This window comes from Mauremys reevesii, linkage group 2 (assembly GCF_016161935.1).
Source record: "Mauremys reevesii isolate NIE-2019 linkage group 2, ASM1616193v1, whole genome shotgun sequence".
Classification (NCBI taxonomy): Eukaryota; Metazoa; Chordata; order Testudines; family Geoemydidae; genus Mauremys; species Mauremys reevesii.
The window spans coordinates 151,184,127-151,256,215 of record NC_052624.1 but is presented as its reverse complement, the minus strand read 5'-3'; the positions used below and the strand labels follow the sequence as shown (position 1 = coordinate 151,256,215).

At 42.8% G+C, this 72,089-nt stretch overlaps 1 long non-coding RNA gene across 1 annotated transcript; it reads right to left on the bottom strand.

Annotated features, from left to right (window-relative positions):
• Positions 1-23,377: 23,377 nt before the first annotated feature.
• LOC120396390 lies at positions 23,378-44,098 on the bottom strand. Its single transcript, XR_005593093.1, has 3 exons — positions 43,919-44,098; positions 25,091-25,224; positions 23,378-23,502 (listed from the first exon to the last, which is right to left on the bottom strand). It is a non-coding gene; the product is annotated as an uncharacterized LOC120396390 (long non-coding RNA).
• Positions 44,099-72,089: the final 27,991 nt, after the last annotated feature.

The following is a 72,089-nucleotide window of genomic DNA, read 5'->3' as shown; positions in this document are numbered from 1 at the left end:
GTGGCCCCAGTCACAGACCAGGAACCCTGTTATGCTAGCTGCTGTACAAATACAGAACAAAAAGACAATCCCTGCCTCAAAGTTCTGACAAACTAAATGTAAGACAGGCATCAACTGATGGGTACTGACAGACCGATGGGAGGAGTACAAGACAAGCCCTAAAATGAGTGATCCGTGTGGTTTGGTAAGCTGGGTGGTAGCAAACAACCTGTATTTTAATACATCCATACATCTAGAAGAAAAGCATGTAAAATGTAGCATACTTATCAGATGGGAGAGTTCATTGACTGAAAGAGACTTGGGGTGGATAGTCAGCTGAACTTGAGTTGCCAATGTGATTCTGCGGCCAAAAGCGACTGAGGATGCACAAACAAGAGAATCTCAAGAAGAGTAAGGAAGTGATATTAATCTTTTGTATGTGGCACTGGTGCGACCGACTGCGACTGGAATACTGTATCCAGTCCTGGTGCCTACAATTCAAGAAGGATGTTGACAAATTGGACAAGGCTCAGAGAAGAGCCACAAGAATGATTAAAGGATTAGAAAACATACCTTAGAGTGATTAAGCTCCTTGAGTCTATCTATTTAGCTTAACAAAGAAAGGATACAGAGTGATTTGATTACAGTTTATTAGTATCTACACGGGGAACAAATATTTGATAACAGAGGGATCTTACAATCTACCAAAGATATAACAAGATTCAATGGCTAGAAGTTGAATCTAGAGAAACTGAGATTGGAAATAAGGCATACATTTTAACAACAAAGGTAGTTTACCCTTGAAACAATGTACCAAGGGTTGTGGTGGTTTCTCCATTATTAGCAATTTTAAAATCAAGTTTTGATGTTTATTTCTAAAGTATACACTCCAGTTCAAACAGGAATTGTTTTGGGGAAGTCCTGTGGCCTGTGTTATACAGGAGGTCAAACTAGATGAGCATAATGGTCACTCCTGAACTTGGAATCTATGAATGGCAAAATAAAATATTTGCAAGTTCAGAGGATGGGTAAAGGCATTCTAGAAATGGCTAGAAAAAGAGACGGTCAAAAGTGGTTCAAATTAATTCAGCTGCCTCCAAACATGAGGTCCAAGTAGCCATTATCCAATGGGTAACATTTAACTTTTGTAAGGCGATCATTTATTAAGGCTTAAGTTTATCATTAAAGTATACAAATGCCAGCTTCACAAATGGACTGGTGGTCACTGTGTTGTAAACCTCTGCTGAAATATTGTAGTCTTCCAGCAATCATAATAAATGTAGAGTAGTGTTTAACGCATTCCCCCTTGATACAGCATAATTCTAGCCTGTGGCTTGACCTCCTCGCTGGTGCCATGGGAAAAGGCCGCGAGCACCATTTTCAGTGACATAAATAAATCAATCTTAGCATGCAGAGAAGCTGGGAGTAACAGAGCAGAAATTAAAAAGAAAAAAAAAACTTCTTATCTGATAAATATCCACATTTGCCATCAGAAAGGGCAAACACAATGCTGAGCTGTCAGTCTGCACGGCTAATTAGAGTGGAACACAGGAACTGCCAGAGTGGATCAGAATTGGTGTAGTAATTCTATCTCTGACAGAGAGGCAACTACCAACTGTACCAGAGGAAGGTACAACAATCCCACAATAGGCAGTAACCTGCCCCCAGGGAATGTACTTCCTAAACCTCAGTAGCTAGATGCTGGCCTGTGCCTTGAAGCAGGGCATTCTTTTAGATTGGGTGCCCAATTCTTTTCTCAGTTGCACCTGTTTTACAGCGGTGTAATCCCATGGCCTTTAATCACATGACTTTGGGTTTAACATGATGGAAAACTGAGACCAGGAAAGCAAAATATAGTCCCTGCCTTGGTCTGAATGTTGTTGCTGCTTCACTAGGCTATGGATGGTGATCCAGGAACATTGAGACAGCTCTTCAGAAGAGCTGAGCACCTATAGCTCCAATGAAGCCAGCAGCGGTATAACTGTGTATGATATTATATAGGATGGTCCAAAAAAACAACAACATATAGAAAGGTGATCAGCTCCTATACCTTTGTATTGGACTGTCCACCTATGTGGTAATGATAGTGTCTATATCATTACTGAATTGTTTACTAATGATTTACCAGCAGCAAGGGATTAACACAATAATGGCAGCAGCCCCTAAAATCTGGCACTACTGGTGGTAACAGTGCTGCCCCTTAGCATCTGGTGGTTTGTGGTGGCAGAACTCCCCACGGAGATTATGGCTGCATGACACTATTGCAGCCCAATTGGCCACAGTCAAAGGGATTTTTAAGCTTAGTCCTTGGAACTAGAAGCTCTAATTCCCCGCCAAGTAGTAAGTCTTTTCGGCACTGTTCTAGAGTCAGAATGAGCAGTCTGTAGAGCATGACACTTTTATGAATACAAGACCAATAGGTTTGTTTTAAACTAAGGAAGATCCCAATCCTGCACCACTTAAATCAATGGAGATTTTGTTACTGATGTCATTTCATTGGAAGCAGGATCACACATTACAAGACTTGATCCTAGGAAGTGCCGAGTCCCAAAATTCCTTCTACTGCAGGGGTTCTCAAACTGGGGGTCATGACCCCCCAGGGGTCACAAGGTTATTACATGGGGGGTCGCAAGCGGTCAGCCTCCACCCCAAACCCTGCATTGCCTCCAGCATTTATAATAGTGTTAAATACAAAAAAGTGTTTTTCATTTATAAGGGGGGGTCACACTCAGAGGTTTGCTGTGTGAAAGCGATCACCAGTACAAAAGTTTGAGAAACACTGTGGAAATGGAGGGTTAACACCTGGAAGGGTGAAACCCTAAAGTTCCGATCCAACAAGCACTTAAGTACATGCACAGTCCCATTGGCTTCGGTAATTAGAGTTCATAATTATTATTACTGTGTTATTTGTATCACTAAGACACCTCAGAGTCCCTGTTATGGACCATGACCCCATTATGCTAGGTGTTGTACAAACACACACCAAAAGGACAATACTTGCCATAAAGAGCTTACAATCTAATGCTTTAATATTTTGCTGGGTTGGATCAGAAATGACTAGACCTAGTGGGTTTAATTTCCCTCTCACCAGTGCAACCTTGTTGTTTTCACTGGAGTTACTCCACAGGTATCAGGCCTGACATATCTGAGGATCACCTGCTTTGATGGTACTTCTCTCACACCCACATTTTCACCATCACTTCTAGCAACTGACTCATGTTTCTCCATTTGTTATCCATTTGTAACAAACACAGAGTGATAACATTATAGACAGATAGATTAGGGAGACCAGATGTCCCGCTTTTTGGGTCTTTTTCTTATTTAGGCTCCTATTGCCCCCCCACCCTGTCCCTATTTTTCACATTTGCTGTCTGGTCACCCTAAGACAGATAGTCTTGCTCCTGCAATGCGATCTGTGTGGGGTTACAGGTCTATTAACTGCAGGGTGGGTATCCAAACCTCTGCCTGTTGCAGAGATTGCTGTTTTATTAAAATATGATTAAACATATAAAAATACAAAATGCTATTGTTGAGTCCTCCCTCCCCTTAATACTTCCCTAGGGAAATGTTTGCTAAGCGAGAGACGTGCTAAACAGCAATGTGCATGATTTACTGCCTGGAAAATAGTCCCAGGAAATCAACAGAGTAGGATGCAATCTGAGCATGCACACACACAATGTTATTGATTCAATTTTTCAAGGGTGCTTTGAAAATAATCTGGCCTACAGGCATCCCCAGAAGCCTCAACTGCTAGCCTATTCCACTCTCACCACCTATAATGTTAGTTTTCAGCTGTCTCTCACTGGATACTTCTGTGTGGATTCTCTCAGACAAGCAGCAGACCCAGGCAGCTTTTACCTATTGCTGGCTGGATGGAAGAGAGAAATTCTCCAGCTCTTATAAGTACATTTTACCTGTTCAATTGCTTTGTTTGTGCCTAATATTTGCAACCCCGAGTAGGGCTTGTCAAGGTGTCACCCCCACTCTGGACTTTAGGGTACAGATGTGGGGACCTGCCTGAGATAACCCCTAAGTTTATTTACCAGCTTAGATCTAGTAGCTACCACCACCAAATAGTTTAAACAAACATTTATGGGAGAGTCATTTAGAAACTCTGTCTTCCCCCCAAATATTTTCCCAGTCTTTATTCCCCTTTTTCTGGCAGGATTGAGACTTATTCACCTTCCACCAAATCCTGGTGAGCCCAGATCCAAAAACCCCTTGGATCTTAAAACAAGGAAAAAATCAGTGAGGTTCTTAAAAGACTTTTAATTAAAGAAAAAGGGGGAAAGGAATGCCTCCGAGATTAGCATGCAAGCTACTCTCACAGACAACAGATTCAAAACACAGAGGATGTCCCTCTGGGTAGAATCTTAGTTACACAAAAGAAACCCAATTTGATTTTCCCTCTTATGCAAAACGAAGCCACAAAAGAAAATAAACATAATCTAATACATTCCTTTTCTAAACACTTACTACTTTTAAAAATGTTAGATGGCTGACTCCTGGATCCTTCACTCCGGCACAAACTTTTCTGAACAGACAAAGACTGATTTCCCTCCTCCCTCTTTGAAAACATCTTGTCCCCACATTGGTTCCTCTGGTCAGGTGTCAGCTAGGCTATGTGAACTTCTTAACCCTTTACAGGTAAAAGAGGAATTAACCCTGGACTGTCTGTTTATGACTGGCTGAATGAATAACTGATTTTTTTTATTTTTTAGTTTGGACACCGAACCCAAGCCCTCCCCTCCAAAAAATGCTGGAGACTGTGAAAAAAATAAACAAAACACTTTGCTCAACTGAAAACAATTCCCCCACCACATTTTTTTATTTATTTTAATTTTTCGGTGACTTTCCCCTTATTTTTAATTGTTTTAAACACATCTAGCTACATTTTGAAATGAAAAGCCAGAACATTTCATGTGAAAAAATGTCAGAATGAACCATTTCATAGGTTTTTTTTCCCATTTGGACAGAACTACTAGCTGAATTCAACCTGAATTCTCAAATAATTTTGTTTGCTCCCAAACAGCATTCTGCAAATTTACCAGTCAACTGAAATATTTTGCACAGCTCTTGTGCTGAGCACCCTGAATTCCCATTGAATTCACTGGCACACAAAGGGATTCAGGAAGTCAATACAATTTTCTCTTCCTTTCTACCCCCAATTCCCACCCCATTCTGGGCAGCCAGGCTTTGAATTGAATGGCTCACAGGGGAAAGAACTATCCAGACTTAGAGATGGTCATGCCAAGTGCTTGAGGCACATACACAATGCAGTGTGGTAGAGGCTTATCTTGCTACTGCCCATGCTATGCTTGTTTTTAATGGAAAAACAAAGAGCTTTGGTCTCTAGGACAGTCAATCCAGCCTCTTTCACAAGCAAATAACAACATTCGAAAAATTAAAATGTCAAAAAAATGCTACAGAGCAAAATGTGCCATTCAGTTGTCTAAGGCCACCACAGTAGGAGCCAAAGATTCCCCATACACAGCAGACAGATGTGCATTTCAGCACATGGCAGATTGCATGTTTTCAAGCTGTTAGTTTTCATCTGATTTAATATTCAAATTCTTTGGCACATACCAGTAGCTGAAAGCTAAGGCCTTCCAGAAACTCAACTCTTAAATTCTTCATATAATAGCTTGTGTGCAACAAAACAGAAAAGCTTAGGGGTGATACATATTTATCATTAGCGGTGCCATTTGGTAATCTCTCTCTTCACATTTAAAGCCTCAGGAGCAATCGGAAAACAGATCTAAATCTAAAGTTATTCAGGGATGTATTTTCCTACCAAGTAATTAACTCATGATTTTTCTTTCCCTCTGTTGAAATGCAGAACAATGCCACTGCAAATGAGCCAGCTTTAAAAAATCCAAATAGTACCCATACATCAGGGTTTGCAACAAGTCATTTTGTCATCAGTTACTGATGTCATGTGGTGCAATGCATGTTGCTGAAGTATTTAACACAGAGAAGTTAATGGTGCTGCTGTGTTTGTGCCATTCCCATTCTGGTTACTGTATTCGCTAAAATTCAAAGTGAAAATAAGTTATACATTGTGGTGAATATCAGCGTTTTGTGTTTTATTATTGACTTCAACCGGAGAAGAATTAGCTAAACATCAAGCACGCTGACAATCCTTGTATGTAGGGTGACCAGATGTCCTGATTTTATGGGGCCAGTCCAGATATTTGGGACTTTTTCTTATAAGGCACCTATTACCCCCCCAACCCTCTGATTTGTCACACCTGCTATCTGATCACCTTACTTATATGGCCCCCAATACCTCTGTAGCTGACAGTCACACAATTATTAAGCTTTCACTTCTGAAAGCCCCACCCTCTGTATATAGAAAAATCTATTTAATAGGCCACCCGTACAGGGAAACCCTTTGACTGAAACGACTGTTCCAAAGTATTCAGCAGTGGGCTGATGGTCTTCCAAGTATTTGCTTGAATTCACGAACAATCCAGGGCTTTCCTGGTCAGACAAGCATAGTGGTACTTGGACCTTTCTGAGTTAGCAGCCAATGAAAAAAAACATATCACCATAAAGATCAATTAGATGAATTCAAAGAGATTTGGACCCCTATTCTAGATACATTTGATAAAAAACATTGAGATTGCATAAAGAATGCAAGGCCTCCATTCCACCTAACCCCTCCCTCTCTGCTCTTCTCCTTCCCTCCTCTTCCTATTCATTTACATCTTCTATTTTATTACTGTAACCCCCACCTTACGTGTGTCACGGCAAAGTAGTATTGCAAGCTTTGACCACTCAGAAAACGACATCATTCCATTGAAGTAGGAAGCATGCTGTATTCAGGAACATATACAAGCTTTTTACCTTTTACGTTTACCTTTTTGTAATTTCCATTGACTTTTTTTCATGAAAGTCAATAAAATTAATCAAGGAAAGAAAAAGAAAAACAAAGAAAAGAAAAGCACTACACTTTGGGGCTTGCCGTAACAAGTTGGCAGTTTCTAAGGGCATGTCTACATGGTGCTTTACTCCGCACTAGTGTGCTGCTCACTAATTGGCCTGTGTCGATCCCACTGGAGCCTACTAACAGTTCCCTAGTGCATATAATCTAGTACTGTTTGAAATGGGACTACACTAAGGTGCACTTAGAATGACCAGATAGCAAGTCTGAAAAATCAGGATGGGGTGAGGGGGAGGAGGGGAATGATAATATGTGCCTATAAAAAAAAAATCCCCCAAAATCAGGACCGTCCCTATAAAATCAGGACATCTGGTCATCCTGCGTGGACTAGGGACCCTTTAATGCATGCCAACAGGGTTCATACGGGCCAGTTAGAGATCTGCTAGTGGCCCGTATGAGAGATCTGCTAGTGTGAACTAAAATGTATGTCGCTCTGGTGCAGACAGGCCCTAAGCCTGCATAGCAATATAGGGTTCTTCTGCTGAGCCTCTCTAAACTCAGGTGCTGGAATCCCACATGACAATGCAGGCTAATTATTGCTAAGCTACAGATGTAGGCACATCTTGCTAATTCCAACTTGGATAGAAGAGGGATTGGATCCTGTTTCTTAGATACAGAAGGTACTAGGGTCTGAGACAGCTAGGTCTACAGGGAAAATCTTAAGAACAGCTGATTTTGGGGGAGGAAAGCTTAAGCTGAGATTTATATTTGTTATGTAAGATAAGAATAAAGCCAAGAAGGAGGTACTTTGAACTTCATACTGTGTCTATATTATGTTCAGAGTAAGTACTTGCCCAAACTCATCTAAAGCCTTAAATCAAGCCTGAGGAGGTTAGAATCCAAAGGACATTCAGAACTTAGCCATATTCTATGTTAATGTTAGTTGAAATTTACTCTCAGCATATTTGATGGTGTAATTTTTATTCAGGGTGACATTTTCCATTGCACTTTAGTAAATAGCTGAGTTTAGAATACAGCTATCTCACGCAATTGCAACTTCTCCCCACACTGTCATTTCCAGGAAAAACTCCTCCAACATCTATCATGTGGTCCTTCGTGTTAGCAACTTGAATGAATAAAGCTCCCAAACTTCCTTTCAACTACAGGCAAAGTGATTTGAAAATTATCACTCTGATCATGCAAAGTCGCTTCTGATTCTCAATGTGCTGTCAAGATTTTAAAGCTGGCAATGTAAGAAAGGCCATTCACATGGGAGAGGAGAGCTTACACCATGGAGAGGATTCTCATGCCAGCAAGATGAAGAGAAAGTCAGAAATTCTCTCTGTTGCTTCTCCATGCTGTGAAAAAGCGCCTTTGATTGATTACAAAAGGTGCCCTCAAAATACTGCATCTTGGGTAGGATGGAAAGGGAAGGATTTAAAGGGACAGGGCCCTTTCGGCTTCAACCTTAAAGTTAAAGTTTTGTAACAATGAAGGTTTTCTCCAAAACCCGCTGGAAGTAATAGACTCTGACTTAATTTTCTGAATATGACTGCCTAGTGGTTGGTGCCTAAATCCCCATCAGCCACTATACAGAGTGTTGGTAAAGGGATTTTTGGGGCCCAATTAGGCACAAGATGTTAAAACCCCTTTTCACTGTTACAACATTAAACAAGGGTTTTCTTAACATCTTATTCTATGTTAGGCCTGAGACACAACAGGGGTCCATGGAGCTTGGTTTTCAAAGGAGCCAAACACCTGCAGCTCTCTTTGAAGCCTGTGCCTGGGATGGGTTTAGGTGCTCTGTTTTAGGCACTCAGGTTTGGAAATCAGAGAATCCTGCACCAGCCAGGCCCTACAGTGGGAATGCATGAGGGAGTCATTGACAGAGCTCTTCAGGGGAGCCTCCACCCTATCACATTCCATGCAGTGGATCTCTGCATTGGCCCCGCATCATCTCGGGAGCAGGGTGGCTATGAAAGTGGATTAAGTAACATTCCATGGTCATTTGACCCTGGGATGTGCAGAGGCTGCAGTGCAGACACTATTCCTGCCCTGCACATTGGCATCCAGGCAGGGGGTGATTTAGCCTGTAATATACAGGTTTTGATTCGGGGCTCATTACTGTACTATCCGAGCATCTTAGATGCAGAAGAAACTAGAGAGTCAGAGACAGAGAGGTCCCGTAGAGACAACCTTAATGGACAGATTTCACCTCTCCAGCCTTCATGCACTTCACCCGCACTGAATCCCCATTGCTCAGAAATACCGACGGAGGAGATCTGAAAAGAGATTGAGAGTCAGGGAGATGGAGAGCTGCATCCAAAGGCAGGAGCTGCAGAGAAGGTTCTTAGCCCGACATGAAGAGGACAAGAGAAGAGGGTTTTGCCTAGTACTGTCAGGGCACTATCTTAACATAGAGCAGAGACTTTAAAACAGAATCCATTTGTTCCCTGCCCATGCATGGTCAGCCACCATTTTGAGAGGGGGAGGAGGGTGAAGATTTTAGGGGCCCTGGAGAAAGTAAAGAAAAAAATAGCATCAATTAATAAGGCCAGAAAGTTACACCTACCAGAATCCCCATCCCCTTCCTCGGTGGTTCTCTTTTTCTATGTTCAGCTGGCTCTCACAACGGTCCTGTTTCTCTGTTACTGCATCCCCCTCTTCCATAAACTCCTCTCCTTGGTATGCAGTTGTGGGGCCCACTCTGGACATCACAGGGTGTCCATTTTTGCTGGGATCCCCACTCAATATGGCATTGAGCTCCATTTAACAGCAGCAGCTCCTGAGTGTGTGGGACAAAACCAGAGTTTTTGTTGCCCTTCTTTGTCCTTTGGTAAGATTGTCACAACTCCTTTACCTGTGCCCGGCATTGGTACTTGTCCCTGTCATACCTCACTTTCTGCACCTCGTTTTCAACATTTGTGTGAACATCTTTATTCCTGCAGGGATTCCACAGCTAGGCCTGCACTGCCCTTTTCCCCACAGGCCTAGAAAATCCAGCACTTCTTTCCTGGACCAGGCATTAGCACACGATTAAGCTGGAGTTTTACCTGGAGTCATACCTGTGTGCTCACAAAGATGCACTAGAAGGAAAAGAGGCATTTCCAAAACATACTGGGGATTTATGGGGATATACTGTCACTATGACCCCGCAGGCAGCAGAGTTCAAAAATTTGTCTAGAGCAGTCATTGCTGTGGGGACTGCTCTTGCTAGAGGGCTGCTTGCAGAAGTACAGGTATATCACTGTCCACAAAGGCATCGTGCCAGTAGCAACAGAGGGCTTGCATCGCTCAGGGAATTGTTTTAACTTCACCATCAAAAGTGCAGGGTTCCTGTGTGGTCGGCAGGACTCAGAACTGAACGTGGCTGGCAGAAGGCAAGCTTTGCCAGTAAATCTTGGCAGCATGGACCAGGCCTAACTGATGCATCCAAGGTCACAGAGGAAGACCGTGGCAAAAATAGGGACTTAACCCCAGTTCTCTTGAGTCCCCGACTAGCACCCTAACCACTGGACCATCTTCCTCTGCTAATACAAAACAAGCTAGGCTGTGGGTGGCTTTAGAAATATAGTCACGGCTCTATTGGTCTGGGGCGGCGAGGGGAGAGAGGAGTTTCGTTCATCAGCCAGATCTGACTTTGAATATTTTAATCTGACGCTCGGCAGAGCTTCCCTGATGGCTTTATAAAGTGCAAAGACAACAGCTGCTGTATCGCGCTCTCCATGGCGTACTATGACTGAAAACTTTCTCCCTGACAGCGAGCAGCAGCAGCAGCATTATATTACTGTGTGCAGCCAACATCACAGATATAAAGAATCTTTGGAACCCTATTACAGATAAATAAATTGGCTTTGACATTCCCTGTTCCTTTTATATTTCAAAAGACAAGCTGCATGTTGGGGAGCATTATGAATTTTCCCAGAGATGCTCAAGCCAATTTAATAAGAATAATCTGTTTATTATAATAAATATAGTCCCATCCCATCAATTCTAGAGTAGTTGCGAGGCATGCTTGCTCCCATGGGTACTATAAGTGCTGAGCTGCGGTGCCTGCTTATACACCCGCTTGTTGACTAATAAATTATGTATCATATCTCAGTGAGAAACCGGGTTCCCAGAGGAGTCTTGGGAGATAAAATATAGGAAAAGAGTTCATGTTTTAAATGCATGAAACAAAATGTTACAGAACGAGACCATGATAAACTGGAACAAGGGGTAGAGAGAACTGTGTTCGTAACAAAAGGGCCAAAGAAAGATTTTGGTACCTCCAGTCCCATGGGTTGTAGTCTTTTGAACACCTAGAAGTTCAGGGGTGAAATCTTGGCCCCACCTGGAATCCATGGCAAAACTCCCATAGACTTCAGATATTTCAGTCAGGCTAGAAATGAGGTCCAGTTCTTAAGCTTGGATGTGGATCCAACTTCCCCAGTGTCTGGGGTTGTTCTGGATCATGGGTTTGGTTTGGTCTACTGGAGAGACATGGGCTATCTGTGAAGTTTGGAGGATGGTCCAAATTTTCTCTAAGTTTAGGAGGGCGGGAAAGAAGTTTCAAATATGGGGGTTGGGATCTGGCCTCAATTCAAATTCAAATAGCAGCTAAACCTTTTGAGCCTGATTCTCATTTACACTAAGGTTCTTTCACGCTGCTCTGCCAATGTAAATGTAATTTACATCCTCATTAAGATTGGAGCAGGCTACAGGGTCGTTAGCGTGAATGAGAATCAAGCATTCCTCTGAGACTCAGCAAGAGAGAGAGCATTGAAATCTGCCTCAAGGTGATTTAACAACATTGGGAGATAGAAACAGCCCGTTTTGTACATGGGGAAACTGAGAGCCAGTGAGATTAAGGATCTTGCCCTATATCATTGAGCGGGGAAAAAAATGCACTATGATGCCCAGCCTACCCTTTCTGCCCCATTTTAGGCCTGACTATGGCTTTGGGTTGCACCTCAATTCTCTTTTGTGTCATTTATTTGAAAAGTGGCTAGTTTTCATGGATGTTAAAACCACTTATCTATACTGGAAAAAGATAGGGACCCTAAACAGTAACAGTATGTCATGAAGCATTCCAGTGTATTACCTTTCAGAACAGGAGAGCAAGATCCACAATGCTAGTAAAAATAAAAAGCCAAACATTCAGGATTTTTAAACCCTTTCAGTTTTGAGATAGATGTAATAACTTCTCTAAGGTTCGACATCGCCCTGAGTAATGCTTGGGTATTTTCTTTTCTATTCTCCGTCACACACTCAATTTTGTTCTTGAAAGAATTTTCTCTATGATTGGGGACCAAAGGCCAGATTCAGATCTCAGTTACAATGGGATAAACCCACAGCAATTGAAGTTGCTCCAAATGTACACCCTTGTCTCTAAGATCTGAATCGACTGACAAATGCTAGCATGTTTGTATCCATGATTACTTCCTTAATTCTACTATCAAATGGGTCCTTAGAGCACATGTTCTTCTAGCCACATTGCATGCAAAAAGAACAGGAGTACTTGTGGCACCTTAGAGACTAACAAATTTATTGTAGCGTAAGCGTTCGTGGGCTACAGCTCACTTCATCGGATGCTGTAGCCCACGAAAGCTTATGCTACAATAAATTTGTTAGTCTCGAAGGTGCCACAAGTACTCCTGTTCTTTTTGCTGATACAGAGTAACACGGCTACAACTCTGAAACATTGCATGCAAAGGAAATTAAGGGTTCACTACATTGTTACGCACTGCATTTTGATTGCTTCTTTCCATTGGAGAGGGATTATTTTACAAGCCTGTCTTTCCTCTCAAAGCATGAGGAAAACATGTGAGTTCTAAGGTCAGGGGCATTAGTTTAATAAAATGGAAAAAAAAGGGCCGGGGGGAGAAAAGTTCTTTACACTTCTATACCATCTGGTAACAAAGGACAGCAATTAAAAAGTGCAGAATGCAGCATCATATGATAGGAACTTAACTTCTGTTCCTTGCCAATATTTTACAGAAATATGCAGACTAGCACAGTGCACTCTCTCTTTGCAAAGATGAAAATGTGCAATAAGCTCATATTTAATAATTGAAAAGGCTGCAAGCATTCCCATAAGTGGTCTGGCATTTGGAATGAGACTGTACTAAGTCACCTCTACTTTGTTAATGGTTGGACTCTTCCCAAGAACAATGAGTGAGGTGTCTCACTGCCTGCCGTCCTTAAGGGAACATGTCAGTATTTACCATCATCCTGTCCGTTCGCTAGCTTGACAAAACAGTAGCAAGATGTCACAAGTGGCGTTCCTACCAGGTGCTGGCATAAATGACTGTATCATCAAGAAAAATGATTGCATTGACCATATGCTCACAGAACAGCAAGCCAGTTTGGTGTGTGTGGCTAGATCCGGGTGAATGATAAGCAGCATTTGTGATATGTTAGTGTAACTCCCAAAGAAGTGGGAAATCTGGTATGAACAGAAGAGGCTATTACTATTCATTGCACAAACTGGAGCTCAAATATAGCCTCAAACAGCTTTTTCATGATGCATGTTACAGTGTCAAGTGGGTGAAAAGCTAATACAAAAATCACCAGGATTTGCTATACTGTTTTGCAAGCGTAGCGTGTTAGGACTGTTATTTTCAAGGGGACAGATTCTGATTCTCATTACCCCAGTGTAAATTCAAAATAATAGAATCTTGACTCTAGCCCCTAATGACCAACACCCCCTAGGGATGCCTCAGTCTGCCATCTGTGTTTTCCCACTATTTATTCCAATCATCTGATATGAGAAACACCATTTTCGTCTCACCTTCAAAGATACAGGGCCACATCCTCAGGTGGTGTAAATCAGTATAGCTCCACTGATGCCAATGATCATAAACATCTTCCCTACAAACAAAGTATTTGATTAAGTGCTGGAATGAATTCATGTGAAAACAAAGAAATTAGGAGCAACAGACTGTAGTACCGGTGTGGGAGTTTTCAACAGGCAAGCCTCGTACAGATCTGATTAGAAACCCACTGAAGTCCATAAAAAGAATCATATGGATGTCAATGAGCTTTGGATCAGGCCGATAGAATCTGAATTCACAAGTTAGCGAGATACTGAGCGCTCCTGGGAGATACTGAGCACACACAGCTCCAGCTAACATCCCACAGTGTGTTCATTATTATTATTTCTTTGTATTACATAGTGCTTAGACAACCCAGCTGAGATCAGAGTGCCATCGTGCTAGGAGCTGTACATACTCATAGTAAGATGGCCCATGCCCCAGAGAGCTTGGCTACAGAATGAACTTCCAAAGGTGATCAGGTAAAACTAGTGTGCCATCTTTAGGAAATGCAGCCAAACCTCTTTGGAAAACAAATAAAACCTTTCCCTGATAGCAAGAATGACAATAAAAAACAAACTACCTCTTCCTACCTAACCCAAAAGCAGAGAAACAGCCAATCAAAAACAAAAAACAAACGAACAAACAAAAAATGATACCCCAAGCAGAATTTTCACCCAGAAAAGTCAGAAGGGACAGAGATTCCATAAAGCCCAATAGAGACTTTGCTAGTGCTATGGATTTTATATGGAAGGCGCTCACATACCACAATGTTGGACCCCTATATAATAGCTTACGGTAGACTGATAAACTGGACAGAAACGTGTGTGTGTGTGTGTGTGTGTGTGTGTGTGTGTGTGTGTGTGTGTAGAGCCTGGCTAGCATAAGCATACCACTGGATCAAGGAATCCACCTACAGGGAAAGGGGCAGTGGATTGAGATAAATGTCACTAGTGTCCTACCATGGCCATATTGTACATGTCAAAATGTAACCCCTTAGGGGTTACAAAAGTTGATGAAAACAGAAGATGTCTGGACATTAAAACAGACCAGTCCCTAAGGCTAAAACTGCCCCCTGTACTGTAAAGGATAAAATAACTCGAGTTTCTACAGGATATTAAAAGATGCTGGGAGAATAAATTGGATCCTGTGGTACCATAAGTATAAGGTTTCATGAGAATATTTAAATAACTCTCAGGTAAACAGTTTGTAGATGTATGGGCATATTGAGAATCATGCAGTTTAATTTCCTTTTAAATTATATTGGCCCTGTAAACAAGATTCTGTATGTTTAATTTTTTTTTTGTTAGAGGGTAATAAACTGGAATGGATGGTTAGAAGAAGATGAATTAGCAAGAGTACTTTTACAGTTAATTGTCAAGACTTATTTTACAATGCACAATGCCAGGGGCGATTTCAAGTGCTCCTCCTGCCATGCACTTCAATCAGGCACTGCGCAGACACATGTGGGCGATTCGTGGCCAGCAGACCAGCAAAGGGGAGTTCAGACAGAGGAAGGAACAGAAAACTTATTTAAGCAAGACCAAAAAATGGAATCTGATGGACATCTCTCAAACTGGGAAAATTGCAAACTTCACTTTAGAGACAAAGGGACCAATTCTGATTTTGGTTACACCAGTGGAAATCAGAAGCAATTCCGATGAACTATACTGTGAGTAGGAACAGAACATGAGCCCTACAACTCAAAATAAATAAATCATAACTTCAGTACAAAGTAAGGCTTCTAGCTATCAGCACAGAGCCTGATCCAGCAAAGACTCCCACAAGTCAGTAACTTTCAGTAGTGCTGTTGCTCTCATTGGGATTACTTACAGGTATAAGCGTTCACAGGATCAGACACATCACTAACATTTTGGGGCCTGATTCTCCACAGCCCTGAAACTTGTGCAGTCATTTATATCAGTGACAAATGGGTATAAAACATTATCATTCTGATCTAGTAGCATTTTACAACCACTTTGTGGACGTCTAAATAACATACAATGTGCAAGGCACTAAAGGATCAGATCCCCTTTGTTTCTCTTTCATGAGATAATTTTTACAGACGGAGTCTCAACATCATTCTAGCCAGTGGTGGCTAATTTACCACTGACCCATGATCTCATGTAGCTTCCTTTGAGCAAAACAATTATTCAGAAAGAGACCGATTCTGCAACATTACTTTTGTCTCAACTAAGGTGTAAAGCTGTATTGTTAGAACATGTTAGTTTACACATATTAACTAACACATTCTAAAGAACTATTGAACACTAAGCAGAATATGCTTTAACATGTGCTAAACTGGGTGAGTTAAAGCCTAGGTTCCTACTGCAAGTTTAAACATAATGATCTGAGCAGGTGTTAAAGTATACACTGCCTAGTCTACACTAGACTTTTAGACCGTGTAGCTACTGCATTCTAACAAGACACCTTGAAAATCCTAGTCAAGACACTTTTCCATTACCTAATAGATCAGTCACCCAAAGAAGAATTAGGATGTCTGATATGCAATCTGATTCAAATTGCTACCATTTTTGTTATCATAATGAAGATGTTTTCCTTCCCTCACACCCTCCCTTCACGCTTTCTGCTGTCAATTACTTTCAGTAAACACTCTGTCACAGCACTTTTTATTACCTGCAGCACAATGCAGAGGGAATGGGTTCCCACAGCACCTAATGCAAGAAAGTGCTTGCTTAATTACCTGCCAGTTTTATCAGATATCTGAAATCATCATTCGTAATATAAATCAACTTCTACAGGGAAAATTAACATTTCACTTAAAATATCATCAGGGTGTTCAAACCACATCAGCTCCCACTCAATTACTGCAAATGTGGGAGAATACTTAATTGTGATTTGCAACTCAAATGGCTGGGTTTTGTTTTGTTTTCTAATCCAGTTTGTATTTATTTTTAAGGCATTATGGTTTAATTTGTTTTTAATGAGTAAAAGCTATTCTTGGATGAAGACAAGGAAAACACCAAAATAAATTATAGCCTTGCTGAAAGAAACTTGCTTCCAAGAAACTGATTCATAGATTTGCAGATTTTAAGGCCAGAAGGAATCATTGTGATCATTCAGTCTGACCTCCTGCATACCACATGCCATAGTACTTCTCCAAATTAGTTCTTGTTCAACCTAGAATGTATCTTTTATAAGAATATCCAACCTTGATTAAAAAATTGTCAAGGACAGATTCCAGCACAGTCATTGGTAAATTGTTCCAAAGGTTAATTATCCTCATTGTTAAAAATCTGTGCCTTAATTCCAGGGTGAATTTGTCTAGTTTCAACTTCCAGCTATTGGGTCTTCTTATACCTTTGTCTGCCAGACTGAAGAGCTCTCCAATTATTAAAATTTGCTTCCATTTTTATCCCAATGGAAGACAAAAAAATACCTTCCTGTCCCACTGCAATGCTACGTTCATTTTATCAAAGCTAATAGTGCCTCTTTGTTAAATTAATATTAATAGATCTGAGTTAGGGAAAATGCAGGCGGGGTGGGGGGGAAAGAAAATCATGGTTTTAGGTTTCCTCTCTTTCCACATTTTGAAATTTGAAGTTTTGAAATTCATAAGTGTTTGATCAGCTCTGTACTTGGTTCAAAAATAAAACAATAAATACAAAAGGAAAATGATTGAACATTTGTGTCAAATAATTCTCCACTTTCCCCCCTAATTTCAGAATTTGAAGTTTTGTCTACATTTTGAAATTTGAAAGATGTTGACCAGCTATAATTAGACTAGTTCCCAATCTATATTCATTTAGAGAAACTAGTAGGTTAGAGGTGTAGGAATATATAGAGAATCACCCAAGTATGTATCAGCATGAGGAACTCTTCCCATGTCCAGCCTTTCCTGCCACCAACTCAAACTTCTAACATCAAACCTATTCCATCACTGTTATTAACCATTATTATTGCTATTGCTGATGTACTGTGGTAGCAACTAGGAGTCATGGACAGGACCGTCAGTACGTAGAGGTCTCAGCGAGGTCAGGAGTCATTGTACTAGGCGCTACACGAACACAGAACAGAAAGACAGTCTGCCTCAAATTGCTCAGCTTTTCTTCACTTCCCCTTCTCTTCACTATCAGCCCCTCCACGTGCCTAAGATAGCTCTGCCGCTCTCCTCAGACCTCTTTGGCATTTCTCCCCGCCTTCACCAGGGGCTGCCAAAAGAGAACACCACTGCCTGCCACTCCCTGTCAGCTAATTAAGTTCTGTAGCTGCCTGATCCAGAGCCCACTGAAATCAATGCGAGTCTTTCAGAGTAAGCCCTTAAGGGAAGAGTCTGTCATCTTCTGTGTGTTTGTGCAGCATTTTGACAATGGCTTCTGGCCCCATTGGGGCCTTTAGGCTCAACTGCACTATAAATGTTAGCTAATAATCATCATCATCATTCCCTGGGGAGAGCTGATCCTCCACGGCTCCAGTGAAGTCAACGTGAGCTGCAGACGCTCAGCCCTTCTGAAAATCAAGCCCTGAATGTTTACATAGCCCTTCAAAGATTAGATTAAACTCTCTCAATACAATGTTTTATTTTGGGGAGACGGCAAGGGGGAAAAAGTCCACAGACCTTTTCTCTAAAGAAACGTGATTTTTCTCTCTGCTGTATCTGCACACACTCTAGACTGCCCCATTGATTTTCTCTCCACACACACATGTTCTTTTTCTCTCTTTCCCCCGTCTTGTTACCATGCCCATGACACACAGTCATTTCAGGTGTAGGATCAATTGGCTAGTGAATTCCTTTGCTAGGAGATTATTGCATGATTGCCTTGTGATCAGGCTGAGATTCAAAAATCATTAACCATGCTCACCCCATACTCACGTTGGTCACATATAACAACACAAACTATTGCAATGCTACATTATTTAAAGGGCCATTGTCAACTGATATTTTTATTAATTCCATTTTCCTATAGAGTGCTCATTCAATACTATGCACCGATCTTTACATCAAAAGTTATTGTAAGGATTCTTCTACTCCCCTGGTTATGTTTAGAAAGATCTATTGGGCTTGATGCCGCTGAGCATCACAAAACATGCCCAGGTCACCTCTTGTCTCCACACCCCTTTCTCTCTGTGCATACACCTGCCAATCCTGGCTAATTCTTCTTTTTCCATCTCAGCCACGTTGGTTGCTGCTATTACTGGAAATAATCCTCTTGCAGGACACCACTGTGGATGCCATCAATAAACCACTGCTCCTGGGGTGCAGATGCTTTAACGAAGACGGCACTCGACCTGGGTTCTATGCCCAGCTCTGGCACTGATCTGCTGTGTGACTTTGAGCAAGTCACTTCCCCTTTCCCTTCTCAGAGCATGTGTCTGTCTTGTCTGTTTGGATTGTAAGCTCATCAGGACAGGGTGTGTCTCTCAACATGTGTTTGTATAGCATCTAATGGGAACCAAATTTTGGTTTGGGACCATTAGAGAGTCTGTCATGTAAACAAACAATAATAAGGGTTGTACTCAATGTGCTTCCAAATGCTCAAAGTCAACAAATGAGGGGGAAAGACACCAAATTCTCAAACCTCTTTCAGTTTATAGACCTCTTTAGAGGTCACTTGTAACAATGATGGGTGGAGAGGTTTCCAAGGGAAATACGATTTTCAAGATGCTGGGACACTTGAAAAGCTCAGGGGCCAAAACCGTCTCCCTTTGCCGTTGTCAGAGTTTGGTGTTGTTCACCCCTGAAGTGATCATTTGCAGCATGGCCGAGGGCCTGATCTGTAGCCCAAAGACAATGGGAGTCTTTACAATGATTTCAATAGAGTTTGTATCAAGTGCTGTGTTTTATTTTTGCCTGCCAGGAAGTCAAGCCTAAAAGCCAGCAGGCATTATGTAAAAAATAGTATTATGATCATGGCCATAGCAGCACTATGAAAATTACTGTCACACGCAGACTTTAAAACAAAATTATCTCCCTTTCTGAAGGATATGCTGTACTCCAGCTTCCAGGGAAAATTCTGCAGCCTGTGTATACAGGAGGTCTGACTGGAGGATCCCGGAGGTCCTTGTCACAAGATGGCTCCTGGTTTGCTTCTACTAATATTCTTGAAAAGAGTGGTTTCAGAGTAGCAGCCATGTTAGTCTGTATCTGCAAAAAGAACAGGAGTACTTGTGGCACCTTAGAGACTAACAAATTTACCTGTAAAGAGTTACGCTTATAAGTATCTTTACTCCTAAGAGTAATCCCAGTAACTTCTATGTGTAAATCTTTATGCGGTCAGCTTTCCCCCTCAGAAAGTAGCAGTACAGTTGGAGGTGAATCATGGCAGTCATCTCACAGAATCAGTGTTTCATCTTTTATGTAAGTAAGCAATATTTTATGTGTTAGGGACAAGAAGTTCTTCTAATATGCTTTTGCTTCCCTTCCTAAGCCTCTTTTATTCCACTTTTCATTTTGCAGAGTACTTTGCATGCAGCTGATCACAGTAAATAGCTCTTGGCAGATTCATGCTGGTAATAACAATATAAAACTGTATGAAGGGTGATTTCATATCAAACAGGAAGCACGACTTTTAAACCCCCAGGGCATACCTGATTTTAACCCAATCTGACAGACAACATCCCATGCTGTACAACCACCAATATTTCTGCAAGAATTCACAAAAGAAAGTTGTGTGCATATAAAAATGCAGGTATATAAAGATACACATGGAATGATCCTCGGCTGATGTCAATCACTCTAGCTCACTCAGTGAAGCGATGATGATTTACACTAGTTGAGGTTCTGGCCCATACTTCATAAGCTCTTTTGGGGCCGGGACTGTCTTTTGATTGTATGTACAGTGCTTAACTGCAGTGGGATTCTAATCCCAAATCAGGGCGCCTTCATGCTACCATAACACAAAGAATAAAGGACAATAAAAAGGTAACACTGTGAGTAAATTATTAGTAGGGGGTTGGACTAGATATACCCATCTCCTAGAACTGGAAGGGACCTTGAAAGGTCATTGAGTCCAGCCCACTGCGTTCACTAGCAGGACCAAGTACTGATTTTGCCCCAGATCCCTAGGTGGCCCCCTCAAGAACTGAACTCACAACCCTGAGTTTAGCAGGCCAATGCTCAAACCACTGAGCTATCCTTCCCCTCTTGAAGTCTCTTCCAACCCTAATCTTCTATGATTTCTGATAGGGCTCTTTCCAAGCAGAAAAGGCAGCACAATCCCTGTCTCACACAGCTCATAAATTCCACATAGCCACGAAGGCTGGGATTTTTAAAGAAGCCTGTGGGAGTTCAGGGCCCAACTCGCACTGAATGGGGCATCTAACTCCCTTAGGTTCCTTCAAAAATCCCATCCACACAAAGTAGAGGGAGAGGTACAATGGGTTAGTAAGGTGATCAAGTTTATGATCTATCACATCCTTGTACTAAGGAAGGGGGAAAGGGAAGAGAGCATGGGAGAAGGCTCAGGGAAATTTGTGTAGAGCCTCAAGCTCAACATAACAGTCTAGTGGCTTGAACACAGGACTGAGAGGTGGGAACCCCTCTGTTCTAATCCTAAACACAGACTCTCCTGCTGTGACCTTGAGCAAGTCCTTTCAGTGCCTTAGCTTCAATATCTCCATCTGAAAAGGAAGAAGTGCCTCCCAGTCAAGTATCCTATGCAGTGGACCTCAGTATCTTCTGGTCCACACACAGCCAGACCTGAAGAAGATATCCATAGCCATGATCCTGTGAAAATTTATGCATGTCTCTACACTGTATACTGAGTCTGGGCTCTGATTTGAGGTTTGAGCCCAATCCCTGCTTCCATCTACACACAAATCAGCCTGACTCGGGTCAGCAAGCACTCAGCACAATGGTCCTCAGATCCTGATAAAAGGAGTTGTCATAGGTTTTCTCCCCCACTTGGAGCTTTTGGGTTCCAAGATGGGGACCTGCATGAGCTCCTCTAAACTAATCCTAGTCTAGATCTGGTCCTGCTGCCACCAGTTACGTTTAAAGTGGATAACACACTGCCTGTTCCCCCAAACTCTCCCTGGGGAACACAGATTCAATCTCCCTGAATCTCAACACAAAGGGAAGCAGCCCACTTCCCCACTCCCTCTCTCTCCTAGCCTACTCTGGAGAGATACACACCGATTCAACTCCGTGAATCAAACCCAGGAGGAACTCACTCTTCCCCCCTCCCCTCTCCCTGAATTTCCACAAGAGAAGGAATTAACCAAGTCCAAAGAAAAGAGTTTATTAAAAGAACAAAAGAAAGTACACTATCTCTGTAATACCAGGATGGAACAATACACAGAGTCTAACCTATAAACCTGGAGAGAATTCCCCCTCCCCCTTCTTTCTCAGTAAAAGCAAAGTAACAGCAATCAGGAATAAAGAATTTATCCAGCAAAAACACAATTGCAAATGTAGAAATAAACTTATAATACTAGTACGCCTTTCTAATACTCACTAGACTGAATAGATGAAAAATACTGCAGAAACCTGGGAGGACTTGATTAAGATGTCTGGACTCCCTTAGCTCCCAAGAGAGACTCAACTCAAAACAAAGAACACAGAAAAAAAAACTTCCCTCCACAGAGATTTGAAATTATCTTGTCCCTGATTGGTCCTCTGGTCTGGTGTTCCTCAGGTACTGCTTGTTAACCCTTTACAGGTAAAAGAGACCTTAACCCTTAACTAACTGTTTATGACAGGAGTGGTCAGAGTTTGAGTCCTGCTGTGACGTGGGTCTAAGCCCTGTCATTTTGCAGTGTGGATGCAGTGCAAGGCACAGATCCTAGTCAGAAGGTCTGCGTAGTGCAGTATGGACACATTAGCATAGTGGTGAAACCAGAGTTCAGCAATCATAAGTCTAGGTTTAGAATGCAATGTGGACACTCAAGTGTTGGTTTGGAAAAACTGAGTCCACAAGCCTGAGTCCCACAGACCTGGGATTACAATGCAGTGTAGACATACCTTGCGAGGTAAACTTGCTTTACAGTGAAAATTTAAGAAGCTCAGTCTATTTAGATCATCAAAGAGAATGTTAACAGGTGACTTGGCCACATCTACAGGTCTTCTATGATGGGAAGATTTCTGATAGCAGCAGTCTTTCTAGTCTAGCAGACAACAGCATGAAACAGGCAGTTGTGGCTAGACAAACTCAAACTGGAAAATAAGGTGCAAATTTATAAGAGTGAGGGTTATTAACCACCAGAACAACATTCCAAGGGACTTAGTGGTTTCTCCATCACTAGAAGCCTTTCTGAATGACATGCTCTAGTTTGGTCAGAGCTTATTGAGCTTGATACAGGAATTACTGTGTGAAATTTATATAGCTAGTTTTATGCAAAAAAATTAGACTAGATGATCATAATGGTTTCTTCTGGCCCTGAATTCTTTTAACTTTATGCAAGTGAGAGTAGCCCCATTAATGTCAATGGGTTTGCTCCTGTAAGTAAAGTTACACGTCTAATATTTGCAGGATTGGGGCTCAAATCTATACGAGTTATCCCAACACCTGCCGTCTAAAACCTGGTGCCTCCATGAAGGCAATGAAGGAGACTGCCTTGAATGGCTCAGAATTTGGCTTGCACTACCATTCCAGAAGTCTTGTAATCATTAAACCACTTGGTTCTTAATGGAAAGCATTTCCTCTAAAGAGTAATGTGCCAGTGCCTCTTTTGCTCATTTGCATTTAGATGGCAAGTAGAAAATATTTTCTTTGCAGCATAGTCATCTCCCAGTTCTTCTCCATTTGAATATTTCTGCCCTAATTAATGTCACTTAGTGTGAAATATTATTCCGTATTCCGCACAGCAGTTGTAAATTATTTACTTGTAAAACATGTTGACTTTTCATGAGTTGTTTGTACAGTAAGCATTGCACCATCTAAACTGTAGGGGGAAAGAAAAATCAATCATTTATAATAATACTCAATAGGAGCTTTACCACATACATTATATCAATTTTTATGTCTTACACAAATAGCTGAAGCCATTACTTTGGATTTTTATTTTCTGAAGGGAATTAGAAATTCACTGGTACCTCCTGCTTCTCTTAATCTGCCTCAGAACTAACAATTCAAAGGTGTTTTGGAGATTGTTTTTTAAGTTGCTAATTACAACAGAAACACATTAATAAAATATTTTATAACACTATTCATTAAGAGTGCTATTTATAGGAAGTAAACATCTAATCTGAATTTAATTTAATGTGTCCAGTCTAAGCAACAATATAGCACCTAGCTAATCAAATAGTAGTCATATTTAAACGTATGGCATATTTCACCTATCCTACAGGGTTTACCTATAGGGAGTTAAAAAACACTGGATGCAGCTGATTTTCAATAAACTGGAACAAATTAATTTTGTTGTTTAAGGACGTACACATTTCCACACCTAGCAAAGGCTATGCTCACTTGAATATTAATTATTCTCCTCATAAAAACGTGAATGACATATTCACAGAGAACACATTTATAGCATCCGTCATACTCAGCTGTTTTATGTATCTTGCATATTTATGTCCCTTCAGTATTTCTGTACCTAGGGTAAAAATGACATCGCAAAGAGCAGAAGTGTATGTCTGTCAACTATAATGCCATGGATTAAGCCTTTCCCACAACACTGAGATGGTGGTATCCTGTGTGATGGATGATCTGCGTTCAGAGATGGATCTGAGGCAGTTTTCCATACTAACGCTAGGTCTGTCAGTCGCTTTGAGATATCTAAAATATTATCTAAAGCTTTGAGGTGAAGACTGTGGTCGACAATTCTGCTCCTCACGCACAGTGAGTCTTTTGATCACAAGGGTAAAGCTAGTCTGTTCAGGAGACAGAGTTTTTTGCGTGTGGGCGGGGGGTGGGGGGCGGAAGAGGCTGGTCCAAGTCTGTGAAACCAGGGACTAAGGATCATCACAAAACTCACCATCTTCCACTCCAAGTGCAATACATGCATCTGCAAGCTAGCCTGTTCGGTTCACAATATAAAAAGGCAAAGTCCTAGTTATTGGATATAGAGGGAGTCATGCTGGGAGTCACAGATCTGAATCTTAAAAAAACCAAACCAAAACAAAAAAAACTACCACACAGGGCTGAAGTTCAATTCAGGGGAGGGCAAACTGTATACCCAGTTATTTTATTTCAGAACAGCTTCAAAGTGTCACCAATGTAAAGCTTATCATTTAAATTATCATTAATGCAACTTTGAATATTGCTTCCTCATTTAGGGCCTTATATTTAATTAATTAGTACTACAAGACTCAACCAAAAGCAGGGAACATATTTTTGTTCTGTCTGTACAGCACCTAACACTGTGGAGTCCCTGATCCTATGTGCTCCAATGGTATAAATAATTAAATACGTACGTACATACATACATACATAAATTATAATGATGATTCTACGTAATACAGAATGAGAGACATTCTGTCATAGATTCTCAAAGGTACTGTGAAATCAGTGGGAGTTAGGCACCTACATACCTGTGAGTTTCTGAATCTCCCTACCTAGAAGATCTATCACCTCTGTATTCGAGACCACTGAAGTCATTGGGAATCTTTCCATTAAATCAACGGGCTTTGGATCAGACCCTAGCCACCAATCATGTTGTCAGCCACTATAATGCAAAGCGGAGGACAAGAAATAAATGAATTTAGACAAGAATCTTGAGTTATGATTGGGGTTTTTTATTCTATTAAAAAAGGTTTTGAAAACTATAAAGAAAGATTAGGGGAGACAAAGATTTTTGTTTTCCTCCCCACAAATAGGATGATTACTTTTCTTGTCAGAAGTAATTGTACTGTCAGAAAAGCCAAAGATGTTTCAGTCCTTTAACTGGCTTTGAAGAGAAAGATAATAACCATCAGCAGCCAGTTGTTGTTCTGGAAACATTCTAAAAATGGTAATACCTGATACAAAGAGAAAAGGCAATTCCACAGAACATCCGGTTTTAATTAAAGAACCTCCAAGGGCTATGTAAAATGTTTATTTAATTTTGAAGGATACATTCAGAAACATGTTGTTAGCACTGCTCTCCAGTGAGACAAGTGGGTGAGATAATATCTTTTACTGGACCACTTCTGTTGGTGAGACAAGCTTTTGTGCTTGAGCTCTTCTTCCGATCTGTGAAACATACTCAGTGTCACAGCTAAATACAAGGTGGAACAGATTGTTTAGCACAAGTAGTTAATGCATATTTTAAGGGAGACACTGAAACATTGTTATTTATACAATTGTACAATGGCTGCACTCTATACACCACTATAAATGTTCACATACCCTGAAATTAAAATATATACAATTTCTATAGTTTAAGAGAAAGATCTGCAGATCTCCAGATAGCACGGCTCTGAAGCTAGGAAAAACAAAGCCTTCCTTCCAAAAGTCTGAAATAGCTCACACATGCAAGGGTTTCATGATAATCAGAAGCTGCAATCTTTCACGGATTTTCTTTTCCCCTCTTGGTTTCCAGAATGGCCTGGGATGTGATGCTGTTACTGAAGTGTGTGGTATTAGTGTGCATGGCAAAGTGCCTTTTACACATGCACTCAGGGAGAAGGGAGAATAAAGGAAGGTTTGGGGCTTCCCTTTATTGTGCTGAACGATAAAGTAACATTGTAAAATTCAGCCCAACGAAACATTGCTATGGGAATTTCAGATACACCGCGTAGGCCTAGCTTGTCATTCTTGTTCACCTGTGTAACTCTGCTAAAGACAATGAGATGTCTTGCCTGAGTCTGGATTAGTCAAAGGATTGGGCCCTAAAATGGGCACACACTGGAGAAATATGCTGTTGTATAAGAGCAGTTTAAATTAATCTCCCATCCAGACTTCAGCCAGGAGACTGCTTAAGTGTATCTGGAGATGGATATGCAGAGTGCAAAAAAAGCTATTAGAGGGAAGCTATTAGAGAATCCTGTGCTCCTGTGCTGGAGGAGTCTACAGGAAATTAGGAAAGTCCTGAATTCTCCACTGTGGAGTGTTTTGCATGTGTCTCTTATATATCTGGTGCAGGTCACTGTCAGATACAAGATACTGGGCTAGATGGACCATTGGTCTGATTCAATATGGAAATTCCCACATCTCCTCAAATGACACCTTGCAATACAGAAATGAAACAGAATTTTGAATAGCCATCACTGCCCCTATTTACAAAATGCCATCACTGTCCCAGTACCATTTGACAGTCATGCTGCCTACAACTCATTTGACTGACTCGAAAAGAGCCCATTTCCTGACCAGGCATACAACAGAAGTGAACAAAGATTCTAGAGATGTCCTTATACAATCCTCACCACCATAGTTTCTCAACACCTTCCAGAAGTGCTTTAGGTGACATGACTAGTAAGAAAAATGCACTCACTTTGATGGCTTGATTGTGTTATTGAGCACTGGCCAATCCCTCCAACCCTCCCTGTAAATTTAGAATTTCTATCCCAGAACTCAGCCAAAGAACCTGCTCTTCTAGGCACACCTTCTCTCAGCTGGAGGAAACACCACCCCTGGTTATTTTATCTCCAAAGATCAGCAGCTGTGGAGGAAAATTTAGCCTGGATAATTCTCACAGTGAAGCTAAGCCAAGTTGAAAAATATACTGTCCATGTTTTCTATGGGTGCTTGTGTATACAGAATCAGTCCCAAAGGGACTTCAAAGAAAATAATGTGGCCATATCCTGCAGACTGGATGCTGGTAGAACTTCTACTGAGCTCATGGACTGAGTGAGGATGTTAGTCTACACAGGACTCTACCTGGGTCCATCTGGATAGAGGGATGGTACAGTATACAGGCACTGGCAAAAATACATAGATTTTTACCTGTGGAGTTGCACATGCCTGACAGATCCTTAATCACAAAAATGCTAGTGGATACTGCAATAGCAGTTACCAGTTTTTTCCTACTGATATACTGAGCCAAACTCCAAGGTACTTTCTTACTCAAGCAAAATCCTAATAAAGTGAGGGGGGAAAAGTTGTGGTGCCAGACACTTCACTCCTTCCAAGTTATGCTTGATGTAGAAATGGAGGGCCCTTAAGCCTCCTTTGAAACTCCGCTCTTCTCTGACCAGATCCCCACATAAGTTAGAACTGACCTCTAACTTATGCTTTGTGGCAACAGCCTTTTAGGGGCCATTTCATACTTGAATACAACCAAATTATGTGTTCCGGCCATGCTCCTCGCATCCCTGACATATATGTCTACATTCTCATTCAATTAGTGAAGAAGGGTGGACTAAAGCCATTCCACTTTCTAGATGCCACCTGGACAATCCCATCACAAACAGGGACTGGGTCCACTGGCTATGTGATCCCTTTAGCGTGACAGATTGGCAAAAATTAATGCAACACAGCACAGAATCCAAGAGTGCACCTCAGATAGTCACTCATCATTCTCAGGGCCCACCACTGCAACATTTCATCTGAACTCTGAGCAGAGTTAGGAAACACAGTGGTTAATAAATACACAACAGCCTACCTACCTAAAGCTTACAACCTTTATCACTAATGAATCAACGCCCTAGCATTTTAATGTGGGTCCCATTTTTGCAAGTGTCTACAGGACCAGCAAATAGACAGAAATTGGCCTATTCGACCCAGCTACTTTTATAACTGAATTATGAGTAAGCACATGAATCACATCACACAGAAGTTTATGGCATTTAGCATATGGAGAAGCCATTTGATATTTACCATTCAATTCAACTACTCTGTGTCAAAATGTTTATTATAAAACTTCAACACTAGGCAAAAATATAGAACCTGTGGCCCAAGATGAATCACCAATACTTTTAGTATTTTGATCAATACATGTGTCTCCATGAAATATGGTGGCAACAAAATCTGTGTTGTCTTGATATAATCATCAATGATACACTATGGTTCAGATATAAGCTTTTCATTTACTTGGAGCTTTAAGAAATGCCTTTGGATTCATGCTATAAGTTAACCTATTTTCTCTGTCACAACTGGTATACATTTAAAACAGCTATATATTCCCATTGAGACTTAAAACACCATTTGATCTAATTCTGCCTGACATTTTCCCCTCATCCAAAAAGGGGTTTGGAGAACCTAAGTGGCTGAAGTGTAATTAGCACTGAAACAAAAATTTCTGCCTGATGAATAACAGTTCAGGGTCCTCAAAAATTCATAAACAATGTCCCTATGAATATACAATTCAATCAGAATGACACTGAGTGGTTATTTTCATATTCTTATGCTGCACATTCCTACACTAATCTAAATGACATGATCAATAATTTAGAAATCAATTTCAGCTACAGTATGTCCAGTTTACGATTTATGTATAAACATCATCAAAGGTACTTGAGCTTCCTATTATAGCCCAGTTAATTGATCAGAAGACAGAGTAATGCATTAACCTATGAAATGTCACAGTATTCTGATCTATTGTAGGTATTAAGAGGTAATGGCATGTTGAAGTATAGTAGGACTATGAACTATAAAGAAAATAGACAGAAAAAAGTGATTTCCTTTTGCAGTGGAAAGTAAATATTTGAGATAACAGAAACTGGTCAAACGGTGGGCAAAAGATCCCATTTAGAAAAAAAAGCTTATTCATAAACATTCTTCAATACATGAAGTAAATAAAAACAAAGAAGATTGCTCTTGTGGTAAAGGCTGCAGATTGGGGCTCTCAGGATCTGGCTTCCATTCCTGGCTCTGCCACAGACTTCCCATGTGACCCCAGGCAGGTCACTTAGCCTCTCTGTGTCTCAATTTCCCCCAAAACACACCTGTAAAACTGGGATAATATGACTTCCTCTTCCCATTTTTTTGGTCTTTGTCTATTTAGATAATAAGCTCTTCAAGGAAACTATGTGGTTGCTCATTGCCTAGATCAATGAGACCCCGATGTTGTCTGGAGCCTGTATGTGCCAAAACAAATAGTAATGTCATCTTGGTCTCTGGGGAAGGGACATGGATAATTCATGCTCTGTGAAGTACTGATTAAATCTTTATAATAATAAAAACCATTTTAATAATTCATCTCAAATTCTCAATCCCTTTGCTATGTTTGATTTATTTCATTCTAAAATGTTTTGCAAAGGACCCTTATATGGGATATAGCTGCGCTTATATATACAGTATCTGTGCACTGCAGAAGTGACATCTTAGAACCCCTGTTCTAACCTGGTATCATAAGTGCCCATTGCTCAGCACCCACTGGCAGCCCTGCAGGTCAGCGCCTCCCCTTGCCTCCCACCTGCTGTGATCAGCTGTTCCGTGGCATGGAAGAATTGCTGGGGGGGAGGGGAGGAGAAGAGTGGGGCGGGGCAGGACAGGAAGAGGCGTGGGAAGGGAGCAAAAAGAGGCAGGGTGGGAGCTTGGAGGAAGGGGTGAAGTGGGGGTGGGAAGGGGGGGTAGGGGCTTGGAGGAAGGGGTGGAGTGTAATGTAGACATACCGTGAGTTCTTTTAATAGGTTCTTGTGAGGCACTTTGTTACAGGATTTCAGACAGTCTGAATAAATTATGTTTTCCGGGTCTCCTCTAGCCACTCTTATATGAACTTGCTCAAAAAACTTCCACCGGATTAGAAAGAAGTGATTCTTGTGTGCAGAAGCAGTCTAGCATGTGTTGTCCCAATAGATTGATAGATTCCAAGAAGGGACCATTGTGATCATCCTGTCTGACCTCCTGTCAGGCCATAGAACTTCCCCAAAATAATTCCTACAACAGATCTTTTACTTAAAAAAAAAAAATCCAATCTTGATTTTAATCTAGCTATGATGCCAAGTTGAACATAAGATGGTGTTAAACAAGTACAAATTATTAGGCTCTTCACAATGGATGGGGATTTATACAAGTCACAATCAGATAAGATTGTGCAGGAGGATTGAGGGTCATCAAACTGTCTGGGGGTATGTCTATACTACCCATCAGATCGGCGGGCAGCGATCGATCCAGTGGGGGTCAATTTATCGCGTCTAGTCTAGATGCAATAAATCTACCCCCGAGCACTCTCCTGTCGACTCCTGTACTCCACCACCACGAGAGGTGCAGGCTGAGTTGATGGGGGAGCGGCAGCAGTCGACTCACTGTAGTGAAGACATTGTGGTGAGTAGGTCTAAGTACATCGACTTCAGCTATGTTATTAACGTAGCTGAAGTTGCGTAACTTAGATCGATCCCCCCACACAGTGTAGACCAAGGCTAGGTCTAAGATAATAACCCATATGTCTTTGCATGTCCTATTCACCCCTGATTTTTTACATAAACCATTGAGGCCCTATATTTTACTTGCCTTCTTCCTTTAATGAGTTATCTAGTTACGTCTATAGTTTGGCCTTCAGCTGACACTTTGCCTTACAGGCCTCAAAAAAAAAAAAAGGACAGCTTCATCTGTGTGTCATCTAATAAAATCCAGCAATTTACAAGTTACTAAAAGTGATATTTCAATCAAACCAGAAGAAAAGATCAGTACCAACAGCTGCGGCACTGAAGGGAAGTTGAAAGCCATTATATGATTTACCAAGCATCAGTGAGCAAGCTACAACCCTCAGTTATTCCATTCAAGCAGATGATTTTTTTCTGTTAAAAAAGCCACTGCTTCATCGCTGATGACCCACAAATGACTTTTTATTTTATTTTTTGCTTTTATTCCCTTCCTGCATATTTACAAGCCAAAAATGAGATGGGGGTAAAAAGTCAAAGACCATATCTAAACCATCCAGGGAATAGTAGAGCTACTGTAGGATTAAGTGAGCATTCAGCGGGTCTATTCTAGTTAATGGCTGCTTGCCACTTCCATCCTGAGCCCTGCTATCAGGGGTTAGTGCTCTGCTGTTTTAATTGGTATTGGACTGAAATTTGGCATACGATTACCAAACACAGGTAGATTTTGTATCCAAAAGGAACCTGTTGATGATCATGGCCTGGTCGTGCAAAGACTTACAGATAAGCTTAACTTTAAACATGGAAATAGTCCCACTGTAGTCTATGGGAATACTCACATTTAAAGCTGTGTGCATGTCTTTGCAGAATTGGGATTTTTAAAGTGTTACATTTTAATATTCTGGTCATTCTGGATTGTGGTTTTCTAGAAAATACTTCATGATCAGGGCTCCATTGTACTAGGCACAGTTTCTGCACTGACAAGCGTACAAATTACAATCTAAATGGAAAATACCTAGAGTAGGCAAAAAGTAGTATTCCTATTTCCCCTTTTAGAGGTCAAGAAACAGAGACATACAAAGATTAAGTGACTTATCCAAGGTCACCCACTAAGTCGTTGGCAGAGCTCAGATCCTGAGAGTAGAGTCCTGTGTTCATCACAAAATAACATGAAATAAAACAACCTATAAAAGGAAAAACTTGCCCTGCAGTGGTGACTCCTGCAGCTCCTGTTCCACAGGGCTGGGCCGGGCTCTCTGTTTTGGTGATTCAGCCTAGTACCTGTTACCTATTGCGTGTTGCAGTCTGCAAGGTGCTGAATCATTAATGTCAGGTATTAATTCTGATAAGCTGGGGTTAGTCTTTTCCTTGCAAGCAATCCACAGAGGATCAATATATAAAAAAATATATATGTAATATTACTTGGCTTGCAAGACTAATTTTATTTCTCTACCTGTCATTTAAGACGACATAAGTCCCTAATGATGCTGGTGACAAGAAGTGAAATGCTAGAAACAGGAACCTTTTCTAGTTCACTGAAAATAATTCAGTCGATATCTTGTTTTTTTACAAGTGGCAATTTTCCAGAATAGGCAGTAAAATTAACCTAGAGCAAAATGCCATCCTGCAATTGCTTACACAGTTATAAAATACCAATTTATTTTGTTTGTTCTTTGTAGTTAAGCTAATCTTATTAATGCAGTGTATACATCCACCATATGAGCAAAAGTAAAGGATCTGACCACATACAATTTTCTGTCTTCCAAGTGGCCTTGAATTAATTTCACCACAGACAGGTAATAACATTTTTGAGAAAGATGGAATAATAAAGGCAGTTAATAAAACTGAGCTGTGTTCAGAATAAGTTCACCAAAGAAAACTGAGCCACAGCTCAATAAGATCTTTAAAATGGGGAAAAGGCAGCACTCGGAAGATGCCCCTCTATTGTCCCATGGAGTCTTTAAAAAAAATGGAGCTCCATTTTTCTTCCCGTAGCAGCCGCATTGTCCCTCTCTCTGTCCATTTATTTAGAACAGAGGATGTGACATGAAAAGTGATTTCAGTGTTAGTTAGATGCTTTGTAATATGAATAATCTCCCAAGCCCTCTTGATTCAAAGCCCTTTTTGCAGTTAAGCAACACAGCTTGAAATTTAAATTTTGAACAGCATTTCACAGAGCACGGGGGAGTCACAAAGAATCATTTTTGAGAATGTAACTTGAAGAGAATCATGATCTGTTTACGGAAATTCCATGAACAGACAAAGAAGTGAATTATTTCCTCGCCTTTAAGAGCCAGCTTGGGAGATTGCTCATATGGAAGAACTGCTGGGAAGCATGTTAAATTATTCAAATACTTTGTCACTGCCACTTGAAATAAGTCTCTTTCTCCAACAGATTCCTTTCTTATCGATAAAGAGACCTGCATCTTAGCTTCTAAAAGTAGAAAAAAACACTTCCATGCCCATGCAAAGAAACAAAGTCTAGCTTTGAAGCCAGGACTCTCCTACTGTGCAAGTCGCCATGCTCCCAACACATCCAGGGGAGACACCAACAGAGAAAAAAGTGAAATTCCCTGCAAGTGCAAATCGATTCAGTTCCATTGACTTCCATGGAGTTTGGCCCAATTACACCAATAAAGAATGTGTGTGTTAGCCAGGTTGGGAGGGGAAGGATGTCTACAGTGCATTCAGCTAAAGGTGAGCCAGCTTTTGTTAACAATATGGATCTCTATTACACCAGAGTAATGGACCTCAGTAGATTTCCTCTGAATTTGAAGTGGTAGAACTGAGATCAAAATCTCTTTATCAGAAAGTGGCTTTCGTTATCCTCCCAGGCTCATAAACCGAACCTTTACCATATAACATACTCAGGGAAGTCACCATCTCATACCATTTATATGTAAGCATCAGAATCATTTCCTGTCCCAATTACACATTCAAAAGGAGGAAAGATTCACTCGCTATACCAAGTACACATTGCCTGCCATTTCTTCAGGACTGCAGCGGCAGATTCAACAGCCACTCTGTCATATGCAGCACTCACCCAGGTATTTGAAATGTGTGCTGGATCAAATGTCCTATTCTGTAAATTTAATTACAGTACTTAGCAGAGGAAATTGCCTGCTGGATTATCCTATCCAGAATCCTCAACAAGAAGTTGAGTGTCTCTGTGAAAGTTATGAAACAAGGACAGGAACACGCAACATTTTGAAGATGGCATAATCATGAACTACTTCTTGCCTATTCTATAAGTAGATTGGAAAAACAGGTACTGAAATATATGGTGACTGACACCTCTCCAATAATAGATCTGTCAAGACATATATTTTCAAGGGAGAGTTTTTCTGCAAGCATTTATGGGATTAATCACAACTATGGTTGTATACGACCACATAAAACATCAATCATTAGCATCAGCCAATAGAGAGCTTATTGTTTTAGCAGAACAGAGAATCCATCAGTACTGAGAAATAAATGGATCACTGGATTTCGATGTCTTAGGACCCAGTGAGCTAGATACAACAAGCATGTCTGGAAATCTAAAGCTTCTGTCTAATTCTGTCAGCCCATACCGGACAGACTGCACCTGATTGTCTCTGATCCAAATTAAGTAATCCCAGGCCAAACTAGTATTTGGTTGGGAGACCACCTGGGAATCTTGGGGGCCCTCGTCCAGGAGAGCTAAGTATAAACAATGAAAGAAAATGTAAAAAACTTCCACATTTTACTTTGCCTTCTATTCTTCCTTCATTCTCCCCTAGCCATGTCTTCGGTTTTCTCTTGGCTTTGTCCTTCAGCCATGTTGCCATTACTGAGAAAGCCAACTTTAATAAGTTCTCTGATCAGCTCAGATGAGCTCACACAAATTAGGATAATGCCCTAGACACTGTAGGATCAGTTCTGCCCTGTTTCTGAACTGCACCAGAATTTAGACTCTTTGTACCACTCAATCAGGATAAAATAAACTATAGGGGAGAATTCAGATCCCTGAGATTATCAGAACTGAGTTTGAGAGTGATGCCATAGCATGAAACCTCACGTCAGGGCCGGGTCATGGGTAGCCTCTGGGCCCAGAGTGAGCTGCTCAGTAGTGGGGCCGGGCCAGATCAAAGCCATGAAGTCAGAGTCTGTCACCAAATTGAGAGCATGCAGTGAGAATGGGGTTTGGGCTGGGCCACAGTCTTCTAGCAATGTTTTTAAGTTAGAGACAGTAAACTTGGATCAGGATTGGGAGTCAAGCAGAGGTCAAGATCCAGGAGTCCAGGATCAGGGTGAGTCACAGCAGGACCGGAGGTCTAAAACAGAAGCACGCCAGAGGTCTGTGTTGCTCAAACAACTCCCAGAAATGGATTCCTGGTTTATATGGGGAGAGCCAGCCAATCAGAGAATCACAGAGGGCTGTCATTCATGCTGCCTGGGCCCATGGTAGTAAAGAGGAAGCAGTGCCAGCTTTGGACCCTGCAAACCCCAGTTCTAGCTAGGCCTGTGGGTTTTTACATCTCACAAGCTTTCAGCTATTACCTCCTCTCACAGAAAGATGGGAAATAACATGAGACTAACCTTCACTGTGACATCTAAACACGCCCCCTCTTCCCCTAGAGCCAAGACAGGACATTTGACATTTAACATTACTAATAGTGGTTGGTTTTGCCTTTCACAAACCCCAACTCCCAACACAACAACTTGAAGCCATGACTGATTACATCTGTTTAACATGCAGAAGAATTTTTCTGATTGCAAAGGGAAGATAGATCATTCATCCCACCTCTTCCCTTTCTCTCCCCCATGCTCACAAGAACCTGTTTCATTATCTGGTAGGTCCTATGGTATGGGTGCACCCTGGAGCCTTCTACTTCAGCTGGTTCTGAAAGCTCTTGACTCCTCCCAATTCAACTGAGATACTTTGGTTAATTCATAGAATCATAGAATTTCAGGGTTGGAAGGGACCTCAGGAGATCATCTAGTCCAACCCCCAGCTCAAAGCAGGACCAATCCCCAGAAATATTTTTGCCCCAGATCCCTAAATGGCCCCCTCAAGGATTGAACTCACAACCCTGGGTTTCGCAGGGCAATGCTCAAACCACTGAGCTATCGCCTCCTCACAAACCTGAATTTGACTACTTTACCCAGCATCTGTTTGCAAGGTCAAAGCCCCACATGAACCTTTGAAATGAGTGGGTTTGGTGATCTAAGCCCAGTTTTGAATGCAAAAGTATCCACATAACAAAAGACCATCCACATCAGGATTATGATAATAGGCAGACTTGATGGTAATCTCAGGAGAGGGCCAGGAACTCAACGGTACATGTGGACATATCTTCTCCCTCTTGGCGATGGTCCTTCAAGTCACACCAGAGTGTCATTATCAACACAGTGGAGATCTAGGCTACTGGATTAGAAGTCAGGACACCTGGTTTCCAGAGTCCTAGCCACAAAGCATTTAAATGGGTGCTTACATCCATCCCTATTCAATAAGGCACTTCAGCACAGGCTTAAAGTGAACAGATGTTTTATGCCCCATTGCAATGACTCAAACACGTGCTTCCTTACTTTTCTGAATAGGGACGCACTTCTGACCTGGAGAGACTATCTCAGGGGTTCTCAAACTGGGGGTTGGGACCCCTCAGGGGGTCACTAGGTTATTACAGGGGGGTCATGAGCCATCAGCCTCCACCCCAAACCCCACTTTGCCTCCAGCATTTATAATGGTGTTAAATATATAAGCAAGTGTTTTTAATTTATAGGGGGAGGGGTGTCGCACTCAGAGGCTTGCTATGTGAAAGGGGGCACCAGTAGAATAGTTTGAGAACCACTGCTCTATCTCCAACTTTGCCATTAGCTCCCTGTGTGACCTTGGGCAAGGCACTGCCTCGCTCTGTGCCTCAGTTTCCCCATCTCCAAAATGGTGACAATGTTGCTTACTTTCCTAGTGAGCATTTTGAGATCTACAGCTGAATATTATAATCAGTAGTCATTATTACAGAATCTGTAAAACACAGATCTACAGAGAGAATTTCATATTACAGGGCTCTCAAACTGAATCTTCAGCTAGTAGCTGAAGTCTCTTAAATTATTTTTCTGTAATTATATAAAAAATTGAGTAATCTAGAAGGCTTTTTTGCTAAATTCTGAATCTCCAGAAAACTTCATTCAGCAGCAGCAAGCAGCAGTTTCACTTATGGCTTCCAATTGAGATAACATCACACATTGATCTTAACTCATACAAGTAAATATGAGTAGACATGTTTATATCAAAAGCAATGAATTGTACCTCTCAAACCATATAACTTGAAAGAGAGTTTGGCGTCTCAGAAAGGAAAATTAAATTTATCATGCTATTAACTTAAAAGATAGAAAAAAGATCTTATTGCTAAGTTGCCAACTTTGATCTTTCTGAATTGGTCAGAAATACATCTTTCAAAGCAAAATTAAATATTTATTTTGTGTATATGCGCATGCTTTTAGCAGGCTTTTTTATTTCCCTCTTTTAGTCTAGCTCGTTTCCAACAATTTACTGCTATCTCAGGATTGCTGAATAGAGAGCACAATATAAAAATTGCAGTGGTTTAAGCAAATGCTCAAGAATTAACTGCTCAATATTTCTGAATTCTGTATGCTTTCTGTTTCACCTGTGGCCTGAATGTGCTGAACTGAAAAGACTGAGCCAATGCCTGTGCAAAGAGGTCTGCTCTCCACAGGTGCCCCCTAGTGCCCAGGTGATGCTGCAACAGGTGCTCTTCCATGACACCCCCCTGGCTGGGCCATATGTGTGTCTGTCCCTTCTGGCGTACGTAAAGAGTCCGCTGCTCAGCAAGGTGCTTCAGGCTTCACCAAGTCAAAACCCCACCATGGGGACTTTCTGGGATATGGGGGTCTTCCTAGTCCTGAGTCTCTGGTATGTGGGAAAGACTTTTTGCCCTTAGCCCCTTCAGGGCAGGGGAATCCAGGCCCACCCTCCCCACTGGGTTCAGATCCAGGATCCAAAGGTAGGCAGCTGAATCCTGCACCCTTGAGTACTATGCAACTGCCTCCCGGGATCATTTCCTACCAGCCTCCCCACACAGGAGGGAAAAGCAAAGACATGCAAACAAAATACAGCAAAGATGAAATCTCCAATTTTGCAAACATCTAGAGTCCTTTCCCCTTGGCATGTCGGTAGACCATCAATAGTCATAGACTTATAGACTTTAAGGTCAGAAGGGACCATTAGGATCATTTAGTCTGACCTCCTGCACAATGCAGGCCATACAATCTCACCCATCCACTTCTATAACAAACCCTTAACCTATGTCTGAGTTATTGAAGTCCTCAAATTGTGGTTTGAAGACCTCAAGCTGCAGAGAATCCTCCAGCAAGTGACCCGTGACCCATGCTGCAGAGGCCCTGCTACCTGAGTGTCCCACCACTGTCCTCTGGCAGAACTCCAGTATGTATTCTGCAGACCTCCACTGCCTGCCTGCCAGTGAGCTACTCTGCTCCCCTTTTAAACTCCTACTCTAGCCTCTGCATTCATTGAGGGTGTGGTGAGATGGAGACATCTGGGCCCAGAGCAGCTCCTTAACCCCTTCCTTTCCGGTGTGAAGTTTGTACCCCATCACACCCTGGTACATACCAACCTCTTTCTAATGTGTACAGCACCACTCGATTGCCCTGTGGACCAACTTTCCTCCCATACGTCACCATGCAGTCCACGCCTCTTCCCACTCTTCATTACGTAACATTGCTGCAGCAACCAAAGCAATTCTACCCACAGAAAAGCAAAGTATGTATAATGTGATCTGTAAACAAGCTAGGATTCCATAACCAGCCAGCTCTCCATAGATCATCACCAGTAGTGGGCTAAGGACCAGTTTGGGAACTCCTAGTATAATCAGAACTCCGCAGAATGTTGATGATCAAGTAGCCAACCCTGTTGAATTATGGTGATGTTACTCTTCTAGAATCTTTTACTTCAAGCTAACTCTTTTTTTCAGTATTATTTACTTAAAACGTCTTAAGGTGCTTTACATAAAAATAAGGCAAAGTTGGGCACTTAAACATATTATATATATATATATACACACACACACACACACACACACACACACACACACACACACTATATATGTTTGTTTAAGTGCCCAACTTTGAGCACCCAGGATTGCCTTATTTGTGTGTGTGTGTGTATATATAAGATAAGCAAAGTAAGAAAAATGCTTCTTAAGAACCTATTAAAGGATATTTACTTTGTATATTTTGACATGCGATGTTGACAATTTCTGGTTTAACAGTTATAAAGCTTTAACTTTTTGAACCTCAACATCTACTGTCATTAAATATTTTTTTATCCAACCCATCCTGTTGTCTGCCCCTCCATAATTTCCCACAACTGTGAAAATTTAAATAAAAATTGAAATATGCTTAAAAATAATCATTGATAATATCCATCAAAATGATAATAAATAAATACAAAATGAATTCTGCCAACCCTATGTCTAACCATAAGGAGATCAACTTAAAGGAACTCATGCATCCGGAATGTATCGTCCGTGCAACAGTGCCCTGGTCCAGGAGTGCATGTCCAACCCAGAGCAACTTTTCTAAGGTTGACCCTTGAAGGGAGTTGATTCCCAGGCTGCCAAGTGACAGGATTATAAAGGTATAAGGAGAAGTGAGTAGCTAAGGTAGAAGGAAAAAGACCAGAGAGAAGTTGGTTCTCTGTAGGTTCCAGGCAGAAGGTATGGGGAAAGAAACCTAAAAGGAGCAAGAACTTATTCAGGAAGAAACTGTAGCTAGGGAGGAGTCTAAAATACTGAGAATAGAGCCATGTGAATAACTTATTTTTCAGTTAATTAATTTGGGGTCAAATAGAATGTTCCATTCGAACTGAAAGGTTTCCTTTGTTTTGAGGGGGATTTTAATTTATTTTTTTTAAACAACATCAAAGCAAAATTGTACAAGAGAAGTCACTTCAAATTAAAAAATCAAAACATTTTGGTCTGGAAATATCAAAAATAAATATTTTTATTTTTTTCCCCAGATTTTTTTCTTTATTCAACCTAAACAATTGGGCAAATTACAAATTTGCAAAATGTTTCCATCGATCTAAATCTGCATTTCTCAGTGAAAAAAAAGTTTTGTCTGGAAAATTTCACCCAGCTCTAACTGGAAAGCCCTGAAAAGCAGGGGTTTTGGGGAGGTTGAAGCCCTGTTAAAAGCTGGGGTGGCTCTAGGTATTTTGCCGCCCCAAGCACGGCAGGCAGGCTGCCTTTGGCGGCTTGCCTGCGGGAGGTCCACAGTCCAATGGATTTGGCGGCACACCTGCGGGAGGTCCACCAAAGCCACAGAACCAGCGGACCCTCCACAGGCATGCCGCCGAAGGCAACCTGCCTGCCGCCCTCGCGACGACCAGCAGAGCACCCCCTGTGGCTTGCCACCCCAGGCACGCGGTTGGCGTGCTGGTGCCTGGAGCCGCCTGTGGTTAAAAGACTCTTGAGCGGGGTAAAGAGTTGAAAGGACTCGTGGGCCCTAGGGAAAGGGATAGAAAGTTTTGTGTGAGTGTTCTTCTATGTGAATAAACGAGACCCCAGGATGGAAGAGTTAACGCAACAGTGCCAATAGTGTAATAACTTGATTGGGAAGAAGGTAAATCAGCGCCATATTGGGCAAGCCACAGGCAATGTAAAGCCCAGTTCTGCATCAACTTCAAACTGCTCATAAACAGTGGAGAGCTACTACGCTTTACTTGAGCAGCTTGCATGTATCACCTTGACTTTTCATGTATTGCAATTATTTTCTTTTGCTATATAAAAAAGGAATCAGTTCTACATGTCTCAGTAGGTTCAGCCACCCCCTCTAAATATTTTTTCTTCTACTGTACTGATGATTATATATTTCTGATCAGCTGTGATTTCATGCAATATGCTTCAATTTGCTAATCTGTCAGCCAAAGTGAAATACCCCCTCCTAACTGCCACACAGGCAAGTAATGAAGCTTCTCTCTCTTTTTTCTCCTGCACAAGTAATTTATACGGATGCCTGGTATTGCCAATGAGAAATCCTCTTTCCTAGTGAACATTAACCTGTAGTATAGATGGAATAGCACTGTAACTAAATGGCCCAGACTGGCCAAGAGTATTAAACTACTCACAGGAAACATCAAAATACCCACCAGTGATCAGGTAAATAAATCAGGTTGCCTGGGAACTCAGAAATTTGAAGCAGAGTCTTTGGAACACTGATACAGGTTCAAATGACGTCTAAGAATTCAAGGATTCAAGGCCTACAGTCCTACATACTAGGTTATTAGCAATGAAGAAAGAAAGAAACAAAGAAAGAAACACAAGCAGGAACTGGCCATGTCTCCAAAATGATTCAATTCCTAGCAACCCTTATTATATTGCTTAAAATAGTCCTCTTCCCCAGAACTTGCCCACAAAGTGCCTTCCCTCTTGTAATTCTCTTATTGTATATTCTGGAGAGGATTCTCCACTTGCCCTGCCCTGAAATGAATAGCAGCACATTACATACTTCAACTATTGATTTGACAGTATCTTCACAAGTCTTGTGGAATGGACAAATTCAGATGCAGTGTTGCCTAATGGTTTCATCACTGGATTGGAACGTGGGAGACCAGCATTCTATTCCTTGCCTGTCCTGCTGGGTGACCTTGGGTAAGTTGTGTCCTCTCCCCATGCCTCTTCCCATCCATATAACTAGGGATGATGATACTGACCTCTTTTGTAAGGCACTTTGAGATCTACTGGTGCAAAGAACTATATAAGAGCTAGGGATGATAATGGAGGATGATGCAGACTTCAAATCCCACCTGTCCTTCTAAATTCGGGAAGGGGTTGAATTGAGGGGCATCATCTAGCCCAGGGGTCCCCAAGCGACGTCATCGAGAGGCATTGCCACCGAAATGCCACAGAAATTCGGCAGCATTTCGGCGGATGCTCCACTGCCACCACGGTCGTTCGTCCAGCGCCCGTCAGATGAAAAGGTTGGGGACCACTGATCTAGCCCATGTCTAACCCTTTATTTGAAATATAAGCTTATGTGGCCACTCAGAGTCCCTAACACAGTGAAACAACAGCCACTGAGCCAAGCTTTGCATGTAATTGAGAACAAGGAACTACAGTGTTTGGCCCGTGAAGCTGGCTTTGATTAGGTGTTTTGGTTTGTTTTTTATTTTTAATTTAAATAACCGTTTTTATGCCTACAGCGCACCATTCAACTTGTTCCATTCATCTTGGGTACGTCAATTACATCACGGGGGAAGCTACTCAACAGTTTCTTTCTGGACATGTTTAAAAATTATTTCACTGGAAACACATTTCAGATCGGGAAAAATGTTTAACAGGGGGAAAAAAGGATAGATAAAGGCTATAGACAATCTAGTGAAAACGCTGCTTGCGTAGCTCATGGCTATTTCCCCAGTATTTATTTTATTTTGAAAAGAAAATAAAATTAAAGTCATGGATTAGTGTTAAAAAAATTCTCAAGTACTGAAAGGTGGTTTAAAATTCATTTTGCCTGAAGCCTGCATCTTATTGATATTTGAAAATGTCATTCAAGATTTGCAGAACACTCATGAAAATATGTGAACAGCAACTTTGCCATACTGGAGAAAGTTACCTTAAATAAAGCATTAGGGCATGACTTTGATTAGATGAGAAAAATATATCCCTCCACAATAATTAAGGCTAGGGCATTTCTTTAGTTCAAATAAGCACATGCAATAAGTTTATTTTGCTTCTAAAATATGTGGCCCAATTCTCCCTCAGCAATGCAGAAAGCTGCTGCTGTTATGCAAGGATGTGGGGATGTGGCTGGCTGCAGAGACCAAAGGTCATCATCCATCTGCAGGGAGCAGAACAGACTTTGGCAGGCTGCAGCTTATAGCAGCTCTAATTGCTGTTATGTAAATAAAACAAATTAATTGTTAAATATAAATAACAGTACACACAGGGTACAAGTAACTACCAGTGAAGTATCTTGCATAGCAAAGAATCAGATCTCTGGATGTATTGGCCTCACAGGCAGCATGGTATTTCCAGCTGCCATGGGGATGCAACGATATGGACTTACCGTTACATTATTCAGTCACTAGATATCTCTGTGTGATGTGTGCAGTGTTCCAGAGAGGGTGTATTGCCTGGTAAACCAGGGAGACAAAACTGGAACATGAGCTATGTAGAAGCTTGTTTGCTTGTGTCTTTAGGGTGAAGTTTTTCTATAGAATAGATTATTCCTGTTCAAGATGGACTCTGAGAACATATATCAATATATGACCTATGTTTTGGAGAATATGAGAAATGACAAATGTGGGACTCACTCCAGATAATTCCTTACTGGTTGCCTACTGCTTGCCAGCTATGATAGCACCCTCCCTTTATCTATTTATGAGACGCTGCAACTTTATCCTCACATCATCTCTGAAGAAAGTGTTATCAGTATGCTCATACTGTAGACTGGGAAACAGAGGCACAGAGAATAGGGGAGAGATTTGCCTAAAGTCAGAGATGGCATCATGTAAGCCAGATTCCATTCCAGAATAAGCAGTCTAGGGTTCTTCGATCTAGATCTACATGGGAATTTTTTGCCGAATTGTCTTCCCCCTCCCTTAAGAAAATGCCAGTTCAGCAAAAGAGAAACTTTCTCAGGACCAGGATGGAATTTCTGGTCAAAACCAAAGAAAACAATATCCCAAAATATCCAATACCAGGTGGTTAGGACATTTACCTGAGATGTGGGAAACTCAGGTTCAAGTCTAGTGTCCTAACCACCAGGCCAGTTTGGATGGTTGGTCAGTTGGTCTCTCTCAAGAAGAGTCTTGGTTTCACTTCGATGTGCAAACAAATTTGAAGCCTCATTTTTTTTCACAAAACAGAGTTCTTGTTTTCTAGCCACCCCTACCTCCTTACCAGGGAGAGAGATCTGAGCATGAGGAAGTCCTGAGACCTAGTCCCATCTCTGACACTGGCTATCTATAGCTTTGGGCAAATTCTTTGTGGCTCATTTTCCTCTCTAATAAGAACGATAAGTGAAGGGCATTAACCAAAATCCCAGATACAAACACCTCCAAATCTTCTGAGGAAGCCTGAATCGAGATGACAGCCTGGGCCCATCTCTACTACTGATAATACTTACCTACCGCACAGTTAGATCTACACACAAATCATTAGACTGTTTACTTACCACCAATAATACTTTCATTCAAGCACCCCAAAGTGCTTTCTAAACACTAAATTATTATTAAACTGAAGGAACATGCTAGACCAGAAGAATTCCTGGCATCCTTTCTGATAGCAGAGTACTGGCATACTAAGATTTTGCTGTTTTACTTCAGCAAAGCTTCCTTATTTTGTTCCATCTTTACTGCTGTGCTTAAGGAAAGTACAAGTTGCTATGGCGATATATATCTCCATGGCAATATGATACATCACAGGTCAGTGTGGACTCAGAACATGAAATGTGATCCCATTGGAACTGGTGAAGAACAAACTACAAATTTTAATTTAAAAAACCAAAACAAAACAAAAAAACAAACAGATCACAGTATGTATTGGACTCTGGTTTAAAGGTAAGTCCAGCAGAAGGAGCAGGATAAAATAAACTAGCAATTGAAAAGGCTAAAAGGAAAAGAAAGCAAAGAAATAATTAAAACTTTATAAAAAGTTGTTCTAGAATATGTTCAATATTAATAAAGCCAGTTTAAAATATGGTTCTACCTTGAAAAGTGATTGTGAGCTTTTAACAAGCCTGATTCTTATTTATACCACTTTGGCATTGTACAGGCATCTTAGTTTAACAACTTCCTACTCACTGGCTGAACAGAATGAATAATTCATGCAAGTAATTTTGCCTAATTCTAAAATGAATTGCACAGCTATCTGCAAGTGGCATTGCCTCAGATTTATTCATCAAATAGTTTATGTGAATCACGCTTGGTCTGCATTTTGAGCTCAAGCAGTTTGTTGAAAGTAGATGAAATTCGAGCTGTGTTGGGTTAGTTTCTATTGGAGATGTAGGTCACATGGCATGACTCTGCTTCCTGGTTAGAGAAAGCCATGTAGATGAGATTAGGATTGTATAGAATTAATGTGATCTGCTGCTGCTGTTCAGAAGCTCTAAGAATCAGGCCACTTTTGTTTAGCAGTGGGGTGTTCAGAAGCATTGAGTTGAGAAGCCTAACTGTGCTGACACTGAAATCAACAGTAGACTCCTATTGAAGTTAATGGGAACAGAATTCAACCACTGCTGGAGGCTCTTGAAAATCCCATGATAGGTGCCTCAGTGTAAATACAGGTGCCTAATTTTAGAGTCTCAAGTTTGAACAAGAGCAACCTAAATGAAGCTATGGTAAAGGAGTATTTTAATCCATAAACACAATAGAGGGGTGCACAATTTGAAGTTTGTCAAACTAGGGATTTAAGATCTGATCTCACCAATTTCAGCGAGGTTTGGTTCAGGCCCTAACACATTAAATAATCAAGAAAAAGATAAACAAATAAGCAATGTCAAACGAAGGAGAAAACGTAAAGCTTTAATAATCAAAATATGTCTATTCTTACCCTCTGCCCACCTTTTCTATACAGTTTCCCCTTGGAATTGCATTTCTGTATTGGCTGCATATTACTCAGTTCAGTATAAAGTTGTATCACTGTAAAGCCCAGAACGATGGAAAGGATGATTTATCAGCATACATGGTTAAAATAAGGGCAATGGCTCATGTTAATAGTGGAGTTTTTCAGTAATAAATCCAGCCACTAGGAGCTGTAAACATTTAAAAAAAAAAAAACAACAACTCATTGCTAGATCCGCTAGTTGTCTTGAGTTGATGAAGTTTTCTTTAACAGAATTATCTTAATGAATGACAGCATATGCGGAAAATTATATAGATAGATAGATAGATACACACACATATATGTATATCTAAATATATACACACACATATATACACACACCTCTACCCCGATATAACATGAATTCGGATATAACGCAGTAAAGCAGCGCTCTGGGGGGAAGGAGAGACTGCGCACTCCAATGGAGCAAAGCAAGTTCAATATAACGCAGTTTCACCTATAACACAGTAAGATTTTTTGGCTCCCAAGAACAGCGTTATATTGGGGTAGAGGTGTGTGTGTGTGTGTGTGTGTGTGTGTGTGTGTGTGTGTGTGTGTGTGTGTGTGTGTGTGTGTGTGTGTGTAAAATGACACACACAGAAACACAGGCCAAAATAGCAAATCAACAGGAGAGTACAAGATGCTATTCAATGGATCTATGTCCAACATTCTCCTGATGCCAGGTTCTGAGACCTTTAAGTAGGCTTAATGGTACTCAGGGGCGGCTCTACGAATTCTGCCGCCCCAAGCAGGGCGGTGCGCTGCGCCACTCGCGCTGCCGGGTGCCGGTCCCGCGCCTCTGCGGGACCTCCCGCAGACATGCCGCTGGTCTCGCACCTACGGTGGAGCTTCCGCAGTCATGCCTGCGGGATGTCCACACGAGCCGCGAGACCAGCGCACCCGCCGCAGTCATGCCTGCGGGAGGTCCGGTCGTCCCGCGGCTCCATTGGACCTCCCGCAGGCATGACTGCGGAAGGTCCGCCGGACCCGCCTGCCGCCCTCCCGTTAAAATGCCGCCCCACGCGCGCGCTTAGCGCGCTGGGGTCTGGAGCCGGCCCTGATGCTATTTTACAGGTGGTTCCACTGAAGTCACTATTACTTCAGGTCCATAGCCTCTCTCCTATATAATCTAACCACTTGTTTAAGTTTTTTAATATTTAACCTTAATAGCAGGAATGGGGAAAGATACACCCAAATTCCACACTTCAACAGATCAAGCAGTGATTTGTGAAATCCCTGGAAAGCAAGGAAACTGCAGAAAGGTCCAGAAGCTGAGCAATTAGGTGAATGGCATATCAGAATATAGGCCTTGATTCAGCAAAGCACCTGACTGCATGCTTCAGTCATTCCCTAGTCAACAAAGCTCATAAGCATATGTAAAAAAGTTAAAGCTACGTGCTTTGCAAAATCACTTCCCTAGGTAGTAATTTATAAGGCTGCAGACCATTGGAAACTGTTTAGAAGAAGAAAAATACAATCTGTAGCTAGGGCATAGGTAGATTAGAATAGGGAATGTTTCCATGCCCCTACACTCCACTTCATACATAATCACTGACACCTGGTTTAAATAAATGGCTTTCAAGAACCTCATGCACATTGTAAAACCACTTAAACCGTAACCCTCCAGCGATTCCTCATGCAGGATGAACCTCTCGTATCAATTTCCCCATTGTCAATGATAGTTTTTAGATCCCGGAGAATAAAAAATACAAATGTGGGGATCTCCTATGATAACTCTGTCCAGAATTATATTAAATAAACCTAATCTCTTTCTAATATGATTTCTCTCCCTCGTCAAGGACAACATTTACTTAATCCAGTATCCTCTCACTTATCACTCATTCACTGGATGAACTAAGGAAAGTACAGAGCAAGGATATAAACTCCCTATATAAAATAACAACATACGTAGCCACCAATAAATCCACCATTCACTTAAGACTGAAAGTCGTTCAGCAGACTTTTTTTTGCCCCGGACACATTGGAGGCCTGCTGGGATAAATATGTCAAGAATCAAAGAGAGTGATAGCAGCTGGAACTGTGGACAAAGCTAGGGATTGTGGGAGCACATAGGCTATGTTTGCTGTGCTCGAGACTGCAGGACAGGGTAGGGATTATTGCCATACAACTACTCCAATAACTTTACCGCACATGGGGACCGACGGCCGCTTTGTGAGAGACTGGAGCAATGCAGCTAAAATGTGGCCAAGAGTTTGGCCCTTGGTGTTTACACAAGCTGAATGCCTGTAGAAGTGTCTTATTGTTCTGCACTGCATTGCTTGGCACTGCCCTCAGCCTCACTTCTGAAGAATCCCTAAAGCGAACCCCAGCCAAGGCTAATGAGCATTTGTTTGAAGCTAGCTTCAGCCTCCGGGACCACATTCATGCTGCCACTGCAACAAGGGGCCAATTAGTGCCAAATGGGATGGTGGATTTTGTGACATGGACAATTGTCCACTGGGACCTGGGCTGGGACAGAGAGCCCTTAATGATCAACTCGAAATAATCAAGCCCGCAAATTTCATTAAAATGTAGCCCTTGCAGTCAGCTTAATTACCTTGGCAATAAGCATTTATTGCTGAAATAATTTAAGATCCAACTTGACATTTCAGAAATAGGAGGACAAACACATACATAATTGTTCAGGAATAACCACGTATACAGAATGACCAATCAGGTTTTATTATTTGTTCAAATTAAATGACATTGGACCAAATTCAGCCTCCATGTAACTCCACTAACTTTCATAGGTTACACCAATGGTGAACCTGCCCTATTATGGCTGTTTTTTTCTAGATTAGCCTTGAAAATAATAAGGATCAGTTTACTTTTTATTATTGCTGTTGTGGGACTATATTACCTGTGGAAAAGGCAAATTAATTGAACTGGCTAGAACCAAGTGTAGTGCACTGAAAGATTTCCCACAGGACTCTTCTAATGAAACCTATTACTGATCTGTGATTCCCGCTATTCCAGCCAAGGTGACAGTAAAGTGATGCAGGCAAATAAAGACTGGGATGAGACAGAGTCAGTACTGTCCTCAGGTACCATACTGACAACCAAAGTATCATGAGTCATTCTCCCTTCAGCCCCTTCCCTCCAAAAACCATGAGATTGGCTTAGTAATCAAGATTTTAAAAATAATATTTTGTGGTTCTTTGTATTTGCCTTCTGGTACTCATGTTTTCCAGCTGCTCTGCCCAAGCATGAGGGCTAGCAACAATTTTGTTTTTAAACGAAAATCTGAGATTCTGCTGTAATCATCTGACACCAGGAGCTAGCCCATTGAGATACAAATAGCATGAGACTTGTGATACAATTGTGAGACTTGGCTAGACTGGTACCAGTCTGAAGAAACTCCATGGACTACAGAAGTCTTAGTCCAGACTGACAGCAGTGCAGCTAAGCACAATACTACTGCGTAAGCTTCTAGAAAGAAGCCATGCAAATGATGGAGAGGCACAAATGAAATGAAGGCTTTGATTATCAGAGAGGTCTAACTCCCATTGACATTCAATGGGTACTGGGTGCCTAACTCCCTTAAAATCCCTTTGAAAAAAACCCAGCGTTAAAAAGACAAAAGAAAGATGGGAGAGAATTTTTAAAATGGTCAAAAGACCTCGGCATTTAAAAAGCCGTTCTTTGAAAGGATTGCTTATATACGATACCACCACCAAAGCAACCAGCGTATGTAACAGCATCACACAGCGTAAAACAATATTTCCAGGGGTAATTTGAGATCAGTGACATGGCTTTTGTGGACTAGCCTCCTCCTAATCATTCACATAGCATGCTGGGCTACAGTAAATAAATAGAGGGACCTGGTTTGGAATCATAACAGCATGACACATGAAGAATACACTTATGAGGAAGCCGACAATTCTACGGCTTGATCCTCCCGTTATATAGGTAAGATTCTCAGTGGGAGTCTGGGGTAAAATGGAGCCCTGTGCATTCAAAATAAGGCTTAAGTGGTACATGGATTTTATGTTGCTCGTCTCATTGTGAGTCATTATCCTCATTTAAAATCAGCAGAGAGGACCTGCAAGGAAGATGACCTTACAAACATCCACAAGTAACAATATAAGACCAGGTTTGTAGCGGGGCGGTTACCCGGCTCCAGCCCTGACGGGGTTAAAGGTAGGATGACTGAGGAAACAACCACAGCTGGGGCCACGCTCCAATCAAGCTACAGCTGGCCCTATAAAAGGGTTGTGAGGCAGCAGCTCAAGGAGTCTCTCTCTAGCAGTGGAGAGAGAAGGACTTGGCTGCCTGGGAGCTGAGCAGGGTGCCTGAGGTAGAGCAGGGCTGGGGGAAGGCCAGAGGAGCTGGGGAGCTCCAGCCTGGGAAACCCCCAGGCTGCAGGCCTTTCTGAAGGCCTAGAGACAGGTACTAGGGTGGCAGCAGTGCAGCCCAGGGTTAGGCAAAGGCAGCAGATCCAACCCCCCTTGGCCAATGATGAATGACTTGTACACTGCAGTCTGCCCCAATGAGCGGGGGCTCAATGGAGACTGGCAGTAGACATAGACTGAGGTGAGGTGGGGATAGAAGGCTGGGGGTTCCGCAGGGAGGGGAGACCCAGATCTGTGGGGGTACTGCCAAGAGGCAGCACCAAAGGTAAAGGGGCATCGGAGTCTGAAAGGGACACAGGGGCCAGCGGCAGGCGAGATACTGGCCGGCAGAGGGCGCTCCAAGGTTGGAAAAGCTAATTCCCTGGACGACCAGCAAGAGGCGCCACGCCGGTGAATCCTCCCCGCACTATAAGGTCCCACAGATATTCCCACATGGCGTCCCATTCCACAACAGTTAGAATCTTCAGTGATGAGCAGAATGGACCAAGGGATGCCCAGTGAAATTCAACATGGATCAGTGGAACTATTTTTAATGCAGAGCACACAACCTGTGGAACTCATTGCCAAATGAGACCATTGAGGCCAAGAGATTAACAGGATTTTTTTTTAAAGTGGGGCATTTAGATGGATAATGAGACTATCCAGAGGTATAATAGTTAATATTGAGAAAGTAAATAAACATTTTGAAAGGGAGTGGTAACCAAGACATGTAGCAGGGTCTCCTCCAACCCAGTGTCAGATCCTGTCTCTGATTCAATTCCCCCACTCTTGTGTAAGCTGGCAGACCAACTCACCAGCTTGTTCATCAACTGAAGTTCCCACCAGTGTTATTTTAATTCCTTTTCCCAGGAATGCATTTATTGTTCAAATACAATCACAGTTCAGCATCAGTACATGCGAACCAGGTCCTGCCCCTCCCTAAGGGGTCTGCCTTAAGTTATGTCTACATTGCAATCAGAGTTGAGGCTGCAACACATGTATGTAGACATAACCCAAGCTAGCTTTGATCTAGCGAGTTTGAACAATAATAGCAGTGAACAACAGCTAGATCAAAGCTAGCTTGGGTTATGTCTACATACATGTGCTGCAGTCATGCCTCTGAGGGCTTCTACTGCTGTCTACCATTGATATCCCCAGCCAGGTCTTTTCCCCTAGCTGGTGTAGCAAGCTTCCCCTTCTGGGTCCTTCCCCAGACCCAGGCTCTCCTGCAAGAACTTCCTTACAATTCTCCCCCATAAAATGAGTCACTTGTTGCCCTTTTGGCCAACCAGCTGGGAGGCAGCTGTTTAGTCACAGGCTGAGGCTAAACCCAACACCCCCCTAAAGAGTCACCCCACGGTACAACAGGAGCCAATCTGTGACTACTTTGGATTTAAGAAATTTTCCTTGGAGATAAATTATCTAAAAATTGCCTCCCACAATGTACTTCAGTCAGCAACTGGACACTGGACCACTGGGTTGGATCCAGCACAGGAATTGCTCCATTCCTAAGTCATGAGCTTGTTGCCTCCATTTTATTTCTTCCTCAATGTCCTCTGCTTATCTCCTTATTTATAAAATCTACCATCAATATTTCACACAATACTTACATTGTAGCTAGAGTGTTTACAACTTTTTCTTATATTCCTAGGGACACTGATTGATTGGAAAGCTTTCAGCTCAAATTGTGGCTGTGCCAAAAGGATGGAAAATTATAAATACCAAGAGACCAACTCTACTTTTCATGTCTGTAGTAGTCAGTCCTTTGATACAATTTTTTAAGCCTCATGTTTTAAATTGTGAATCTAGAGGTTGAAAATCTATAACTGAAAGATCCTAATAATAAAACATCATAAGCAAATGGGTGAGATTGAAATGGTGCCATTAAACTTTACAATGCCCTCGGTGTTTTGTGACTCAAATGGATTTTGATTGAGTGTCACATATTTACAGGACATGTCAGATATTTATTATACTTTGTCACTTGACTTCTGCCAGGTGCCACTTACACACTTTTATGCATAACACATTTATTGCTAGTTGTTTGGCTTCATTTCCATAATCCATTCAGTTAGCATATCTTCTGACATTTGCAGCAGACTAACAAATACAAACTAGACAGGGTTTTTTTCTCCCTCCCCCGCGCCTCGACACCTACAAGGTTCCCTGAAAGACAAATATTTCAGCAGTGGAAATCCTTTCCATTGCTCAAGCAAATGTGAACATTGTAATTATGATTTAGTGTGGGGGTAAAACAACTGATTTTGTTCAAATTACAGTCAATTATTCATTTTGCTCCCTATAGCTCTTGCAGATAAATATAAGAAAAGGGACAGATCAGGGAAAGAGAAAGAACAGTGCAACTGTGTATTGAAGTGCCAAAAGTTTCAAAATTCTGATCTTAGTTACACCAGAGAACTTGACTTGAGTTACTCTGAGTTTACACTGGAGTTCATACAATCCACAGTTTTACATTTAAAAACAAAGAATCCACCTTTTATGAGATAATATATATGGTAGTATATAAAGGTAACTAATATAAAGTGACTGAAATAGGAGTATGTAACATTTTTCATAAATTGGCAGGCTCAATAAAGTTATTATAGTGCAGTGCTGCCAGATTATACAGCTCTCAACACCGCTTCTTTACATTTCTAGCCTCTGACAAACTTCAATTGCACAATTGGATTAAACTCGGTTTGTAAGACAGGACTCCTTTTAAAAAAATGTTGATTCTTAATGATTTTGCTGCCAGAGGAATACAATACAAAATCCAGCAATGAATGACTAAGGAGCAGTCCCATATTGAACCCAAAGGCTTAAAATGTAAACTAAAGAAAAGGATTTAGCAACCTTGATTAAAAATAGGGATCTTGAAATCAATAGCATCACACGCATTTCTGAGTGCAGCTTCTCCTAAGAGAAAAGCCACATCACAGCAGCATTCTGAAAGTTTAGAAACAAGACAACAAATTCCTGATACATTATCATTTTGTGTGAGCTATAAGCACAAATATTTTTACTTGATATAATGGCATCATGTGGTGAGGTGCATTCTAGTAGAATCTCTCAGCTCCTCTTGATGGAAGTGTATGTTGATGGCGTAGATCAGTGTTTCTCAGCCTTTTCAGGTTGGCCACACATTATTCAAGGTTAAACATTTCTGCATCCCCCCCTTACATTTACTATAGAAAAAAAGAGTAAAAAAATGAAGCATTGATAAGCCTGCATAATTTATTTGTGTGTGTTTTGAGAGATTGACAGAAAATAGTGGGGAGTTGGTTACAGTTTATAAGTACCTACATGAAGAATAATACTTTATTAACAGGCTCTTCAGTCTAGCAGACAAAGGTAGAACGCGTTCTAATGGCTGAAAATTGAAGCTAGACAAATTCAAACTAGAAATACAGTGAAGGTAATCAACCACTGGAACAACAATGATGGGGTCTAAATTAGCTGTTACCACTCATGAGAGAGATCTTGGAGTCATTGTGGAGAGTTCTCTGAAAACATCCACTCAATGTGCAGCAGCAGTGAAAAAAGTGAACAGAATGTTGGGAATCATTAGGAAAGGGATAAGAAGACAGAAAATATCATAGTGCTTCTATATAAATCCATGGTACGCCCACATCTTGAATCCTCTATGCAGATCTGGTCGCCCCATCTCAAAAATGATTTATTGGAGTTGGAAAAGGTTCAGAAAAGAGCAACAAAAATGATTGGGGTATGGAATGGATTCCATATAAGGAGAGATTAATAAGACTAGGACTTTTCAGCTTGTAAAAGAGATTACTAAGGGGGGGATATGATAGAGGTCTATAAAATCATGACTGGTGTGGAGAAAGTAAATAAGGAAGTGTTATTTAATCCTTCTCATAGCACAAGAAGGAGGGGTCACTAAATGAAATTAATAGGTAGCAGGTTTAAAACAAGCAAAAGGAAGTATTTCTTCACACATCATACAGTCAACCTGTGGAACTCCTTGCCAGAGAATGTTCTGAAGGCCAAGACTGTAACAGGGTTGTGATAGGGCCTTCAGTGGCTGGGCAGCCTAGCAGCTAGACTGTTGGTTAGCAGCTGGAGGGAAGCTGCCCTCCCTTCCCTCCGGTCCTGGCTCAGAGTCCTGGGCCACTCACACCCCTAGACAGGGAGATGGATCTTGCTCCCAGCTGTGAGGGAGGGGCTCAGGACCTGTTCTCTGAGCTGGTCCTTATGTAAATCATTTAGTTTGGGGCATATCCCTACTAGTCCAGTTTCCCCATAGTTGGGGCTTGGCAGTAGATTCCTCTTGGCACGGGAAGACTTACTTGCTTCCAGTGACTGCATTGGCAGGCAGGCTGCATATGTGCCTTCAGGCAGACAGAGAGCTCCTGCCTCTTCGCCAGTCAGCCCCTGACTGAGCCAGGCTCCCTTCTTTTCTCCCCCTTCCAGGCCTGGCATTGGCTGCAGGTATAACAGGGTGGGGCTAGCTGAACCCACAGGTTTTCTTTAACCCCTGCTGTGTCTGGCAGCCGTCTCTCTGCTCCTTCACAAAGGTTCAAAAAAACTAGATAAATTCATGGAGGATAGGTTCATCAATTACTATTAGCCAGGATGGGCAAGGATGATGTCCCTAGCCTCTGTTTGCCAGAAGTTGGGATTGGACAACGGGGATGGATCACTTGATGATTGCCTGTTCTGTTCATCCCCTCTGGGGCACTTGGCATTGGCCACTTTCAGAAGACAGGACACTGGGCTAGATGGACCTTTGTCCTAGATGGCGCTTTCCTTACCTTCCCTACCACCCTGAAAAAACACCTTCAGAGAACATTTACATTTATCATCTGCCTCGGCAAACAGCATCTAACTGCATGTCTACACTACAAAATCAAGTCAATCTAACTTACATCTGCATACAGCCACCCGAGTAATTACATTGCTTGTGCGTGTCTACACTTTGCTTCTTATGTCGGTGCTGCACATCCTCACCAGGAAGCCTCACAGCGATTGAACTATCTGTGTGGGACACTGGGGGATGGCTTCTGAAAGCCAGCAACAGTCAATGCAAGCAACACAGTGCCTGCATTGAAATTGCATCAACCAAACTACATTGACATTGACTCTACGATGCTTGTAGAGATGGAGTTATTAAGTCAGTGTAGTGGGCGAGTTACAGCAGTGGGAGCAAAATTTTAGTGTAGACACGTACAGAGTTAGATCGATGAAAGCTGCATTGCTTTGACCTAAGTCTGTAGCGTAGACCCAGGCTAAGCAATAAGGCATATCAGAGGTGGGTTATATCAAGAGATAACGACTCTCCTTAAGTCTGTTGTTCTCCGGGAACCTAACTGAGCTATCCTGACCAGTAGGTTTCTTCAACCTATCACAGGACAGAATGTCACTTCATTGCCTGTTAACCCCAAAAGCTGCAGCATTTCTTTGGAGTTGAGAAGCCGGCAGCTGGTAATTGTCTCTCCTCCTGATTTGCTGAGAGCAGCATCTTGCAGCTAAAAAGGAAGCGCTCTCTATGACAATTAAATTATAACAAAGAGGCGACAGATACTTGTGAAATTTACATTTTTATTTCAAAGATGACATTTGATAGCGACAATTCAAATGCCTCCGAATCTGTCTTCTCAGCACTAATGATTTCTCGCAGTGATAAACACCTTGTGCTATGACCCTTGCTTAGCTCTTTGGGAAGTTGTGGGGATGTTTATCACCATGTACAAAGCCCATTCCATTAAAGTTATTGCTTAGAAGAACCATACTCCTTCGGTGCCTTTGGTGAATTTATTCAAATTTTCTTATTTTATGTCTTTTTTGGTGGAAAAAGCGTTTGCATTAAAACTTTTCTATGCTATAGTTGCACATGAGTCTCAGGAAAAGAGGTTTCTTGAAATGTTTGCATCTATAGAACATACAGGGTAAAATCCCCATGGATTCCATACTGACTTCTATGTTGTTATTATTTGCCTTACGCTAGTGCCTAGATGTTCCAACCAAGATCAGGCTCCATTGTGCTAGGCACTATGCATACACATAAAACCAGCTTTCATAGATTCTAAAGCCAGAAGGGACCACTGTGATCATGTAGTCTGACTTCCTGCATAACACAGGCTATAGGACGTCCCAAAATAATTCCTTTTGATTTAGAACAGTGTTTCCCAAACTTGGGATGCCGCTTGTGTAAGGAAAGCCCCGGCAGGCCGGGCTGGTTTGTTTACCTGCCCCATCTGCAGGTCCAGCCGATCACAGCTCCCACTGGCTGCGGTTCGCTGCTCCACGCCAATGGGAGCTGCTGGAAGTGGTGGCCAATACGTCCCTCAGCCCGTGCCGCTTCCAGCAGCTCTCACTGAATTAGAGCATATCTTTTAGTAAAGCATCCAACCCTGAATTTAAAATTGCCAGTGATGGAGAATCCACCACAACCCTTGGGAAGTTGTTTCAACTCTCATTATTAAACAAACGCCTTATTCATCTAGCTTGAACGTTCAGCCACTGGATCTTGTTATATCTTCGTTTTATGTTTGTTGGGTGCCGAGATCATGAAAATCTGGCAATCACTACCACAAATGGGAGCTGCTGAGTCCTGAGCACTTTTTGAAAACCTGGCTCGGGTGCCTAAACAGATGCTCACTCAGCTCTTTTGAAAATTTGTCCCAGGCTAAGGGGGGGGGGGGAATGATACTTTCCACACATTCCCACCCCCCCATCCTCTCATTCTTCAAGCAACTATTATTTTTATTTTATCATGTGCATTATCATAGCCACTAAAGGTCCCAACTGAGATCAGTAAGTGAGTGTGCTATGCACTGTACATACATATTGTAACAGACAGACCCTCTTCAGAATTGTTTACAACATAAGAAGACAAAACAGTTAAAGGGGAAATGGAGACACAGCGTTGAAATGACTTGTCCAAGGTCACAGTGCAGATATGAGTAAAGAACCCTTATGTCCTCCACTGTACTATGGTTGGGCCATTAGACTAGAAATAGATCAGCTTGAAATGTTTCAATTTCAACAAGAAAAAATATAGATGAAATTGAGGAAAATTATGACAAAACCTGGGAAAGTGGGAAGGTAAGAAAAATGTGTAGTTTACCAGCTTTTAATGAAACTCGTGGAGCAATTTTCCTGCATCTCTCCACTTTTCTCATGCTTTGCTTCTTAGCCCAAAATCACCACAAATCTCATCTTAAGCTATTTTATAAAAGTGTGTAGGGGAGAATGAGAGTGAAAGGAAAGGTGTAGTGGAAATATACTCCAAGACAAAAATGTGGAGGAGGAATGGGAGGTTGGGGCTAATGAACCTTCATGAGGAATCCATCAAAGGAGAAAGCAAGAAAGGAAGAAATAGAAAAACACCCAAAGAGCCCAGAAAAAAAATGAAATAAATAACACGTCAAGAACATTACCGAAAACTGTGAAATATGTAATGTCAGTAAAAGGAAGAGAAGGAAGCATCACTGTAACTGAGCCTTTATTAGTGCCACTAGGAAAAGCAAGAAATTCCACATCAGTAGCAGAGGATGTTATTTTTGCATTGACCTTGAAAACACATGTTTAAGCTATTAGCAAATTCTGCTACAAGGTCTCAATGAGCAAAGGGGACATGCTGTAAGAAAAATTGGGCATCCAGGTGTTAATATATGGTGGAAGAGCTACTTTTCTGCAAAGCAATGAAAATAGAAAATGTCAAAACAAGAGGAGGCTGGGGAGAAGATAAGTATGAGAAACAGGAAAGCAGAGGGATAACGCTGAAATTCATGTTTTCATCCTTTCACTACCTGTCACCTCCTTCTAGGTCATCTCATATTTCCCTATCCTCAGCCAACATCTATACATGAAATGAAGAATAGTAATACTGGTTGCTTGGTGACCCAATACTATTGACTACTGCAGGGTGACATTTTTCAGACAAAACAACAATAGAAAGAGCCCCACTGGTTTGAAAGGCTTTGCACCTTGCCCTGCGTAATCTCTACCAGAAGAAAATCAGTGTATTCTATATGCTTTCCTTCGGATAGTAAGCTGGGCACAATGCTGTAAAAACATTCAGTACGCACACACAAACACCAGCGAGGTACATCTCTACCCCATATAACGCGACCCGATATAACACGGGTTCACATATAGCACGGTAACCTCAGGGCTCTGGCAGCGAGGCTCAGGCGGTGCTTTAAAGGGCCCGTGGCTCCAACTGCTGCGGGGAGCCCTGGGCCCTTTAAATCACTATCAGAGCCCTGCCACTGCTACCCCGGGGCTCCGGCAGCGGGGCTCGGGTGGCGATTTAAAGGCCCCGGGGCTCCCCGCGGCCTGAGCCCCAGGCTCTTTAAATCACCTCTGGAGCCCTGCCGCCGCTACCCCAAAATAATGGGGTTTCACCTATAACGCAGTAGGGATTTTTGGCTCTTGAGGACTGCGTTATATCGTGGTAGAGGTGTATGAAGAAGTAGGTACTTATTAGAGAAATGTGAAGCAGGGCTAGATTGTGCCAACAAAACCAGAGGGGCTTTGTAAGCTGCACCATCGTAAAAATACCCTCCACATTGCACCGGAGGCAGAATGCCTGGGTTGTGGGAGAGAAGCAGATGCAGAGTCAATTTCTGTTGCACTTGAAATGGGCAACTTTTACCTTACCCCGCACACCTGAGCTGCATGAAAGGGGTGGAGTCAACGCTCTTTTCATTCCACGCCCCCATTTTTCACAGGATGGAGACTTGACTAGACTCAAATATCTGGGAAGGTCTTACTCAGGGGCGGCTCCAGGCCCCAGCACGCCAAGCGCGTGCTTGGGGCGGCATGCCGTGGGGGGCGCTCTGCCGGTCGCCGGGAGGGCGGCAGGCAGCTCCGGTGGACCTCCCACAGGCGTCCCTGCGGAGGGTCCGCTGGTCCCGCGGCTTCGGTGGAGCATCTGCAGGCATGCCTGCGGGAGGTCCACCGGAGCCGCGGGACCAGTGGACCCTCCACAGGCACATCTGCGGGAGGTCCACCGGAGCCGAGGGACCAGCGACCGGCAGAGCGTCCCCCGCGGCGTGCCGCTGTGCTTGGGACGGAGAAATGGCTAGAGCCGCCCCTGGTCTTACTTGGCCAAGTAGGTTGGCCTTATTTCCTGACCCTATGAAACTGTTGTCAAATGGGAGGTGGGTGCTTAACTCCTATTAGTTGTCAGTGCAATTTGGCTTGGAGACCTTTATTCTTTAATTCCAGCATTTCTAGATCTCTGTAAGAAGGACAAGGACTGGTTTAAAAAAAATCCAAGTACTCTCTGGGATAGTAAATATAGAGTGCAATCAACAAGGGATCATCCAAGGAGCACTCTTAGGCCTGGTCTACACTAGGACTTTAAGTCGAATTTAGCAGCGTTAATTCGAACTAACTGGTCAACCGTCCACACCAGGAAGCCATTTAATTTGAACTAGAGGGCTCTTTAGTTCGAATTTGGTACTCCACCCCGACAGGTGGAGTAGCGCTAAATTCGACATGGCTAGCTCGAATTAGGCTAGGTGTGGATGCTAATCGAACTTAGTAGCTCCGGGAGCTATCCCACACTGCACCACTCTGTTGACGCTCTGGACAGCAGTCCGAGCTCGGATGCTCTGACCAGCCACACAGGAAACGACCCGGGAAAATTTGAATTCCTTTTCCTTTCTGGACAGTTAGAATCTCATTTTGTGGTTGGACATCGGGGCAAGCTCAGCAGCACCGGCAGCAATGCAGAGCTCTCCAGCAGAGGAGTCTGGGCAATCCAAGAATAGAAAGAGGGACCCGGCATAAACTGACCAGGAACTCTTCGATCTGATCGGTGTGTGGGGCGACGAGTCTGTGCTTTCGGAGCTGCGCTCCAAAGCACGGAATGCAAAGACCTACAAGAAGGTCTCCAAAGCCATGATACAGAGAGGGATGCAACGCAGTTCCGCGTGAAAATCAAGGACCCCAGACAAGGCTACGAAAAAATCAAAGCGGCAAACGGACGCTACGGAGCCTGCCACCAGTGGCCCACCAGTGACCATGGACTCTGATGATGGGACAGTATCGACGGACAGTTCCTCGACGATGTTCACGGACGGGGAAGATGAGGAAGGGTTTGTGGAGGACGAGGCAGCCGACAGCACTTACAATGCTGGTTTCCCGGAGAGCCAGGATCTCTTCATCACCGTCACGGAGATCCCCTACCAACCCTCCCCGGCCATGAACCCGGATCCTGAATCAGGGGAAGGAGCAGTCGATAAGTACTTTAACCATGTTAACTTTTATTATTAATGTAACAGGAATCTTAAGTGTGTGAAAAGGAGGTCTGTCTATATATGGGGATAGAACAGAAATCCTCCAGGGAGATCTCCACGAAGCTCTCCTGGGGTTACTTGAAAAGCATCAGCAGGAGGTTCCTGGGGAGAGCTGCCTTATTGGGTGCTCCGTGGTAGCACACTTTTCCGCGCGAGACTTTCATTAATTACTCATGGAGCACGGCCTCCCCGAGCATGGCTGCATCGGGCCCTGGTTCGTGCTAGCTTTCACGCAGCATGCGCTCTCTATCTCCTTCAGTGACCGTCCTCAGGGTGATCTCGCTCGGAGACTCCTGCATCTATTTAGGGTAATTACTGTAATTTTACGCCTGGTCCAAAGTATGTTTAAAAAATCTCCAGACAGACGGCATAGCAGAGACTCAGCACGCAGCTGCGTGACGAGCGTAACGGAAAGCCAAAGAATATCATGGACGCTCATGGAGGGAGGGGGGAATGAGGATGCAAGGTATCCCACAGTTCCTGCTGTCTCCGCTAAGCATTTGCATTCTTGGCTGAGCTCCAAATGCTTCTAGGGTCTAACACAGTGTCCGCGGTGGCTCAGGGCATAGCTCGGCAATTTACGCACCCTCCCACCCCCAGAAGTGAAAGGGGAAACGGTCCTGTGTTGACTCTGTTACATGTCACCGTAACCGTAATGAATGCTGCAGATACATGCGATGCTGCAGCACTGAACAACGACATCCTCACCCCACTCTGCCATGGGTGGCTGACGGTGCAGTACGACTGATATCCATCGTCATCCTCAGCCCATTGGCACATGGGGCAGTGCAAAAGGACTGGTAACCATGCGTACTAGCATCGGTCAGGTCGATCAAGGGCGCCTGGCCCTAATTTTTCCTGGTAGATGGTGCAGTATGGCTGGTAACCGTCCTCATCATAGCAACAGGGGGCTGAGCTTCATCAGCCCCCACCCTTCATGTGTAAAGAAAAGATTCAATTGCCCCTGGACTAGCAGCAGGATGATGGTCTCCTTCATCCACAGTAATTAATGTCCTGCCTGGACTATCATTGCAGCTGGAGGCTTCCTTCCACTCATTTCTCACAAACAAGTCCCTGTGTCTTATTCCTGCACTCTTTATGACTTCATCACACAAGTGGTGGGACAATGGTATGGTAGCCCAGGAAGGCTGCAGGAAGGCCGGAATGAGCAGGTGGGGTTGTTTCAGGATCAGCCACTGTGAATAGCATTCAGCTCAAAATTTATGTATTATCAGACACAGAGCAGCTGTGCTCTCTGGTTCTATGATACAGAGGTTCTCTAGTACACTTGCCCATATTCTAGGCAGGACTGATTCTATTTTTAGATACCAAAAAGGAGGGATTGACTCAGGGAGTCATTCCCAATTTTGGCTTTTGCGCCCCTGGCTGATCGGCCAGGGGCACTTATGACAGCACCACATGGTGCAGTGCAAAAGGACAGGTAACCATGAGCATCTTATTACCATCTTCTTACCAATTCATGGTATGGTAGACGGTGCAGTATGCCTGGTAACCATCCCTGCTGTCATGCAAAAGCAAAAGCATGCTGCTGTGTAGCGCTGCTGGCCCGCCTCTGTCAGCGGCATCTAGTACACATACGGTGACATACACAAAAGGCAAAACAGGGTCCATGGTTGCCATGCTATGGCATGTGCAAGGGCAATTCCGGGAAAAGGGGCTCGATAAGATTGTCTGCCATTGCTTTCCCGGAGGAAGGATTGAATCGTGACATTTACCCAGAATTCATCGCGAAAATGATTTGTGCCCCACCACGCACAGGGGTCTCAACATAGAATTCACAGAGACAGCCTAGACTCAGTTATTTGTTCGCAAAAATGTATCTTTGCAAGGAATTCACTCGCTGTTTCCCATCTCACAGCTTCCACTGTCTCCAGACCTGCCACAGCATCCACCTCGCAGAGGCTGGCAAAGATTAGGCGGAGAAAGAAAAAGACAAGGGACAAGATAGTCGATGAACGTATGGGCTGCTACCTAGCCAAGGCGGACCAGCAGAGCCAGTGGAGGGAGACCGTCTCTCAGTACCAGCGATCACACAGCGAACGGGAGGAGAGGTGGCGTGAGGAACACAAGCAGGCAACTCAAACGCTGCTTGGACTAGTGAGGGAGCAAATGGACACGCTCCGGCGCCTTGTGGATGTTCTGCAGGACCGCAGGAGGACAGAGCCCCCCTGCAGTGTATCTTCAACCGCCCTCCCCCGCCACAAAGTCACATACCCCCCTCACCCAAAATAACCAGGAGGAGGGGCGCCCGGGGCCGTCAATACTGTCAGTGCACCCCAGCAGAGTGCTCAAGGACCCAAAAGCTCTCATACCCTACATTTTCAGAAGTCCTTCCCTTCCTGACTCACACAAGTCCCAATCCCAGTCCCATCACCTAACTGTCTACTTAAGTAATAAAAATACTTTGCTGTTAATTAATGTTTCCAATTTTTTTTTCACAGAAGACTGTGTTTGAATGGGGGGCGGGGGAAAGGGGGTTGTTAATTGCATAGGACAGGCACCTTTCCCACGGTACAGACACGGGGGAAGGATCAGCAGCGGGTCACACACACAGTGCAGTCAGTAGGCACCATGGTCGGTATGGGAGGTGGTTTCCAGGTTCTGAGTGGGCGGTGGGGTTGTGACTTTGTAGCGGGGGAGGGTGGTTACAGATCTTATACAGCGGTCCTTGTCCTGGACCGCAGAGTCACGCAGCAGAGGAATCTGTATCCGTCCTCCTCCGCCACAAGGTCACATATCCCCCGCACACAGAATTCGAAAAAGAGGGATGGCAGCTCCGTTGAAAGAAGCATTCCGGCACTGCGGACCGCTGTAGGAGCAGGAGCCTGTCATTTCTTGAGTTTAGAGGCGGTCTTTACATCAGCGCACACCCTACCCAACATAGTCTGCGTCCCAGTGTCAAGCCTTTAACGAAAAGTCATGAATAAAGAAACCTCTCTTAAGTAACAGTGTGACATGTATTTTATTTTTACACGTGTGTTGGAAGTGGGGGAAACGGGGTGAACGGGGTATGTAACCGAAGAGGAGAGTCAACAGTAACTGGGTAAAGAAACAGGGGCACGTTCAGCTTCTCTGTAAAAAAACTGACCAGCCACAGGTCACGCTGCTCGCTGGGATTAGAAGAGTTCCTTGTCGCTGTCCCAGGCGCCTGTATAGGGCTTCATGAGCAAGTGCATTAGCAGGCAGGCTGGGTCACCTAGGATGACTATAGGCGTCTGCACATCCCCAACAGTTATTTCGTGGTCCGGGAAGAAACTACCTTCCTGCAGGCGTATGCGCAGCCCACAGTTCCTGAGAACACATGCATGACTAACCTTGCCCGGCCACCCGACATTCATGTTGGTAAAACGTCCCCTATGGTCCCCCAGTGCTTGCAGCACCATTGAAAAGTAGCCCAATTGCTCAGCAGCTGACTGTGGAAGAGGTGGACGATAAAGTGCGAGGAGGAGAAAACGGCGATGATAGCAGCGGGCTCCATGCTTGCAGTGATGTGGCATCCGCGCTATCACTGACCAGAACAGTGCACGAAGAGATTGCCCGCAGGCGCTTTGAGGGAGGGAGGGAGGGATGGCGTGATTGACGGTTCAATGACGACAGTTACCCAAAACCACCCTCGTCACATCTCTCTCCCCAGCAGGCATTGGGGGCTCTACCCAGCATTCCAATGGGCAGCGGGGACTGTGGGAACTGTGGGATAGCTTCCCACAGTGCACCGCTTCCAAAGTCGACGCCAGCCCCGTTAATGTGGACTCAGAAATTCGAATTACTGTATTTAGTGTGGACTTCATAAGGTCGAATCCACAAATTCGACTTAAGTAGATTCGAAATAGTCTTGTAGTGTAGACAAGGCCTTATAAACCTCAATTTCTTTACATATAGAATACCTTATCATAAGACACAAAGATCTCATACCTAAAGCTGGGTGCACCTAGTTAGCTACCTAGACACATCAATTAAGCAAGAGATTAAATAGTACTCTGCTAGTTCCAGCTAACCCATAGTTACCTCTAATCACTCAAGAGTTATTTACATTAACATATAGGTTTTAGAGTTCTGTTTAACCAATGACTGCAACTTAAAGGGTCTCAGAAGGGAAACGTTCAGGATATCCATTGACATTCAGTGTCCACAGTGAGAGTTGAAAGTCCGTAGGAGGCTATGGGTGGCAGTATGGTTTAAGGGATACGAGTCAGAACATACAGGTTCTATTTCTGGCTTACTACTGATCTACTTTGTGACCTCGGCCAAGTCACTTCTACTCCTTATTCCCCTCCTACCCTTTTGGGTTTGCTTTTTTTATTATTTGTATCACCATAGTACTTAGGAACCCTAGTCATGGACCAGGGCCCTATTGTCCTAGGTACTGTACAAACACGCAACAAAAAGATGGTCCTTGCCCTAGAAAGTTTATAATCAAAGTATAAGACAAGAGATGGCTATAGACAGCAAGACAGCAGAGTACAAAGAAACAAATATTGTTCAGCATGACAGGCAGTGGTCTCAGTCTCGTCCATAATTGTCTGTCTTGTCTATTTATAATGTAAATTCTTCAAAGCAGGGACACTCTCAATGTGTTTGCACAGCGGTCAGTGAAACAGGGCCACAATATTACCTGAGACCTCTAGGTGCTTCTGTAATACACATACATATATAAGAAGCATCCAATGATAATGTCCTCTTAGTGTAGGAAGGAATCAAATAGCCAAGTTACAACCATTGCTAATTTCAGCCTCACTTCTCTGATTCCTCTGAGCTTAAAAACAAATAGTCCTGGGCAGAAATCAATAAAGCCAAATGCAAACCAATTAACAAGGCTGATGAACAGCTGTATTTCATACACTCACTGTCTCGTTTACCTAGCATACAGATAAAGCTTTTCTTCCAGATGAAAATCAAATGGTGGGACATTCCACATTGGAAATGAATTTTAACTGCATATGCACTGGGAAACGTTGCTTACGTTTACACAGTGAGGCATTTGTCAATGTTACCATTCTTGACACCAATTAGTCCTTTATTACCCTTTCTGAGAGTCATTATGTGCAGTAAATTAATATGCCAGGCTAACATATTCAAATCAGCATCTGTTTAACATTTAAGTGTGAGGTACATTAAAGAAAGAACTGAAGCACTGCAAACATACATCAGAGATGCAGGTTGAATCAGAAATTAAGATGAATGTTCAGAACAGCTCAGCCAATTGTATAGGGATATATGATGATGATCTAATATGTCCTTCACCCTTATGGAAAAGTCCTATTGAAAATGATGTTCAGGTTTTATGAACCCTCCTTAAGAAAACTCTAAAGCCCCCTCCTGCAAATACTTACTCATTGGCTTAACTTTAAGTACATGAATAGTCCCAATGACTTCAATGAGATCTCTCACACGCTTAAAATTAAATACATACATAAGCGTTTGCCAAATTGAGGTTAAGGTAACATACCTGCCAACTGGACATGCATATGGGTAATGAGAACATCCACCATTATATTAGTTAGACTATAATTATAATTGCGTCACCTAGAAAAAACATAAGAAAGGTTCAGAGTCCTACAGAAAGGATTTAGGAACTGATTCTTGTTTAGACTTAAGGATCCTCTATGTTACTCTCACAGCGTAGTGGGGCTTTATGTAAAGGAGAATCAGGCCCCTGGTTTATAAATAAATTCAATAGGTTTTTAGTATGAGTCCTGAAAACCCTCTTGGCCTAATTTCTAGCAAGTATTTTTCATTGGGGAAAGGAAGCAGCATGGCCCAGTGGACAACGAACAAGACTAGGAGTCAGAACACCATGGTACTATTTCCAGATTTGCCACTAACTCATGTTTTGACTTTGAGCAAGACACTTAACCAATCTCACATTGTACTTGAGCAGCTGGAGCTGCTGCCAAGGATTCACTGCCATTGTTATCTGAGCTAGCTAGATCTAAGATAGCTAGGTACATCAGCACATGCTGCAGTCACACATCTGGCAGCAGTGTGGACCACAACAAGTCCTAATGATTCATGTGAATCACACAGTATTTCTTAGGAAAGAATTTTAATGATTTTATAAAATGGAGCTTGAGCTTCAAAGCTCAACTCCACATTAACAATTTCTTAAAATGAGAATGCATTTGGTTTCTATTTTATACTGATAACAAAAGATATTTCCAGCACTGCAAGAGTTACAATTTTAGTTTGACGCACAGAGATTTTCTGTACAGATTCCTGGGACTGACAGTACAAATCCCTGCTCTCAAGCCTTAAATTTATGAAACAATTAATGGCTCCATAATGGCACAATCCTATTCCCACTGACTTCACTGAGAGTAGGATCAGGGCTGGATTAAGACAGACATTATGTGCTCATGCAAAAGCCCTCAGATCCTGGATTCACATGAGGAGATCAGAATCTCAGCTTTCATTTTAAAAAAGTAATGTTTCTCGCTCTCTTGGATGCATCAAAAAGTTTTAAAATGTGCACCAGTTACAGCTTACAGCAGACACACCCTGGAACAATAGCATCTAAAATTGCCCCGTTTCTCTTACTTCTGAAACGTGCTGCCAAGTCAAGGAAAGGTGAAAGGCGGGGTGACTGGTGGGGTGAGAGGGGGTTATGGCTTATAGGGATTTTTCATAGGACGTTGAATTGCCTTATAATTTAGCCTTCAGTAAAGGATAATGTGATCTGAAACCATGCAACTCAGAAATATGCACGGTAGCAGAGGAGCCATTCATAGTGTATATTAATAAAGCCTCCATTAAACAAAGGCTTTCTCAAGCAAAGCAAAGGGTCCTTTGTCTTACTCTTCGCAATCTAAACTCCCTTTCGTGTAAGTTCTGTGGGGATAGAACTATCTTGTTGTTCTGTTTGTATAGCGCCTGGGACAGTGGAGTCCTGATCCATGACCGGGGGTCCCAAGCCCTATGATACTATGGGTAATAATAATTAATAATATTCAAAGAAACATTTTCTGAATTGAAGCAGAGGCGCTGAAACAATTTGTATAGTGGGGGTGCTGTGAGCCATCGAACCCAACTGTAAACCCTGTGTATAATGGAAACCACTTTAAGCAAGGGGGTGCTGCAGTTCCCACAGCACCCCTAGTTCCAGCACCTATGAAAGGAAGAAATCATTACCTGTCTGTTTGTTGAACCTTTTTTACCCAGTCCTGAGGCCCTGATTCTCTTCTCACTTACACTGGTGGAAATCAGATGCAACTCCATGAAAAAAAAATCAGAGGTGCAAAACCAAGCACCCTCATAAGAGTCCAATCCTGCACCAGTTGAATGGGAGTTTTGTCATTGAATTTAATGAAGCCACATCAGGAACTAGCTAGGACAGAATCCACCCTACCCCATTCCCAAATGATCTTCCTCCCCAGTTATACAACATCAACTCCATCTTGTCTGGATTAAACTTCCTGGGCCAAATTCCTACAGATTTTTCCATCAGGGAAGGGAGTCAGTATGGCCCAGTGCAACCTCGAGACCTTGAAGTTTGTGCCTGCAGCATCCATGCAGGGGAGATTTAGTGCTCTTTGCTGCGCGCTGCTGTTCACACCCCCTTAGTCCAAACTGCAGGGCAGTGTAAACATGCCCTGAATCTAAAATGTAGGGCCTTCATTTTTATACTGCCATATAACAGTAAAACAGTTAATTGAAAGTTGTGAAAGGCATCAGCTCCACCTTGTCTGGCTTGAACTTCAAACCAGCTGTCTTTCCTCTGAATCCCAGCCAGACACTGAGGAAGCCCGGACCAATCCAACCTCGGTCAGATGAGAATGAGACACAGAGCTGTGCATCATCCAATTACTGATGGCACCACAGTCCCAAATACCCCACAATCTCCTCTGGCAGTTTTGCATGCACTTTGGACAGCAGGAGACAAAACAGAGCCTTGCACTGCCCAACCAGGAGAGGTGTGGAGGCAAAGGAAGCAATTGCCCCACACAGCGGTATCTAGTCTCTCCAGAACAGAAACACACCACCCACACCCACCAGTACCTACAGACAAGTTAACAAAGCTTTACGGTCACTGGCATGAGATGCTGCTGACAGACTGAAGAGAATCAGCAAGGGCACCTGGGCCATGCCCAGACTGAAAGCAAGGATCCAAAGAATCATGAAATCAGAGGACTCTGGGTGGCACCAAAAGTTTTTCAACAACCCTCCCCAAAATTGGAAGATAAGAGGTGATCATCAGTGAGATTCTCAGTCTCAAAAGAGGACTCCTTAAAGAAGGGCCAAATGACCATTCGTTTGAGGGCAGCCGGCACTCTCACCTCCCACATGGCGGCAGTAATGCACTCTACCGACAATGGACACAATAGTCCAAGTACAGCATTAGCCATTTCACAACATCCATACTCAGAGGAAGATGGTCTTGAGCTTCAGAAGCACTGGTTTTAGATTCCGTTCTTGGTTCTGCCACCAGTTCCCTCCGTGACTTTAGTCTAGTCACTTCATTGTTCTCGGCCTGGGCTCTCTGTGTACAAAATGGAGGCAGCAGGCAGGGGTGAAAGTAACTTAAAGGACTTGCCGGTACTCCAGAGTCCTGTGGAGCGGGAGGGGCCTCAACCAGAAGAGGCGTGGCCTCTATCGGAAGAAGTGGGGCCTTGAAATCCCAGGGCTTTTAAATCAGGATTTAAAGGGCTCGGGGATTCAGCTGAAGCTAGGGGCTGGGCCCTTTAAATCACCCCCAGAGCTACCAGCTGCAGAGGCGGCTGGGAGCCCTGGGGTTTGGGCAGGGATGAAAGTAATTTACATTTCTTACCCATATGGTCCAATCGCAAGCAACCCACCTCTCCTACGTACTTCATGGATCCCTCCCATTGCATGACATAGATAGAGAAAATAAAGCTACTATTACTACTACCAGTACTGTCTGTAATAAAACTTTACTATTGGAAAAAGCCTGAAAAAGTGAAAACTCACTGTCACATTTTTCTCCATGTCTTCCCTCCTCCTCCAGCCAGGCTGCAGACACTAGGCTCCGTACTTTCTCCCTGACTGGCACTGAGCAGCAGCTGCAGGGGCTTCCCTCTAGCTTGCAGCAGGGAGCAGGGAGACTGGCTGAGGGAGGAAGAAGCCTGCCTCCTGCATAAGAACAGTTTAAACACAGCTGTTCCCTGCGCAGTTCAGTAACATTTCAAAGAGGATCTGCAAGCAGTTTGGACATCACAACCATGATCCTCTGCTGGGGAGGGAATGGGATAGATTTGAACTTGGAAATGGTTCCTGATTTTGATTGTGTTTTTTGTGTATAGGAGATCCCCTCATTCCGTGGGCAGAAAAGAACTGCCCCTGCCATGGTCACACACCCCCTCCCTCCCCCGCAATAACAGCTGGGAGTGAAATTAACAAGGATGCCAGAAACGACTTCTAACCCTGGGGGCTGAACTGCGCAGGGAACAGCTGAGTTTAAACTGTTCTTATGCAGGCAGCAGCAGCAGGCATCTCAGCCAGTGTCCCTACTGCAAGCTAGAGCCTAGAGGAGAACCCCTGCTGGGGGGGTGGCGGGAAGGAATGCAGAGCCTTGTCTGCAGCCTGGCTGGAGGAGGGGGAGGGAGGAGACGAGAAACCAATGTGACAGTGAGTTTTCCCCTTCCACCTGCTTTTATTAACTCTGGATTTAAGCTGTGCAGCCAAATGCTTGTATTTGTTGTGTATATTAGTATTGGAGAGAGATCCCCTCATCCCCAGGGACACACAAGGACTGCCCCTGCCATGGTCAAACACACCCTCTCCACTCCCCCCAGCTACTGTGAGTGAAATTAACAAGGATGCCAGAAACCGCTTCTAACCCCGAGGGCTGAACCACTCAGGGAACAGCTGAGTTTAAACTATTCTTATGCAGGGGGCAGGCTTCTCCCCCACCACAACCAGTCTCCTTTTCTTACCGGTCCTCCGAACCGGCCCGTACCGGCTTACTTTCACCTCTGGCAGCAAGAGAATGATTTAATGTTTGAGGGGTTTTCAGATATTCCTGTCATATGGGCCACAAGTATGGAGACAGAGTAGAGGCACAGGCCAGGTCATAGGCCAAACCTCTCACACTTACTTCAGCAGCTGAGTGACACCTCTTAGAATTTATCCAAAAAGGATCTGTAAACACCGTTAATCAAACACCTCGTTATTCATACAGCATTGCATGAAGTCTCCATTGATGCATGCTTGACTGATCGATTGATGACGCCAGTGCTATACATTAGAAACAGCTTCCCATATCAGACTCAGCTTGCTGACCGACAGCAGTTTTCAAAGGAGGAAGTGCCTTCTGATTGGAGAAATACCGAACAGACATGTCACTGGTCGTCATGACCACATTTGTGATGTTATATTAGAAATGGGCCTAAATTGCAAGGTTCAGATAGAGATCTAAAAGGTTGTGAAATCTCCATCATTGGAGGCTTTTAAGAACAGATTAGATAAACACTTGAAGGAATGGTCTAGGTGTATTTGGCCCTGCCTCAGTGCAGGGGTCTGGAGTAAATGGCCTCCTGAGATCCCTTCCAGCCCTACATTTTTATGATTCAATGGGACTATTCATGTGAGTGGGTACTATTGAAGGGGCCTAAGGATTGTAGAATCCAGCCCAAAGCAAGTACATTTTTGTCTGTAGTAAGACACCACTCAAGGTGAGTCAGAGCGGCAGAACTGATGCATCAGTTTTTACTCAATCCTGACCCCGACACGCCTCTCTGTGACAGAGTTTTGCCTGAGCAAGGTCCTTAGGATTGTTTATAAATGATAAACTGTTTTAGAAAACGTAATTAATTTTTAGGAAACGCCAAATGTGTTAACACTTCATCTAAGTCTATTTAATTGACACTATTTCAAAGACAACTTTTCTATCTAGTCTCTGGCAAAATGTTCAGGAGTGTAGTTTAATTACAAATCACAAGACAACTTGCTTGCATTTTTTTTTTACCTTGAGGGAAACATGACTGATCAAAGGCATAAAAGACTATTTTCTTTCATGTGAGACTGATTTAAGAAATAGAGGTTTAAATTAGAGCGGCTACATTGATTTGCAGTAAATCACTATGGAGCACAGGACCCAAGTCTCCCAACACTGACCATCTGGCATAGTATGATTGGTTCCCATGGGAGTACATCTGATAGTATGTGTTTGGTGGATCAAATCCAATGCTATCAACTTGTATTGAAACAGAATGTGAATAATACTTCATCCTGTGCTCGCCTGTTTGTCAGGCATTGAATCACTTGTCTCTCACCTTTGCTGTTCCACTCTTAGTATCTCAACACCCCACTGACTGTTATTCACTTGGGCCAGGTCTATACATACAGCGCTGCACCTCTGCAAGCGGCAGTTGCTATGTCAATGAGAGATGCTCTCCCACCAGCATAGTGCCATGCACATGAGCACTTATGTTGGTGTAAATGTGTCACTCATGGAGGGTGGTTTTTTCACACTTGACTGACATAAGTTACGGTGACATAGGCTGTAGTGTAGACATATCCTAATTCTCATAGTAGGGAAGCATTATCATCTCCATTTTACAGGTAGGTAACTGAAGCAAAGGGAATACTGTAGAGGATCCAAGAAGAGGGAGGCCAAAACCAAATTAAACCACAACCATGGCCCCTTCAGGACACACTCCAAACCAACCCCAGCCAGCAGAGTTCGCAGTTCTCTTACTATTTTAGGAGGGAGGCAGGCTGGCTTCCTCCTTTTCCCTGAGAGATCAAGTCAGGAAAGAAACAGTTTAAGCCAAATTCATAAGGCTCTTACCCCAGAGCCTTGAACTGGAGTAACCAAACTTACAGTCGGAAAGCAAAGTCACTAGGGCTCAGATCAGGCAAGCGTCCTGGAGCCTGAAGGGGATTGCAACCCATAACAGCATGAATGGGATGGATCCCTTTTGTCTCTCACCCAGCTCCCTTTTCCTGCTTTTAGATTATATATAGCCATCTATATATCTCCCTAACACTGAGCAGGGCAGGCTACTCCTTTATTGCACCCAGGCTGTTTTGGCTGCAAGCTCCAAGCTACTCCTTAAAGGAGCGGTATATCCCCACCACAAACATCTTTCCTCAAGGACTCCCATCACAGAGCTGGGGATCGAACCTTGATCTCCCCAGTTCCCATCCAATGCCTTAATCCCCAAAT